Raw genomic sequence first — 60,948 nt, forward strand, 5'->3', positions numbered from 1 at the left:
CCCCTCAAAAAGTCTGACTGAAATTTGCACAGAAAAACGAATGTAGGGTTCCTGGTTCCTTCGAGCAAGGCTTTTGTGTTTTCTCTCACCGAATCGGTACAGAATAGGATTTTTGCTAATTTGAGGGAGAACGCTAGCAGTCAGTCTTCTAAGAAAGCTAGGAAAACATCTTGAAAAAGCTTTAAAACATGTTCTGAGATTCAGAAGAAAGAAAGTGGAGCATATCTGGATAGGAAGGCGGACAATTATGCTTCTTTTGCTCGTCCCAAGAGATGTTGGCGCATCGCTGCAATGGCCTTGATGTGAATAGGGAGGTTTGTTTCTGTTTAGTCACTTACCGTGACTTTCACACCTGAATTTGATCCTGGGAGTTGGGAAGAAGGAAGACTAAATGTGGAGAGTGTCTCCTACCAGAGACAGCCATGGGGGAGTGGGGGGGGGGCGGAATTAAGATGTGGTCTTATACTGTATAGATCGTTCTCGCCTTATGACCACAATTTGAGTCCAAGATTTCTGTTGTTAGGCGAGACATTTGTTAAATTAATTTGCCCCCATTTTACGGCTTTTCTTGCCACAGTTGTTAAATGAATCACTGCAGTTGTTAAGTTAGTACCATGGTTGTTAAGTGAATCTGGATACCTCCCTGACTTTGTTTGTCGGAAGGTTGCAAAAGGTGATCACATGACTCCGGGACATTGCAACCGTCATAAATATGAGTCAGTTACCAAACATCTGAATTCTGATCACATGACCATGAGGATATTGCAATGATGTGAAAACCAGTGATAAGTCACATTTTTCAGTGCCGTTGTAACTTTGAACAGTCACTAAACAAAACTCAAGGACTAGCAGTAATTGTTTTTTTTTAAAAATGTCATCATCTTGATATTTTTGCCTACCTCTGGATCCCTCTGTTTAGTATATAAAACACTATTATCTAGTTTGGTGATAGACGTGACTATTCAGATTTAAATTCAGTCTTTCAAGTTTATAATAAACGCTAAGTAGAAAAACCAAATGCTGATTAACCTGTAAATGTCGAACAGGTGAGGTTTTTTTCTCTCTCCTGTGGTAGGATCCAGGTAAGTTCAAATAATAGGAAATAAAGGTACTGTACTTTGTTTACTAAAGATACATTGATAGGGTGAACACAGGGATTTATGATGGAAAAGGAGGCAAAGGATAATCCTAATGCTGAAGGATAATCCTGAAGTATGGAGACAATCTTCCATTTTCCTTACAAGAGGGTTAAGGTTTTGCTGCTAGATGGAGCAGTGGTGATTGCTGCAGATGTCAGGAGCCCAATTTCTCACTGATATTCTGCTAAGGCTTGAGGAAGGCTTTTAACATTCCTTTGATAGGTTGCAGCCCCCTGAAAACCTGCCCCCTCCCACACATGGCTGTTATCATTTTCAGTTGCCCCCCCCCCCCCCCCGCTTCTTTGCCAGAAGAAAGAATCACCCTAACCTAACCACAATTTAGAGCCGTGTTTAGAGCCGTGTTTCTCAGGCACAGCAACTACTAAAACACATGGACTTCAACTCCCAGAATTCCCCAGCCAGCTAGCTGGCTGGAGAATTCTGGGAGTTGAAATCCATTCCTTTTAATTGTTGCTGAGATTGAGAAACGCTGCTCTAAGGGATCAGGGCAATTCAGTAAATATAGGTTTCGGTTTTCAAACAAAGCAAAAGGAAATATTCAATGACAGCATCTAAGGGAACAGTATCTCTGAGATCACATAAAAGGCTTTGTGTGACTCCTTTGTGTCACAACTCTTGTGTAGAACATTTCAAGTGATTTATTACCACATTTTTCAGGAATATTTATTTACTTATTTCCCCCTTATATTTTGTTGGTTTATATCCTGCCTTATTTATGTATTTATAGCCCCCACTGGCTAACCATTTATCCCTTTATATCATACCTAGTTTAACTTAATACTTGAAGTTTGATATTATAGTAAAAGTGAGTAGAGGTAATCCTTGATCATTTGCAATTGCTCAACCGGCATTTCTCCCCCCCCCAAGATTCACTACTTATGATCTGATTTCAAAGTTACGACAACCTCCCCCACACTCATATGATCACATATTGGTGCTTGGCAACCAGCTCACCTTTATGGTCATTAGCGGTGTCCCATTGCCACGTGACTGAAATTTCTGACATTTTTTGCTGGTTTCCAGCATTTAATTCCAGCATCCCGAAAATAACATCTACCTTGTTTCCTGGAAAATAAGACTGGATCTTATATTAATTTTTGCTACAAAATACACATCAGGGCTTATTTTCTGGTTGGGTCTTATTTTGGGGAAAATATGGTATAATGGTTTGCTTAACGACCATTGGAAAAAATGTCATAAAGTCGGGTCTGGTCATATAGTGATCCACTTAATAACTGCAATGACTTATGACCATAATTCCTTTGGCAATTATGATTGTGTGATAAAGGGTCTTGATATATGTACCTGGAAGATGCACATCAGCACAAGAGGTTGTGATACATGAAAAGAAATTCCCCATCCAGAATGGTCATTTTAAAGCATGTTGGGAATTGCAGTCTAAGGCAGTATTTCTCAACTTTGGCCACTTAAAAATGTGTGGACTTCAACTCCCAGAATTCCCTAGTCAACCATGCTTCAATTCCCAGAATTCTGCTGGCTGGAGAATTCTGGGAGTTGAAGTCCACACAACTTCAAGTTTGCTGAGATTGAGAAATATTGCTGTAAAGACTAAAATACGCTAACTTTCCTTTACTGCTGATAGATCCCAGGAAAGGCAGCAGGATTTTCTTTTGGGTAAATGTGCTCAGAATTACAGTTTGTGTTTGCCATTCTATTCACTTTATGGGATTATGCTGTAAGCTTTCAACTACGAATGCCTTTATTTGAAAGAAACCACAGTGAGATTTTTTTTAAATAAACGTGTAGAAGGTATTATACTGTGTGCCAGCATTTCTCAACCTTGACAACTTGAAGATGTGTGAACTTCCAATTCCCAGAATTCCCCAGCCAGCCATGCTGGCTGGGGAATTCTGAGAATCGCAGTCCACGCATCTTCAAGTTGTCAGGTTGGGAAACACTGAAATAGATTGACTCTGCCCATATATTGCTAAGCTGGTTAGCTATCCTGCGAGCTTCCTCCCTAGCTGGCCTAGTGTTACTACTTACCTAATCAAGTTGTTGTAACTCTTACGGGGATAATCTATTTGTAATATTTTGAGGATTGGGAAGAGCAGGATTTGAAACGTATTTCAATTTCTAGGTGCCATTAATTTTTTTATTGCCGTTAATGATGCCCCCAAATATCACCTGAGCATCCACCAGTCAGTCTAGGCCCGTGATGGCGAAACTAGGGCAAACATGCCACAAGTGGCACGTTGAGCTATATTTGCCGGCATGCGAGCTGTCGGCTCCAGCTGATTTTCAGCCTTCCGGAGGGCTGGGGGAGGCTGTTTTCATCCTCCCCAGGCTTCAGGAAAGCCTCCATAAAACGGGCCCAATGGGGGCCGGAGGTTTGGAACTTCCGATAAGCTCGCTGAGCCTATTTTTTGCCTTCCCCAGGGTCCAGAGGCTTTCTTAGAGCCTGGGGAGGGCGAAAACGGCCTCCCTGGCCCCCCAGAGGAAATAACCAAGCTCAGCTTGGAGGTGAGCAGTGCGGTGCACGTGGAGGGAGAGCATGGGGGACTTGTGCGCTCATACACATGTAGGCACACTTTGCATTATGGGTGCTGGCACCCCCGCATGCTATCGCACGCTCGCACTTGCATTTTTGGCACTTAACAACAAAAAGATTAGCCATCACGGGTCTAGGCTGTATCAGAACCTATTTTGCTCCAGAAAGAACAAAACCTATCCCTGCTTGACTATTGCCACTCTTGAGAAGCTCGTCTTGCTGCATTGAAGAATTACTAGCCAACTAAAATCACATTTAAGGAAAATGTCGAAAGTCACAAGAGCCAATGTGGGGCATTTCACATGCTGAACTTATGTTTTCTACTCTTATCTTTCCTAGAGGTTGGGAAACACAGCTTCTGCACATGTGGGGCATTCATAGAATTGTAAAGAGAAGGAACGGGATTCCTTTTACCCAAATTTTCAAAGGAGAGAAGGCAGAAGGTTTTGAGGGAGAGGTTTTGATCAAGGTAGTTGTCGCAATACAACATCAGTATTGACAAAGAGAACTGTTCCAAGGAATTTATATTTTTCATTGATTCTATATTCGATATTGATTCTATATTTTTCATTCCCTGGCACGTTCTTTTTCATTGTTCGGGAGTCTAGAAAAGCCGGGTCGCCTGTCAAATTTCCTTGCCTTTTACACAAACCCGGTACCATAGCTCTCCCATTTGCAGCCTGGCTGCAGCTTAAGCAAACAAGCTGGCTGAATAGGCAGCAGGAATCCAGCCTATTGAAAGGTGTACAGTATGGGCAGAAATTATTAAAAAACACAACGAAACCACAATGGGGTAGATTGGGCCTCTCTTTTCCCCTATCAGAATTCCTAGGAGTCCTGAGATGTTTCCGGTGTGTGTGTGGTGCGTGCAAACATGTGTACGTGTTAATTTGCTTGGTGTGTTCAGTCGGGGATCTCTTTATCCAGGGAACAAAGCGGATGGTCTCCCTTGTGGTTCGTAAGAGATTTACAACATGCTCAGGCAGATTTCAGATTATTTAAAGCCAGGCTGGCTGATTGGGATCTGTGAATAGGGGAGGGGAGGAGAGGATTGTAGCCAAATACAGATTTCAGCATCTCAGTTATGCCTTCCTATTAGCTGAACCATTCCAAAAATCAAAACAAATTCGTAAACTGAAGATGGGTGTCAAGGATTTGACCTTTTACCTGAAGTGTGTGTCTTTTGCAACTGTTCGGGCCATTGTACGATGGGGTTCTTTTAAAAATTCAGTAGGTGTCCAAGTTCTGCCCACTCATTTTTTTAAAAAAAAATTTGCAAGGGAGATGAGGGTTTCTGATTATTATTATTTTTTTGTCTGTAGGCAAAAGGTGACACAGAAGTGCGTCAGCAACAGGGCAAGGACACAATATTGTGGGCAAGTGATTTACGTGGAGAGACTTGGGAGGCTACTTTAAATTAATGTTGAGTTTTGTTTTGGGCTGCCTACGGAGATCCACATTCCCGTATTCCCGATGTTTTATTGCCGTTTGGATAGAACAGTGTTTCTCAAGTATTGCCACTTTAAGAAACATGGACTTTAAATCCCAGAATGCCTCAGCCTGGTGGGGGAATTCTGGGAGTTGAAGTCCGTGCATTTTAAAGTGTCTTAAGTTTGAGGAACATTGGAATAGAGAGTTTGTTTTTAAAACCGGATAGCCAACTTAGTGAAACTGGGGTGAAATAGTCCTGCTATAAATCCTTGAAATTCATCTTAAGGTCAGGTGACATGCTTAGCATCACGCTATACTGTATGTAGGTAATACCTCTGATCTATTTTACAGGGTTGTTAGACATAATTATTTCTATAATGAGGGTAGTACCTCAGAAAGGTAGGGCTAATAAGGTAACAATGAGTGGAATTAATACTATAATAACCCAGGTTCAAACCCCTACTCAAATATGGTGAAATCAATGGATTAGATTCTCTATTCTGTCCTACACTTTACGGCTGTTGAGTGGATAAGACTGGAAAACCACTTACACTTTCTTTAGTATTCCTTAGGTGTGATTAAAAACGTCATACATACTTCTATAAAGTTAAATAAGTCTAAAAAGAAAAGTCTTATATGTTTTAATATGATTTATTAAATTTTGAAAGTGTGAATAAAACATAAGCAAGGAAAAAAAATAGAGAAAAGAAAACCAGACAAAAAGCAAGAAAAAAGTGAGACAAAAAAGGGAAAAGTAAAAGAAAAAGAAGGATTTCTGATTTTTTTTGATACAATATAGATAAAAAATACATCTAATTCTTACTCTGAAATTAGCAATATTACTTCTATGATCCCCCATAATTCTAATGGTTGAATCCCCAAATCAGAGTTAAATTTCTCTTAGTTTCTCGCAAGAAGCCCACTTAACAATTCATCACTGTTTCTTACAATACAGCCAGATACCTCTTCATTCCATACCTTAGCTCATTTTCTATAAATTCATGTCTAAATCTTTAGCTCTCCTTATTAAATCAGCAAAGATGCTACTGGCAAAAATACATAACAACATAAACATAAAAACCCCTTTCCCATTTAGTCTATGTTCCCCTCGTTCCTCGATTCACAATTAAACATTACAAAAAAAAAAAAAAAAAGAAATGAAAAACTATTAACTACCAACTATTATCACTACTTATTTAGATATCCAATCCAGATAACCATTCACCAGAAATCAGAATTCATTATTTAACTAGATAAAACAATGAAAGAAAAGCCCCCTATCAACTAGACTGGCCCATCCAATACCTCCAATAAGCAGGCTAACTGAGGAGGACATTAAATAAATAATTTCTGTTCTGGAGCTGCTGGAGGAATCTAGCAATTCAGAAATATATGTAAATTGCTGGTACGAATATTTTCATAATGCGTAGAATCTATTCTTTACTACATTGTTAGTGGACAGCTGAAAATATATAAGAGCCTTTAGGATGTTCTGAATTTCAGTCTGCAATCAACAATATCTATTTTCCCCTTTAGAAATAAATGTAAAAAGCTTCGCTTTTCTAGCTGTTATTAAGAAACACAAACACATTAGAAAGTAATCCACAAAATGACCAAAGCTGGGATAGGGTGATAGTTTTTGCTTACAACATTACCGTGTTTCCCCAAAAGGAAGACAGGATCTTATTTTCTTTTGATCCTCAAAATAAGCGCTTGGCGTTATTTTTGGGGAGGTCTTATTCTTTTTGAGGTGCAGGAGGCGGTGAGCGTGGTCATCTCATGGCTGCTGCTGGGTTGGAATATTTTCGGGGAGGGTTTATTTTCAGGGGAGGGCTTATTTTAGTGCATGCGCTCAAAAGCCTGATTGAGCTTATTATCCGGGGAGGGCTTATTTTCGGGAAAACAGGATAGATTTGGTTAAATCACTGAAGAAAACTCATGATGTTCTTGCAGTGCTGAGGACTAGGAACCTGTTTTTTAATTTTATTTTATTGGTTCACTATATTTCCTAATTCCCAGTTGCCAACTATTGATTTTTCAGTCCTTTGTTTGATTTTCTCATTGTAGGAGGGGAACCATGTTAGCTTGCATGGAAGCTTATGCCTTTGCATAAAAGTTAGTTGTTGGGAAAAGGATGGTCTTCCCAGCATCTTACAAGAAGAGAAGAAAATGAGTGACAGCAGATTTGTAGAACCTCATATGGATGAGAGTTTTGATTTCTTATATGCTCTACAAAGTAGAGTATCTGAGTATAGGTTTGTTTATTTATGTGTGCAAGATGGCTTTTGTAGTATAGCTTTATACCTGTACTAGTTGGATACCCATGCTTCGCAACAAAACTATGTGATTGGGCTATGCAGAAGAAATATCAGTTCACAATCCATTGGCTCAGTGGTGTTTGGTAATTGAAACATATAAGGGAATATTGCTTCTGCTGTCTTGAGTCCGGAAGCAATTCCATAGGTGGAAGGCATAGACATTCTGGTGAGGTACCAACGTTTAGTACTGTAAGGAGCCCCAAACCACTCCTGAGTGAAAGAGTGGAACATCTGCCAGTTTGAACTGAGGTAACAGAATGTGAGGCAACTGGCAGTTGGAACAGAGTTCTTTTCAGGTGGGGAGGGGGAGTAGAATGTCTAACTCCTTAGCATCAGAGCGTGTTAATTACTGTATTAAAAATATTAATGATCTGATGGTCATTTTGCAAACTCCTTTCTTAGCAAGCACCTAGAAGCCAAGAGGAATATACGTGCCAAATTTCAAGTTTATAGGCTTTACGGTTCTGGAGATTTCATGTTGGTTGGAACTGCAGGGTTAGGATTTATTTTAAAGTCTTGCAATGACTGCAGTTTTCTTGGCAAAAAATTTCGGAAGCTGTTTACCTTTGCCTTCTTCCTAGGGATGAGAAAGGGAGAGATTGGCCCAAAGTCACCCAATTGGCATTTGTACCAAAGGCAGGACTAGAAATCATAGCCTCCCCATTTTTGGCCCGGTGTCTTTAACTACAGCATCAAACCTGCTCTCTCAAATTATGTACCTCTTCCTTTCTGATACTCCTTCTTATATAACAGACCTTATGCAACCCTACCTTTGTACAGTCATTCAGTTTTAATCTGATGTTACTTCTCTCTCCTTCACTGCTTCTTGCGATTTTTCTATTGTCTTTAATTTGTGTTCCACTGCAGTTCCCGTCTCATCCCTTTGCAATAAATCTAACCTAAATTGACTCTTTTGTTTTACCATTAAAGTTTGGGTCTTGGAACATATAGGTAGTCCTCCACTTATGGCCACAACTAAACCCTACATTTCTATTGCTAAGTCAGTTAAATTTGTTGTTAAGTGAATTTCGCCCCATTTTACAACCTTTCATGCAACAGTTGTTCAGTGAATCACTGCAGTTGCTAAATTAGTAATGTAGTCCTTAGATGAATCTGGCTTACCCATTGAGTTTGCTTGTCAAAAAGTTGCAAAAGGGGATCACATGATCCCGGGACACTGCAACTACCACTTTCATAAATATGAATTGCCAAGCGTCTGACTGTCAATCATGTGACCCTGAGGATGCTGCAATGGTCATAAATGTGAAAAACGGTCATAAGTCACTTTTTCCAGTGTCATTGTAACTCCGAATGGTCACTAAATGAACTGTTGTAAGTCGAGGATTGCCTGTATTTGTATTTCTACATCCCAGCCTTACTTGGTTCTTCTTACCCTTCTGTATCAGTGTTTCTTAACTTGGCAGCTTTAAGATATGTGGACTTCAACTCCCAGAATTCCCTGGCCACCTATTCCCTAGTCATGCTGGCTGGGGAATTATGGACATTGAAGTCCAGATATCTTAATCTTATCCTGTCTTTCTATCTTTCCACAGCAGCTTTGTCTCATCATTAAATTGATCCAAAAGAGCTTCATGGATGAGTGACGGTTCGAACGATAGTTTCCCCAGTTTGTTTACATTTCAGTTGCTTCATCCACGATTGCTTAAATATATTGGATGGAAATTGATATGATCTTTCCCACCCAAACTAATAAGCAAACTGGAAATAATTATCCTTTCGATTTGCACAGTCCTTTTAATATCTACAGTGGGCAGCGTATCTCACTGTAGCAAAATGTGTTTAAAAATCTACCTCTTTCATATTAAAAAAAAAAATTACATGCATATTAGATAAGGTATGCCAGTATAGATGCACTTTGGGGGAAAACCGATGTTTTAAAATGTGTTCCAATTCAACATTTTATGCAGATTTAATTTTCCTTCTTTCAAATTAATATGGGATTGGAACACAGGGGAAAAATATTTTGGCATCGCTCAAATATTTATTTTGGCACAGTACCTCCTATGCATTGCTATAATTTCCCAACTCGCCTGGTTTTAGGGTGCTTGTCCAGCTTTATAGGGTGTGATATTTTCTAGGTGGAGAATCTATAACTCACAAAGGAAATCAACATGATAACATGACTTTGGAAACTGCCAAAGGAACCCATGTTTTCCACCAAGCCCAGGGAGCATTCACTATTCACTGAAATTAAGAAGAAAAAAACATTAGTGGTTACACTGTAGTGCAGATATGAGAGATTTTTGTGGGTCCTTTGTGCTGTCTGAGCTTGGCGGATGTTTTGTTACCAAAGTAGGTAAGATCATCAGTGCTAAAAGGAACGGGGTTTGCTCTCTTTTTACATATGAGTACTAGCATGGCTGACTCAGGAATTCTGGGAGTTGAAGTCCACAGGTCGTAAAGATGCCAAAGTTGCCCACCACTGTCCTAGACTCACAGCTGTTGCTTGAAGAGTCGGTGGCTGCTGTGGCTAAAAAAGCAGACACTTGAACTTGATTATTTAAATCAGTGTTTCTCAACCTTAGTAACTTTACCTTCCCCATGCTGGCTGGGGAATTCTGGGAGTTGAAGTCCACCTTTCTTATAGCTGTCAAGTTTGAGAAACAATGATCCAAGTGGCTGCTTTTCAGTCCAAAGCTGTGCTCCCACAACATACTAATTCCTGCACTTGGGATAGCAAAACACAATTGCTGTACTTAAATAACAAGCTAGGCCAACAAAATAAACCCTATTACAGCTTATTATGTCGGCCTCATTCATGCAACGTGCTGAGATAATAGCTGGGTTTCTAGGCTGAAGCATGGAGCCCCCTGCTTCTTGGAATGTGTTGTGCAAGTGCATTTTTAACTTCTATGATTCCAGTATGATGTTAATCTCTGCCTGGTTGTCCATTCAAAAAAAGATGTTAACCTACTTGGATCTTTGAAGGCGATACAGCAAGGTTCTAATCTTGGTCATACATTGGCATAAAACCAGCATTTGGAGATTTGGCACAGTTATTTGAGATCTCATGTGAATTGCTTCATTTCCCAAGAATACGGTATCTTGTTTTAAGCTACTATGCACTTCATGCTAGCAACAGCTGCATGAATCTATTTATGTGATGCCTTCATTAGGGTTGCTCATGTTTTAAATTTACAGGCCTTCCTTTCTACTTTATTAGAACTGCTCCAAGTAGAAGCGAGAGCAAAATAATATAAGCTAATTACATTCACCGTAAGCCAGGGGTGTCAAATTCAAGGCCCAGGGGCCACATCGGGGCCGTGGGGTCCTTAGATCTGGCTCACAGAGCCACTCTAGAAACAGCGGACTGGCCCACAGGGCCTCTGCCAGCAAAAACGGAGCTCGGGGGGGTCATGTCCTGAGCTCCGTTTTCACTGGCAGAGGGTTGCAGGATGCCGTCGCAGCCAAAAACGAGCCTAGGAGCCCATTTTTGCTGGCAGAGCGTTCGGGTCACCACAGGCACTCCCGACATGAGTGAGGTCAAGCTGACCACACCTGCCCTGGCCACGCCCACTTCGGGCTCCCAAGGTCACACACAACCCTGATGCGGCCCTCAGTGAAATCGAGTTTGACACCCCTGCCGTAAGCCATAGTTCAGCTGTGATTAGTTGATGGCGGAGTTCACATATTACACTCAAGTGTGAGTCACCAAACCACTGTTGGCTGGATTCATACAGCATGGCAAACTTAATATTAAACAAATCACATCACGGTGTGTGAAGCCAGTCACAAGCTATACAACATAGCGTCTCTGATCAGTGGGCAAGGACAAGCATTCTGACATTTGCTCAGCTTTCTGTTCTCCTCCCACACAAGCAATCACTCCTGGTTGGTCCCATATTTTCATAATTTCAGTTACCTAATTTCAGAAAGGAGGTATCAGTTTATGTTGCTGATGTGACCCGTGATATAGACTTCTTAGACGTCATTCAACAATCATGTGGTTGGATTTTGATCTTGATGATCTAGAACTATCTCCTGCTTATCCTACCTTAGAACTCATTAATATGCATTGCTGTGTATCATCTAAGATACAGTTAAGCTGCCTCTGACTCAGATAGCTGAAACAGCAAAATAATAAAATAATAAAAATAAAAATCACACCTCTGGCATTTATCCATGCTCAGGAACCATTCTGAAGTTGTTTTCAAGGCATGCCAAATTTTACCCCATGTCACCTGCAATACAAACCAGGGTCAGGGTTTTCAGTGCATGCATCTATGGTTTCTTCAATACCTGAAAAAATGCCAGGTTCTAGAATACCAATCTAGAAATGTGCCAGGTTCTAGAATAATAATCTAGAAAAGTGCCTGGTTCCAGGACAGGGTGCTGATCGAAAGGACTACAACTTCTCCTTTGATTTTAGGGCAGTGGTTCCCAAACTTGGCAACTTTAAGACTTTTGGACTTCAACTCAGAGCTGGCTGGAGAATTCTGGGAGTTGAAGTCCACAAGTCTTAAAGTTGCCAAGTTTGGGAACCACTGTTTTAGGGCAATGTTTCCCAACCATGGCAAGTTTCAAATATGCGGTCTTCAACACCCAGAATTCTCAGCAACAGTCATGCTGGTTGGGGAATTCTGGGTACTGAAGTCTACACGTCAGGAAGATGCCAAGCGGTGGTTTTTTTGAGGAGTGGGGTTCAGAATGGGAAGCAATCGTGTATTTCCTGAGAGAAAAAGAGGCTGGAGCATGAGTGATAATGGGACCATATGAATTTGTGAGAATACGCTGCAGAGTCTCCAGTCCATAGAAAGAGGGAAGTTGAAATGTGGACAGTGCATTTTTAAAACTGTTTCTAAAATAAAATGTTTGAAATTGTTATATAGATTACTGTCTATAAACTATGGATGAAATGGGAGAGAGGATGGAGTTAATAAACAAAAAGAGTGATAAACAAAAAGGCCAAATGCACTAGTTACAACATAGTTGTTTCTCCACTTACCAACGTGTTACTCCACGAGTCTCGTCCTCTTGAATCCCTGATGATTCCCCCCAACTGTGAACAGGCAGGATTCTAAGTCTTAATTGAGACTTCCTTCCCCTCCTCTGCTCTACAGCATTGATCCACCACGCATTTCTGCAAAGTATTGTGGGCCAGAGACCTATTTTTCCCAGGATTCCTGCTGGCCAATTAAGCCTGGTGCCAGTGAAAATGCATCAGAGGGGTAGTTGATTGGAAAGGACAATGGTGTTTTGCCCCCCTTTGCTACTAACCACAGCAAGCTGAGTTTCTAGTCCTTTCGGGAATTAATGAAACCATGGTGAGGTCAGAGATTCTGTTCTGATGAGCTGAAGGTCTTTTGAAGTTCCTACAAATGTTGCCCTTCCTCTTCCAACTGAGAGCAGGTCATTTCTGCTGTGTGCCTGCTGGTTTTGGACACAATCCATGATTCAGGGGCTCCAGGGCAGAGATATTAAGCTCGACTGCACTCATAGAGGCATAATCTACTTCTACCACTATCTTGCACATATTTTTCTTCCCAGTGAAACCTTGGGATTTGCAGTTTTCTGGCCCAGCTATCTGCTTCCCACGGGAGAAGCTTTCAGTTAGTTGTCTTCTGGATGTTGAAGTTCACCTTTCATTCCTTTTTATACTAAAGATACAAATGTCTATTTTCATTCTGAAGCTGTTCCCAAAATAAATAGCTGTCAGGACTAAAAATGGAGGAAAACTACCAATTTCATTTTGACTTCTAACTCCCTCCATTGTTTTTATCTGTCCTCGGTCTAAGCCAGGGGTGGGGAACTATGATTCATTTATGACTTGGGGACTTCAACTCCTAGTATTCCTGAGCCAGCCTGGTTCAGGAATTCTGGGAGTTGAAGTTCCCAAGTTATAAAGGGGCCATTGTTCCCCACCCCATGATCTAAGCAGACAATTGCCATGTTGGACCTTCTGTGATCCAGCACACGTTGCCTTCCATCTTGGTCATGAGAGAAAATAAGCCACACAACAAGTCCCCTCTTCCACTGTGGAGGGGAGTTGTTCTCCTCACATTAGCAAAACGCCAGGGTGTGTCCAGATGACACTTCCCCAGGCGGGGCTGAAGGGTTAGTTTGTCATGGGGCCCCCCACCCTGTTTGTTTATAGGAATACCATTGGGTTGGCACAGGGGGATGGCGGGGAGGAGGCGAAGAAAGCTTGTGAGGGTGAGTTGGCAGGCACGCCCTTGGCTGCTTCGCCTAGCTTTGTAGGAATGTGGATCGGCTGCTACAGCTAGTGCCAAGACCTTACCTGGGTGAGGGCGTTGCCTACTCCCTCTAAACCTTTGGGTGTTGACACCCAGGAGCTTCAGCTCATCTCTTGGCCTTTGGGAAACTAAAACTTTCCAGCCTTGGCCTTTGTTGCTTAGCAAAAGGGGTAACGTCGGGGTCTTCCCATTCTGAGTTCATCCAGCATATTAGGCTAGATTTAATTCCAGTTGCCTCATTTGAGGTCTAGCATCCGGTGCAAGTCAACCAATATGAATCACAGATCCATTCACTTATAGAAGCCACCATGATGTATAGAGATGGTTAGCTTTGATTATTTGTTTAAGGAAGGGATTAGAGAGTGATGCTGAGGTGGAGAACACATCTCTGTGTTGACTACATGAAATCTTCTGGATGGATTTGCCCTACAGGCTACACCAAGCTAAAAATGGGATTGAGTACTTAGTATTTCAACATGCTGCGGGAATCCAGACATTACATTAAGATGTCTTGTGGTTATTTCTCTGGGGCTAGTATGATGCGGGATCAATCACTCTAGTTTGTGAATCTGGATTTGGGTTTAGTGTACTGTATGAATACACCCTATGTGTTGGACTTGGAAGGTGTGGGTCAGTCCTCCTATCTCGATAGTTACAAGGACATCCATGGGGAGAAATCAAGATGCTGATTTAAACTGTAAAATCAGCTTCACTTTTTCATGCATATGGCAGGACTTTAATTGCAAGCTGTAACTACCATCTTAACTTTTTTTGATCTCCCATCTTGAAGATACCCTCATACTTTACTGCAGAATAGCAGATGAGGCAAATATCTTTCTGTTTAAGCCTAGAAGAGCATCCTGCAATGCCAGGGCTAATAGTCCCTTTTCTTGCCAAGATCCCATTCTTAATCTGCAGCAGGATCCACTTTGATAACTTTGGCCATTTTCGCACGGGTGTCTTCAGAGTTAGCCATATATGTTAATGCAGAACCTATTCTCATTGCTGCTAGTTTGGCCCAATGATAGAGCCGAGGTGGTGCAGTGGTTAGGGTGCAGTACTGCAGGCCACTTCAGCTGACTTTTATCTGCAGTTCAGCGGTTCTAATCTCACCGGCTCAAGGTTGACTCAGCCTTCCATCCTTCCGAGGTGGGTAAAAATGAGGACCCAGACTGTGGGGGCGATATGCTGACTCTGTAAACCGCTTAGAGAGGGCTGAAAGCCCTATGAAGCGGTATATAAGTCTAACTGCTATTGCTATAGTTAGGTGACTTCAGGATGGTGACTTCAACTCGCAGAATTCCACAGCCAGCTTCTTCTATCTAGCATCTTACTATCAACACCGTGATGATAAGAACAATAGTGAATACAGACTTTTTATTACCCAAACAATGAGGAAGTCACACCAGTGAGGAAATTGCTATGCTTGGAGTCAGAAAAAGACTCTCTTCTTTTTCTCTCTTCTTCAGCTTTATCTCCTTCTCCGTCTCCTGCTGTCTGTCAAGAAGAGTGGGTCACTCTTGTTAGACCCCAACTTCCTTTGTAGGAGGCTAATATAATTAGACTCAAGGCTTATAGATGACTCATTCCTATCCTCTGCATTTTGGAGAGATCGTGTATTCTATTCCTTTTGGCAACACCCCCCCCTCCCATTCTGAGAACAGTTTATAAATTCATGATATTTCCATCCATGGCATCTTCTGCAGTATCTTCCATTAGGAGGATCATATGGCAGGGGATAGTTTGAATGACATTTCTCCAAAACGGCACCTTTCAGTAAAATTAGAGCCATCATTTTCATAACCCCTCAAACGAATAGGGGTTAGAAGTGTCCGGTTGGAGGTGTGAGATATTTCAGATATGAGCTGCTGAAGTTGGCGGCCTGTTTCTTATTGTGGGAAGTTGTATCTTCAAGTGGGCAGTGGGAATACGTCTTTGGTTTTGACAGTAAGATCCATCTAATGCCTTCAGGGACAATCCTTTATTAGCATGAGAAGAATCTGCTCAGTTAAATTGAGCACCATCCTTGCTTTTGATTATGTTTCCAAGAAAGCTTAACGAACTTGCAAGGATGACAACCCTCCCCTATTATTTGCCTTTATCCCATGATATGGAGGGATTCATAGTTTAGCTTCCTTTAAAAACACATAAAAACATTTGAAGCCTGCTTCATTCAGTGTGAAGCTACATATTATAACATGAAGGGAAGGGAAGGGAGTAGCCTGCTGTCTCCTGGCTGTATTCACACAGGGTAATAAAATGGGCATTTGGACAGGATAAACTTGGTTGGTGTAAACCACATTTTTTAGACTTGACAATCTTAAAATGTATGGACTTCAAGTCTTAGAATTCCCCAGCCACTTATGCTGGCTGGGCAGTTCTGGGAGTTGAAGTCCATACATCTTAAAATTGCCAAGTTTGAAAACATGGATGTAAATCTTGATTAGCTGTGGGGGACTTAGCATTTCATATGGATTAAGCATGTTTACTTAGCATGGGGATCATTTGATTTCCCAAGAGGGGCTCATAAACTTTGAAAGTATTTTTTTTCTGGATCGCTGACCTCTGTTGGACATACATTGGTCCAGAAAAATTTCATTTAGCCAGATTGTTAATTGGCATCTATTTCCCTTTCTTCCCATCTGTCTGTTTGGTTTTAGTGGTTTTTATGTACTTTATTATTGTATTCGGCTTTATTTGATTCCGTTTCTCTGAGCCAAAGCATTTTTTGAGCCTTCTCCAACAATAAAACAGAACTGCTCTCTGAGGACTTGGGCGTCGCAAGGGTTAAATTCAGCGAATGCTTTCGTTACACAAGCACCTTGTTAAATTCTATTAGAAGCAGAAAGTATGTCAGTAGGACCGCAATGACTTCAGCGCTCAAGCACAAGCTTGACAGACAGGCTCGACAGCCAATGGCACCCGCCTCCGAATCAATCAACAGACTCGGCAGTCCAATAAGCAAGCGCAACCCAGCCAGGCTCTCTTCCTCCAGAGCCAGCTTTGTACGTCACCAATGTTTAGCAGATGGTGGTTATATAACCCCATGTGGTTTCAGCCAGCAGCTGTGCCAACAACAACAACAACAACAACAACGACAACGATAACGATGAGGAGCTTTCCGGGAAGTTGGGCAACAGGCATTTCAAAGTGGGAGAAGCATCAAATGCCTTTATATTTAATTGCCCTGTTTCTTTTGTTTCTTCAGCGCTCTCTTCCTCTTCCTTTTCCTTCTCCTGATGGGAGGAGAGGGAGAGAAAGAAGGAAGGAAAGTTGGTTAAAGAAAAATTGCAAAGTGACCCAGAAAGGCATGATATTTGCAGATCTCTCACACAATCACATTTTTTTTTAAGGAAAAACTCTTTTTGCAAATCATCCCTGAGAAAACTGGTTGGTTTCCCCCAACTGACTGCAGGTAATTCTCAATTGAATGACCACTTGTTTTTAACAACTATTTGAAATTACAAATAGTGTGGAAAAAAAGTGACCTATTATCGGTCCTCACACTTATCACCATCACAACACCCCCATAATCAGATGATCAAAATTTGGGTGCCTGCCCATTGTATTTACAAGGGTTGTAGCATCCCAGGGGCGTATGATTGTCATTGGTGGCCTTCCCAACTAGCTTCTGGCAAGTGAGGTGGGGGGGGGGGAAGCTGCATTTGCTTAACAACTGGTGTGATTCATTTAATGACTAAGGTGATTTGCTTAATTGCAGCAAAAGTAATAAAACCCAGCAGAACTCATTTAACCACTGCCTTGCTTAGCAACAAAAAGTTTGGTTCCAATTATACTAGGTAACATGATTGGTTGTACTGATTGATGCTGTTACCTAGTTTGGTAATGAAATGTCTGCAAGAAAACAACCAAGCTGAAAGAGGACTAACATTCTCAAAAGTCTTTTCTAACGCCAAAGTTGAGAAACATCAACGCTCTTCTTATCCTGCTTCTTTAACGTCCAACTTTTGCTTCCATAGCATGTGGCACTAGCTCATACAGTTATGATCTTGGTAGGAAAAGAGACTCCCAGCATCTGAATATCTTTTCCAGGGCTCTACCAAGTGCTTATCTGAGGTGTATTTTTGACTGCTTGTTCCTTTACTGCCTTTATTTGATCCTAAAAGGCGGAAACTACCTACCACTGCCAGTTGTAGGACTTGTGGTTCTACCTATTGTCATTAGCTGGTTCTTCCTCCTATTTAATTTTTGTCACTTTTTTTCCTCACTCTGCTCCTTTACTTATATTGCCAGAAAGGATACTTGCAGATCCTTTTCATTTTTGACAGCAGAGATGCCATTTTTTCAGAAACATCATGTAACAGCTGTGTGGTATCATAGCTGTAGGCACATTGCGGTTCTTCATGCAGACTTATCACGCCAACGTGCTGTGAACACACTCTGATGCCTCTGATCTCTAAAGAAAGATAGAGATCACCTAGAGATAAATACCTAAAGTCCTTAGAGTTCAGGATTATTTGGAAGGAAAGTTAAATTGATAAAGACATACAGGTATCCTTGATTGCAATCACAGTTGGGACCGGAACTTCCGTTGCTAAACAGTGAGGTTGTTAAGTGAGTCATGTTATCGTGCCTGATTTTACAAGCTTTTTTTGCTACGGGCATTAAGGAAATGACTGTTTTAAGTGAATTCAGTTTTCCCCATTGATTTTCTGGTCAGAGACTGGCTGAAACAAGTCTAAATAGCAGTCACAAATGCAAGAATGCTGCAACCATCATAATGTGCAAAGATCAAGTTATAAGTTACTTTTTTTTAGTTTCATCGTAACTTTGAATGGTCCAGTAAAGAAATGGCTGTAAGATGAGAACTATCTGTTCGTGGCCATCCTGTACCAAGAGCTATTATATGCAGAGGTGTACTTGCCATACTAAAGTAATACTTCTTTCTCCATTTCCCCTCTTCTAGTGATGGTTTGCTCCATACCCAATTATTGCTGGGAGGTTAGCATAGTGCTAAGTGTAGTCATCTTGCAGAAAGTAAAATGAGAACATTCCATATTGGAGAATCTTCCCGTTTCCATCAATCCTAGGAAATAAAAACTGGGAAACTGGCATAATAGGAGATTTAGTAGCTTACAAGGTTGTAATTTTCTACCGAAGAGACGGTCAGAAGTCATACTTATAACTTTAGTTTCTTTATTTTTTCCTCTTCTTGCCTTTCTTGCCTTTCTTTCTTTTTTACAATTGTCTTTTACTTCATGTGAAAGTCTCAATAATTATAAATAACTATAAGAACCCACTCAAGCCTTGCACCTCCTTTATGAAATTAGAGGTTAGAATGATGAGAAGGCAGGTTATTTAGAAGGGCCCATGGCACAATCCCACTGACAGGCTAAAGACTGGCAGAATCAGGAGTGGGTACTCAATACTAATGCAATTTGGAGAGGTGATGGAATTTGCTTCTGGGATATTCTGCATTCAGAGTGGAATGGTGCAGCGGCCTAGAGAACGAGCTGTCACCTCACAATCAGGAGCCTGAGTTGGATCCTAGGTAGAGCTAGATATTTTTCTCTCTGGGCACAATGAGAATATATCTGCTGAACGAAGCTCCGCATTGGAGACAGGAAGGGCATCTGGCCAGTAAAGACTGAGCTCCATTCAGTTGCCCAGGCTCCACCTGGCAAGGGATTATGGGGTCATTAAAAGAAGATGATGATTTTCTGCATTCAGAGTATTTTTGCTGAGTTGTGGTCTTTCCCCCTCAAAGTAAAGTAGCATTCTGATCCTCATGGTTTTCAACAGAGAGTAGATTTAAGTAGCAACAGAAGACGCTGCTGTTGAAACTGAATCAGATCCTTGCCCTAACTTGCCTGTCTTATCTGTACTATCGCAAAGCATCTTCAGGCTATGGGCTTTCTAACATTATCTAAAGCGGCCAAATATTTTTTTTCCTATGCATGCAATGCTGTATGCTATTCCTGTATAGAATAATTACATATTATTCTATGGGGAATAACTGTGGTTCCACGATGGTTGTGAAACAATTTCATAAGAGCGTTGAGATACCAAGTGCAAAAGGAACTTTTCAGAAAGAGCCACTGAGAATGGGGCAAGGCTTTTTTTTTTCCTGGCTACTCATTTGGGTTCATTCAAATATTTAAGTAAATTAACAAGTAAACATAAAGGAGAGAATATGGAGCATCAGCATCACTATGCCAAGGTTGAGTGTATCATCAATAGAGAGGCAAGGGTGGTACAAAATATAAAAGGATGGTGTTTTTCGGAATGGTCTGAAGTTGCCTTATGGGGGTAGGGGGAATGAGTGTGCCAGAACTGGCAGAAATTTTCTCGTCAGATGTGGAGAACTACGAGGTGCTTATGGGGAACATTGGTTGCCTCATTTCTTATAGTGCCTGTTGTATTTCCCAATTCTCCCTCCAGCTTAAATCACAGACAGGAGACTTCAACAGTTCCTGTTTACACCCCGAGGAAGATTTAAAGGGCTGAAGGTAGTTGTGTTTGTTATCTTAATGGTGCCGCGGTAAAATGGGTACAGTATGTGTGTGTCCGTCCGTCTCCCCCCCCCCCCCCCACCGCTCCACAAAACCTAAAACCGATCAGCAGTGGAACAAAGAAAGCCATCAGGAAAATCCGGCTCCAAAAGTTTTTGTAATGGAGAAGCTTTTTTTTATGGGGGTGTGGGAGGAAAAGGAGGCAATTAAAAAAAAAAATCTTTCCACTTCCTTCTTGGAATGAATCAACCCTACTCAACAACAAGGCACGCCTGAGTAGAAAGTACTGTGTTCAAAGCAAGAGGTTGCAAACTCTTTTATTTGGGTTTTGCAAGTGATATCAGTGGTTGGATTAGAATCTTGTTCAGCCAATATAATATGCTGGTGTTTTTCAACCTCGGCAGCTTTAAGATGTATGGACCTCAGCTCCCAGAAACCCCCAGCCAACATGGCTGGCTAGGGAGAATTCTGGGAGTTGAAGTCCTTTCATCTTGAAGGTACAGTACTGAGGCATGGTTGAGACACAATGTGTGGCATGCTGTATGGGAAACAGGAAGGACTCTGAACGTGTTCATGGAAATAGGAATAAGATGGTGTCTCAGATGCAGAATCACCCAGAAACAGAATGTTACATAACCTCTTTTCCACACACACCACACACCCTGCCACACCATAATTTCCAACCCTCCAAGATATGGCTCCAAATCCAGTTCCAACCTTGTCATGAACATCAGTACGCCTTTGGTACCATGCCACCACACCCATTATTATCCATGGACCTCTTCACAAAATGTAAAAGGATTAGCCGAAAGGTGCTTTTTCAAAAGGCAAGCTGGACTTTCTTGTTTTTTTTTTCCCCTCGGAAGATGTTTCACCTCTCATTCAAGAAGCTTCTTCACTTCTGACTGAATGGTGGAGAAAGGTCTTCAGTTAGAACTGAAGAAGCTTCTTGGATGAGAAGGGAAGAATCTTCAAGGAAGAAACAAAGCCCTGTTGCCTTTTTTTTTTTTTTAAATGCACTTTTGGGGCAATCATGACCTGGATGACTGAGAATCTTTCTAAACAAGCAGCTTGTAAGAATCAAAGGAAAGGTGTATTTTCAAGATCTACAGAGATGTGCTTGAAGGCCACAGTGCCTTCCTCTTCTTTGTCCTGGGATCTCAAAGTACAGAGGGTTGATTTGTCTGGATAAAGCAGATTCCTGTTTTCAAGAAATCTAATACAATCAGTTCTCAACGCATGAGCACAATTGGGACTGGAACGTCCATTGCTAAGTGAGATAGTTGTTAAATGAGTCGTGCCCAATTTTACAACCTTTTTTTGCCAGGGTCATTAAGTGAATCACCACCATTTGCATGGTCATTAAGCAAATCTGGCTTGACCTTGTCAGAAGCCAGCTGGGAAGGTGACAGATAGTGATCAAATAACTCCAGGACACTGTAAATAAGTCATACATCCATGCCCATTGCCAAGGACCCACATTCTTATCATGTGATTTCAGAGTTGCTGTGATGGTTGTAAGTGTGAGGATTGGTTATAAGTCACTTTTTCAGCACCATTGTAACTTCTAATGGTCATAAGTGACGGATTACTTGTAGTTATTATTATTGATTTCACTGATTGAAAATGTTTTAAGTAAATCCAGAAGATCTGGATTGGAGGGTTACAATTCATAGCGGGCATTGCTGCCTCCTGTGGCAGAGAGTTCCAAAGGTTCACTGTGAATATCTGCAGTATGAGTAAGCAGGAGATGCTATGATCTTTTTTCTTTAAACCTCTTCCCCTGAATTACACTTATTTGTACCTTATTATTTGTACCTAATACTTATTGTACAGCTTACTTGTACCCTATGACTGCCATTAAGTGTTGTACCTTATGATTCATGAAGAATGTATCTTTCCTTTTATATAACTGAGAGCATATGCACCAAAGACAAATTCCTTGTGTGGCCAATCGTACTCAGCCAAGAAATTATTCTATTCTATTCTATTCTATTCTATTCTACACCAGGATATTCCATGTTGGCATTGGCAAAAACAAATTGGTAGGAAATTGCATGTTGAATAGCGTTGAAACGGAGGCAGCCTTGTGCAATTTTTGCTAGAGAATATATCCCGTGGAGCTCAACAAGGAGAGACCTCTGGGAAGATAAGGGTACTTATCCAAGAATTGCTAGCATTATAAATGCAACCTTCTAAACATCGGGACTAGCGTTACTTCTGATTGAATTCTGAACTCTGATGTGCTACCAAGTTGGCGTCAGTGCTTAGTGTTCCCATAAATCAATTTTCTGCAGGAGGATCCGTCCCTTAACCTGATCCTTCAAGTCTTCTAATGGGGCACCTGTTAGAAGACCATCCTGCTGGTTGTCCTCTTCTCCTTTTTCATCTTTTCCCTGCATCTTACGAATTGCATGAACATAATTCATAAGAAGGTTATTATTACTGAGCTGTGTCTCCAACTCCTCCTGGTATTAATTGCTGTGTTGACCTCTTGTTTCTTCCTTCCCCTTTCTTGCAACAGAAAATCCATTAATGGGTTAGGAATGCTTTCTAGTTGGTAGCATAAAGACCCTGTTATTTTATTAAACCAGTGTTTCTCAACGATGGCAACTTAAGATGGGTGGACTTCAACTCCCAGAATCCCCCAGCCCAAATTGCTGGCTAGGATATTCTGGGAGTTGAAGTCCACCCATCTTAAGTTGCCAAGGTTGAGAAATATTGGTCTAGAAGTACTCCAGCACTCATGCTGGAGACACGCACAGGCTGACACTGCCATTAAATAATTGCATTTGTGGCCTGAAGGTTAGTCGGCTTCTCACTTGTCAATAAGACAGAATGAAAAGAAAGAGTAAGGGGAAAAGATTCTCTGGAATTGTTAACTGGAATATAATGGGGACACCCCTTGAAGTTCCCTAGCAAATAATTCCGAACTGAAAAAAGGAACAGCTCATTCATCCTACATAAAATAGACAATAGAATATATCAATGGCCACCAGCTGGTAATATTCTAAAACAAACTTGGCAACTTTAAGACTTGTGGACTTTTATAACTTGCGTTTCTTCTCTGACTGCTGTCTATTCTGCAGCTCTTCCTTCTGTCTCTCAAGACCATTCTCACATACCATTACGGGTAGTCCTCAACTTTATGACCGCAATTGAGCCCAGAATTTATATTGATACACCAGAACAGTGTTTCTCAACCTTGGTCACTTGAAGATGTCCGGACTTCACCTCCCAGAATTCCCCAGCCAGCATGGCTGGCTGGGGAATTCTGGGAGGTAAAGTCCGGACATCTTCAAGTGGCCAAGATTGAGAAACACTGCACCAGACAATTTGTTTAAGTAAGTTTTGCCCTCTTTTACAATCTTTCTTGCCACCGTTGTTAAGTGGATCGCCGCAGTTGTTAAGGTTAGTCGCACGGTTGTTAAGGGAAGCTGGTTTCCTCATTGACGTTGCTTGTCAAAAAGCCGCAGAAGGTGATCACTGTAACCGTCATAAATATGAGTCAGTTGCCAAGCGTCTGAATTTTGATCGCGTAACCATGGGGATGCTGCAGTGGTCGCAAGTGTGAAAAACGGTGGTCACTTTTTTTCAGCACCGTTGTAACTTTGAACTAAATAAATTGTGGTAAATCGAGGACTACCTTGTAGGAATTTGATTTACAAACATAACGGAGCCTACTCCATTATGGTCCTGATGGCCATAAAGTAGGTCACCCACAAGACCAACCTATTCTGATAACGGTAATAAGTCAACTTTTTCAGGGCCGTTATAACCTTGAATGGTCACTAAACGAACCGTTGTAAGTTGAGGACTGCCTTTATAGGTTCGCTGCATAGAAGGCAGCCTCTCATGCTCTTCAGGGTTCATAGAGCAGCATGACAACAAGGCCGAGGTGATGCATTTGAGTATTCTCCTGTGGTAGGAAAGGCACTGGGGGATCATACATCAGTCCCCCGCAGGTGAGCAGCTGAAATTCCCTCCTTCTCCCCAGATAGCAATGGTAGCTCTGCCCACGGATTACACTACAAGAAATCCATGCCACTGTACAATTGTTTGCAATGAACTTAGTCACTCGGTGAAACAGTCATGCCCAGCAGAACGATGCCCCTTGTGCAAGGGTGGCCTTTTGCAATGCGTTGAGGAAAAAAAAGAAAGCACCGCTTCTATTTCTAAAGACCTTCCCTCACTTGGGCAAGTCTTTGTTGGCATCTGATGGCCTTGTGGGTGTTTAAAGGATGATTTGGTCCTGTCCCAGAAACTGTGTTTACACATAGATGAAACAGGCTCAGGAAAATAAGCAGGGATGCTTTTCTCAAATGTGTAAAACTTGGCTAGTGTTAAGCTTCAATATTATTATTATTATTATTATTATTATTATTATTATTATTATTGTTGTTGTTGTTGTACAATTGTATCACAGCGGCCAGTTGTTTCGCCGGATTTGGCATTGGTTACTAGTCGGGCCCCACCCAGGGGCCTAGGACGTCGTAACGTATTTTCGTAATATGCGTGCAGATCCAAGCAGTGCGGCTTTTTGCATTTGACTGATGGTGATTTTGTCAATTTTTAACTGTTTTAAATGTAATTCCAGTGCTTTTGGAATAGCACCCAGTGTGCCAATTACCACTGGAATTACCACTGCTGGTTTGTGCCATAGTCGTTGAATTTCGATTTTTAAGTCCTGGTATCTTGTGATTTTTTCATGTTCCTTCTCGGCGACCCTGCTATCACCTGGTATTGCGATGTCTATGATTGTGACCTTATTTTTCTCAACCAGTGTGATGTCTGGTGTATTATGCGCCAGTATTTTGTCGGTTTGTATACGGAAATCCCACAAGATCTTGACCATCTGATTTTCGGTGACTTTTTCAGGCTGATGTTCCCACCAGTTTGTTGCTGTTTTAATATTATAATTTTTGCACAAATTCCAATGGATCATTTGTGCTACTGAATTGTGCCGCAATTTATAATCAGTCTGCGCGATTTTTTTACAGCAGCTGAGTATGTGATCAATAGTTTCATCAGCTTCTTTACAAAGTCTGCATTTGGCATCATCAGAGGATTTTTCGATTTTGGCCTTAATGGCATTTGTGCGGATAGCTTGTTCTTGCGCAGCCAGGATTAGTGACTCTGTTTCTTTCTTTAATGTACCTGTTGTTAACCATAACCAAGTTTGTTCACTGTCCACTTTATCTTTTATTTTTTCCAGAAATTGGCCATGCAGTGCTTTGTTCTGCCAACTCTCCATTCTTGATTTTATCACATCTTTTCTGTATTCTTGTTTCGTCTGTTGGGCCTTCAGTAGATTTTTGTTCTTTACTTCGATTAATAGATGTTCTTGACTTTCTTTTAAATAATCAGCCAGTGCATGTTGTTGTTGTTGTTGTTGTTATTATTATTATTATTATTATTATATATTATATTATTTTGCAAGTAGATGTTTTGGTAAAATGCATCCTGTTTGATGAATTTATGCCATGTCAAGTGCATGCAAAGAATGGATTCAATTGGCCAAATTAAATGTGTAAACAAAGTCAGTGTGTGTCAGGGGTGGGTTTATACCGGTTCGGTTGGAACGGGGCCGGCGGCGTTCTCGTGCACGCGCAGTGCACGCATGCGTACTAGCGTCTGTGCGATGCTCCAGCTGCTCCTGGAGGATCGCGCAAGCGCTGTATGCGTCCTGCGCATGCGTGGAAGCGCAGTACTCGTCAAAACTTGTCAAAACTGGGTAAGGAGTGCAGGCGGGCGGGCGGGTGGGCCCTTCGCCGTTCCCAGAAGTTACTTACTTCCGGGTTTGCCGACCAACCGGTTCGCGGGGACCACCGCGAACCGATTGAAACCCACCCCTGGTGTGTGTGTGCATACACGCTATCTGGTTTTGGGTCCTAATTGATTTTGACTGATTTGTAGTGAGGATGCTAGTCCTCATTATATACAATATCACAGATATTCTGTAATTGCCATCAGTTTATACATTAATGGCTGTGTTTGCGTTATTTTGAGGGGACATTTACATTGTTATACAGGCTGTATACTCACTACTTTACATTGTAGCCGAGTGTCATTTCTTCAGTGTTGTCACATGAAAATATATACTTAAATATTTACAAAATGTGAGGGGGGGTGTGCTCATTTCTGTAATAGACTTTATCTTATACATTCACACATTCATTGGGCTTTAAAATCATCTTTATTCTGTGATCAGGTTTATGTTACTTTCGGTGGGTGAACTCTCTTTCTTTCCTGATCTTTTTGAGGGAAAAAAATGTCCATCACTTTTTTTCATTTTGAGCAAGGGAAAGAAAATGAAAAAAAAAAGATATAAAAACAACAACTTGAAATTGTGATTCCACGCATCCATGAACATTGTTTTTTATTTTTATTTTTAGAAGTGACTTGCACAAACACACACACACACAATCCTCCTCCTCTGAATATAACTATTAGCTACTACTGAGTGTTTTTCCTCACCTTTTTTAAGGAGCAACTTTGTTCTAGGTCCACCTGAATGGTAGTAATACTTCTGTTAGTTCTATACGCTCAAGATGTTTCCATCTTTCCCTCTTTTTCACTATGTGTTTAAAAAGATGAACATGTTGTTGCCTGGCAGGGTGATATACCTTCTGGAGTCTGATTATGGGTTTTGTTAAGTTATCCAAGTACTTTGGGAATAGTGATTCAACAAGGGATTTTTGTCTGATTCAAGTTGGATTCTGCTATGCTAATAATTGAAATCACCGGAGAATTTACAGGGAGGGAAAAACCCTCCAAATATTAACCTCGAGTAAAAAGGAACATTGAAATGACAGCAGAATAAAATTTGAAATGGGTTTGAGCAAGAAAACGGGGTGGATTGAAAAATGTATGAATGAATTATTAGAAAAAACCTAAGTACATAAGAAGGGCTTTTCTAGGCTTAAAAAAACTTTTAGTCTAGCGATCTGTTTCTAGCTGACAAATAGCCTTCCACTGTTGCATACTATTATTCAGAGGTAAAGTGCCTCTAACCATGGAAGTTCCATTGGGTTACATCTAAAAATAAAAGAAAGTATCAGCTGGATCTGAGTCAAGAACAGATTAAATGAAATCAGATTGGATTACTAATCTACTTAACAAAATAAATAAATAAACCAAATAAATTTAGTAGGAGGAAGCTGCACGCTGCGTAGTACAAGCAGGGGGAAAAATAACCCAGAGTTTTCCTTCGTAGCGAAAGGGATTATGAAATTGATAATAACACCGAGTTGTCAGATAAGATCTGGCTCTAACATTGATGATGGGCTGGGCCTCCTACAAACAGGCCCAAAACTTAATTTGTAAATATTTCTTCATAGACTCAGGTGTCCCTAGAAATTAAATGGACTTTAAAAACAGGGCAAGAATTTTAAATTCTCAGCTGCAGTTCTGTGAGGTGTAAAAACTAAATGAACCAACTTTCTCATCAGAAAAAGTCTCGTAGGACCTTGAATAAAATTTGTTTTAATAATTTCTAATTACATTGTTTAATAATTTGCTTGTTGGAGAAAGGACTGCCAGATTTGTGGTTTTTGGCTACCAAAAACTGACAAAATATTCTCCTGCAAACTTTTAAAAGCTCACGGTTTTCCCTTTTCCCACAGTGCTGTGACTCACATGGGCCTTGTATTCGGTCAATATTGCCCTATACAGGTTGTGAAGGAGCAGTTGTGTGTGCAGGAAACATAGAGTACTGCAATGTGCTCTACATGGGGCTGCCCTTGAAGAGTATTCGGCGACTTCAGCTAGTCCAGAATGCGGCCGCGCGAGCGATTGTGGGTGCACCTCGCTTCACCCACATAACACCTATCCTCTGCGAGCTGCACTGGCTACCTGTCGATCTCCGGGTACGCTTCAAGGTGCTACTTGTCACCCATAAAGCCCTACATGGTAGTGGATCTGGGTACTTGAGAGACCGCCTACTGCCAATTACCTCCACGCGACCTATTAGATCTCATCGATTAGGCCTCCTCCGAGTTCCATCGGCCGGTCAATGCCGACTGGCAACTACGCGGAGGAGAGCCTTCTCGGTGGTAGCTCCGACCCTATGGAACGATCTCCCCGTGGAGATTCGTACCCTCACCACCCTCCAGACCTTCTGCACAGCCCTCAGAATCTGGCTATCCCGTCAGGCCTGGGGCTAAGACTGTAACCCGCCCGAATGGTATGAATGTTGTGTTTTTAATTATGTATTGTCTTTATGTTAAAAGTTTGTCTCCCCCTCCCTTTTGGGTTGTGAGCCGCCCTGAGTCCCCCCAGGGAAAAGGGCGGCATACAAATAAACTTCTATACTCTATACTCTATTTCATTGCAGCATGAGGCTGCTTCTGACACCAGAAGAATCTCTCATTATTCCACTAATACTAACTAATAAAGTGGAATAGTGATCTCTTCTAGCTTGGAAAGCCATCTAAGTCACTATGCATCATTGAATCCTGTGGCAATGAGTTCCACAAATTGATGTGGAAACTCTCATCTCTCACCAAATTCAGTGGGGCTTATACTGATTAAACATTTATATGATTCTGATTATCCATCCGTCCATCCACCCCCAGCCAGCTAGCTAGCTTCATATATGTTTATGTGTATGAATACAAGCGTGTATGAAGTGTGCATGAGTATATATTTATATTCAGATGTGTATATGTATATGAATATAATGTTTATATCATCTGTGGGGGGTGAGTACATATCTGTGTGGGTGGGTGTGCATGCACACGTTTATTCTCCGGTTATTGGTGATTTAAAAGCAATAGGTAACTACAGGAAGATTTTAAAAAGAGAAAAACAAGCTATTTGTTCCTTTTTTTTCTTTTTCCTTTCCTTCCTTTTCCTTTTTTTATTTTTCTTTTTACACGATTACAATGAAATAGAATCTTGAAAAATGAAAAGCAGTGGTGATATCAATATTAATTCCAAGTTCAGAGATTTCCCATTATTTCTTAAGATGGCGTAATAAACGTAGTTCTTTACCTTTAATTAATTAACACATTTTTAAAAAAATGAAATTTAAATGTTAGGATAACTGTAAACTGCCTGTAACCGGCACCTTTTTAAATGTAGCTATTGCTGTTGCTCTGTCCAATGTTTTCATAAATAAATAAATAAATAAATAAATAAATAAATAAATAATTTATAGTAAGTAAATAAATAAATAAATAAATAAATAAATAAATAATTTATCATAAATAAATAAATTCTTAACTCCCCAAAAAATGATCAGGGAGATTAAAAAGCCAATGCTATGAAAGTTGTTTGCAACGTGTTCGAACCAGATTGAAATCATGAGGGCTTAACCTTGTCTTTTTAAAAATCTCATCATTTGGACCATCACGAGAACTTCTAGGGCCTAGGCGCCATTTTGGAAACTGGTACAAAAGTCCTACTTTTATGCTGCCCATATTGTACTCTTCTTTGGCCAGAAAAAAAGGCACTTAAGGCACAAGCCCCCTCCAACAGGGAACTCAGGTGGAAACTTGTGCTCTTAAGGGTTTGGGGAAGGATCTGCTGTTTATCTCCCATTGTGGCTGTTTTATTCTTCTATTTTGGTAGGCACAGACTCAGAGACAGAGATTAGGGCAAGGAGGGGGATCTCAGTGGCCAAGATTGTTTCCTTATAGGCCACCCTAACATACTTCGTTCAAAGTACCTGATTGCCCCCTCCTGGCCTTGGATGGAATTACATCCCCCTAAATTGGAAGTGGATTCTAATTAATACTAATTACTAATAGTATTAGTGTAAATTAGTTATTGTTTATTTATTGAAAGATTTATATTATTTAGTGTAAAAATACTAATTAAGATACAATGTAAATAAGAATAGTTTGCACATTTTTGAGCTTACTGTGAGCTAGACCATTATACCTTACAAGACCATGTCTTGGGCGGTATAACTAAATACACCTCCTTTAAAAAAATAATAATACTATAATTTCTACAAATTCAGCAGAGGCTAAATAAGTAAAAGTAAGCCAAAATGGTCAACCAGCAACCTCCTGTGGTTATTCCTTTGAGAGTCTCTTGTTATTTCTCTTTTTTTCCTCTGCTCTGGAGGGGGGGGGGGGCTTCTCTATTGCTGCCCCGGCCCTATGGAATGATCTCCCCGTAGAGGTCCGGACCCTCACTACTCTTCCGGCCTTCCATAAAGCCACTAAGACCTGGCTGTTTCGGCAGGCCTGGGGCTGTTGATCAGCATCCAGCCCCATTTTAAGTGTTTATATGTTGTGTATTTTTTAAATTATTATATTTCTATTTTTAATTTTTAATTCCCTTGTTTGTCTGTAAGCCACCCAGAGTCCCCTGGGAGTGGGCGCCATACAAATACCAATAAACTGGAAACTGGAAACTGCTTTCTTCCCTCTTTCTTCCTGTACACATGTACAGTACGAAATCATACCCAGTGATAAGTTGTCCCCCAAATCCTTTTCTTAAAATGTGTATATTTGAGGAACAGCCCACTCAACTGTGGTATATATGTGGCAACCCCATTATTTTTCCGCCTGAAACCATTCACACAATGTGCGATACCCAAATATCCATATAGTCCTTGCACTTAGGATCATAAGTTGGAACCAGAATTTTTTTATTGCTAAACAAGAAAGTTGTTAAATAAGTCATGCCTGATTTTTATAACCTTTTTTTAAAAAACATAGTTGTGAAGTGAGTAAGTCCAGTGCTGTTGCAACTTCAAGCAATTGCTTGCTAAACAAATAGTTGTAAATTGTTCTGTATGTTCAAGGCAGGTGCAGAAGGTTTTCTTTTGATTTTTTGAGTGTGTTTTAAATGTTAAACATTGATTAATACTGCCAACCAAATTCAGCTTTCCATTCTTCTCTTCCTCCCACAGCACAAATTGAAGTTATCCCTTGTAAGATATGTGGGGACAAATCTTCAGGGATTCACTATGGAGTCATCACCTGTGAAGGATGCAAAGTAAGTTGGAAGGCTGGGAGCACTTTGGGTGAAGGAGCAAACAGCTGATAAATTTGTCAATCTGCTCAGAACAGTACTGTGCTTGACCATTGAGAAATTAAACAGACTAACTTTTGTGAAACTTCCATATCAATATATAGCCCATAGTTAAGCGTCTGTTCTTAAGCACTCTTTAATGATCTCAGAAAGTTACACCGATTGGACCTGGTTACTATTTGAAAGGGAGACCAGCAGAAAATCTCAGGGTTATTGATAGAGAAATGTAAAAAATGCTAGACCACTAATGAATGACCTGTTGGTTTATCTTTTCAGAGATAGTTCATTACCAGATTTTCCAATGCATACAATAATGGCAGAGCTTTGTTCCATGACAACCAGAAGGACAGCATATCTTCCTTCCTTCCTTCCTTCCTTCCTTCCTTCCTTCCTTCCTTCCTTCCTTCCTACCTACCTACCTACCTACCTACCTACCTACCTACCTACCTACCTACATACATACATACATACATACATACCAGAGGTGGGTTTCACATTTTACCACCGGTTCGCTGCGCACTGAAAATGTGAGTGTATGTGCGCACTTGCTTTGCTCGTGCATGCGCCTTCCACACATGCACCCACCTTCCATGCATGCGCTTTGCTCTCATGCGCAGCTTGCATGCATGCACGCAGCTTAGAAAACTTGGCTAAATAGGATGGCATAGCGCCAGGGTGGATGGGCGGGATGGGCCCACTAGCAGGTTGCCATTACTGGTTCCCCCAAACTGGTCCGAACTGGCTGATACCACCACTCATACATACACACACCCAATGGTAGGATTCAAAAAATTTAACAACCGGTTCTCTGCCCTAATGATTCCTTGCAACAGACAATTCACCAAACTGCTTCACCAAGAGCCAAGGTGGGGCAGTGGTTAAATGCAGCACTGCAGGCTACTGCTAGATCAGCAGGTCAGCGGTTCAAATCTCACCGGCTCAGGGTTGACTCAGCCTTCCATCCTTCCGAGGTGGGTAAAATGAGGACCCAGATTGTTGGGGGCAATATGCTGACTCTCTGTAAACCGCTTAGAGAGGCCTGAAAGGCCTATGAAGCGGTATATAAGTCTACTGCTATTGCTATTGCTCCGAAAGTTAACAATTGGTTCTCCCGAAGTGGTGCGAACTGGCTGAATCCCACCACTGACACATACATACATACATACATACATACTTGAAAAGTTCTTAAAAATTCAGAGAGATATCTGTAGCCCATATTGAACTATATAGCACAGGAGTTGGTCACCGAAAATGTTTTACGACATTTTGTTTTATGTCGTGAAATGCTTTGTGATCATTTTTATGTCTCATAAAATGTTTTATGAAATTTTCAATTCCATAAGATTCAAGAGTCTTTGATTTTGGATGCATTCTGTAAATTAGTTCCTTTGAGGTACCTTTGTTGAAAAGGTTTTGCCCTATGACGCGCCATTTTGCCCAGTTAAAGGTTACAGAAATTAGAGTTTTCAGAAGAATGGAACAGAACAGAACAGAATAGCAGAGTTGGAAGGGACCTTGGAGATCTTCTAGTCTAACCCCCTGCTCAGGCAGGAAATCCTATACCATTTCAGACAAATGATTGTCCGATGTCTTCTTAAAAGCCTCCAATGTTGGAGCACTCACAACTTTTGGAGGCAAGAAGAAATGGCAAACTTCTTCCATATTAAAAAAAAATGCCAAGATTATGTCTATTTAGTTAGTTAGTTGAGTCAGTTTGACTCAAGGGAATCCTTACCCTTCCTTTAAACAAATCCAAGAACGTATCTTTGGTTGAAGTCCTAGAAACACTTTCTTTCTGCAAGTTCTGTGTTGAGCATCATTTGACCTGACTCTGCCGAACATGAACAAAATTATGTTGAAAATTCATATAGACGTATTTGGTTATAACTCCTGCCAGTTGGTTTTTGTAGTTAAGCTACCAAACTAGAAACCAGGAGATTGTGAATCCTAGTCCTGCTTTAGGCATGAAAGCCAGTTGAGTGACCTTGGATCAGTCACTCTCTCGTTTTCAGCCCAACCCACCTTGCAGGGCTGTTGTGGTAAGGAAAATAGGAAGAGGAAGGACTATTAGCTATGCTAATATTTATTTATAAATTAATAAAAGTGGGATAAAAATCTAATAAATAAATACTATCAATATGAGGATGATAGCAATTGAAACCTGTATACCTGGAACACCAGATTGGCAAAGGATGATATATTGCAAATATTATAATAGAAATAGATTTACCATTATCTAAAATCTTTTTAGGAGGACTTCATTAATAATTACAAAGCATTTAAAGGTCATTTAGTCTCCAAAATACCATATGCAACACAGTACCCATTTTTGTAACGCATCCCAGGCCCCAAATTGTCCAGATGTTTACATTTTGCTGACCTATTAAGAATAAAATGTCACCTTGAGATGTAACGATTCTGCATTCTAATTTAAATGGATCTGATTTGTTTCTGTTCATAAAAAATATGAACAAAATTGTTTCCTTGGCCAAACCTTTTTATAAAAAGAGAAGCTTTTCTAAAAACTATAACTATTAGAAATAGAAATCTTAACAATGAATGTAGTTGTGGCAAGAACATTGGAAAGATTAAATCTTGGAAAAATCCATAAATGTTTCTTTCTTTGAAGATTATTCAGAAACTTCAATTACATAAAACACTGCTCTTGGCTAGCTCTAGTTATAGGACCCAATGATCCTAGGTTAAAAAGCATAAACAGTTTTGAGTATTTAAGCCTTAAACCACTTAAGTCAGTGGTTAGCAACCCAGCAGACTTGAACGCTGGGCCCTATCCGGTGGTGGGTTTCAAATTTTTTTAGAACCTCTTCTGTAGGTGTGGCCTTGCCAGCCATGTGACTGGGTGGGTGTGGCCAACTTGTAAATGTGGTGAAACTCACTTAACAACACTCTTGCTTAGTAACCAAAATGTTGGCTCAGAAACTCTGGCATTTGAAGCACGCAAGTCTTAAAGCTGTCAAGTTACAAGACCCTAGCACCCCTAACCCTTTAGGGAAAAAAACTCCCAGGGGTGTTCAAACTTGACAGCTTTAAGACTTGTGGACTTCAACTCCGAGAATTCCTCCTCTCGCTCTTCATCTTGATGATGTGCGGACGGGCGAGGGGGAGGGAGCTGGAACTGGCTCTAAACGGCACGGTAGATTTGTGGAACCTCTTCTATAGAAGAGGTTAGAACTGGCAGGAACCCACCCCTGGCCCTATCTAACAAAATGAAATTCAATGTAGAGAAAAGTAAAGTCCTACACTAAGAAAAACCAAACGTACACATATAAACTGGGTGAAACCAGGCTTAATAGCAGTGACTGTGAGAGGGATCTTGGAGTCTTAGTGGACAACCAGCGAAATTTGAGCCAGCAGTTTGCAGCAGCAGCCAAAAAAGCTAATGCAATCCTAAATTGCAGTAAAAGAGGTATAAAATCAAGATCAAGGGAGGTACTAATGCCACTGTATAAAGCCCTAGTAAGACCACACCTGCATCCAGTAGTGCATCCAGTTTTGGTCCCCACACTATAAAAAGATGTTGAGTCTATAAAAGGTGCAGAGAAGAGCAACCAAGATGATTAGGGGACTGGAGGCTAAAACATACGATGAACTATTGCAGGAACTGGGCATGGCTAGTCTAGTGAAGAGAAGGACCAGGGGAGACATGATAGTAGTCTTCTAATATTTGAGAGGCTGCCACAGAGAGGAAGGGGGTCAAGCTATTTTCCAAAGCACCTGAAGGCCAGACAAGGAATAATGGATGGAAACTGATCAATGAGAGATTCAACCTAGAAAGGAGGAACTTTCTGACACTGAGAACAATCAACCAATTGCACAGAATTTGCTTTCAGAAGTTGTGGGAGCTTCATCACTGGAGACTTTCAAGAAGAGACTGGACTGCCATTTGTCAGAAATGGTGTAGGGTCTCCTGCTTGAGCGGGGTGGGGGGGGTTGGACTAAATGACCAATAATGTCATTTATATCTATAAGGTCATTAACTCTGTTAACGTGTTAACTCTGTTAAACCTATGGATAGGAAGAGTGCGGGACTTCAAAGTTATTATAATTTCTTTGAATGACCAACTCCTCACACGATTGGTAAATCATGATGGGTTTTATGCAAGAGTTTCGGAACTTTGGGGATCTTAGATTGAAAATTCACAAGTGATTTTAGGAGAGTTTGATTCCTCCCATGGCATCTTGGAAGAGTCTGGTGAGATTTAGAAATTGTGTAAGATTGGGGGCGGTTTGAGGCAGGGGGCACTCAGGGTCAGAAAGGCCACCACACCTGGTCCAAGGCCAATTTCTCTGCCCTGGTGTTAAGATTTTCTAGAAGAGGCTCTGAGTGCAATTAGCGTGCACTTCAGCTGTTCTAAAGATTTGGGAAACCCTTATTAAGAGAAGCTCATCTAAGCTCCTTTTAGAGATCTTCTACCAACAGAAGTAAAGTCTTTGTTTTTAAAATAGGAGTTTAGCCTCTACAGATGAGTTGTTGTTTTCTTCTGCTGCTCTGTGTGTGAATTAGCAGCAATATTCACATGCCTTTTAATTTTTTTTCCTTACGTTTCATTCTATTTTGCTTATTAATTCACTTATTTCATTTCATTTATTGGTTTCGTATGCCGCCCACTCCCGAAGGACTCCGGGCGGCTTACAATAAAACAGGGAAAGGGGATAAATAAGACAATACAAGACAATACAACAATTTAAAATACGACAACATTTACAGATGAAGTGGGGCTCGTGGCACGACAAAACCGCGGTCCACTAAAGCGCGCCCGATTAAAGCGCGTACCTGACGTCATCAGCAGCGCGACAAATACGACCGCGGAGAAAAAAGGGCGCTTTTAAAAAGCGCTTTTAAAGCAAGCCGATTCACGTTAAGGTAAGGGTTAGGGTTAGGGTTAGGTTAAGGGTTAGGGTTAGGTTTAGGTTTACGCGTTAATTTTAGCTTTACCGCTCACAGCGTGCTTTTTTCGTCGCGCTGTGATGACGTCAGGTACGCGGTTTCATCGAGCGCGCTTTAGTCGACCGCGGTTTTGTGGTGGAACCGTGGGGCTGGATACTTCAACAGCCCCCAGCCTGCCGGAACAGCCAGGACTTAGTAGCTTTACGGAAGGCCGGGAGGGTAGTATTATTCCATTTTTATGCCACCCATCTTCCCTCTAAAATGACTCACATGGTTTTAGGATAGTTGGCTAAGTTTACCCTAGACATATTTGACAGGAAAATAGAATATGGTATCCATCAAATAAATACATTCCCACACAAGGTTGGATAATATTGGTCTGTGCAGGAAAGAAGAAAAAAATCTTGAGGTCTGGGTAGCACTTTTACTGACTAAAAATGACCCTCTGCATACATAACCAAACTATGATGCTTTTATTTATTTATATATTTAGTTTGTCAAAGATGTACAAGATAACAGGCATATGTATAAACATGGACATGAACACAGGAAATGGGTACAAATAAATGGCGACAGTAGGACAGGAACAGCAGGTACGCTGGTGCGCTTACGCACGCCCCATTTACGGACCTCTTAGGACTGAGGTGAGGTCCACGCTAGACAGTTTAAGGTTAAAATTATGGGGGTTTGAGGATGTAACAAGGAAGCCAGGTAGAGCATTCCAGGTGTTGACCACTCTGTTGCTGAAGTCGTATTTTCTGCAATCGAGTTTGGAGCGGTTTACCTTGAGTTTGTATCGATTGTTTGCCCGCGTGTTATTATGGTTAAAGCTGAAGTAGTCATTGACAGGTAGGACGTTGTAGCAGACAATTTGTGTACTACGCTTAGGTAAGACCGTAGGCAGCGTAGTTCCAGGTTGTCTTAAGCCCAAAATTTCAAGCCTGGTAGCATAAGGGATTCTATTGTGAGAAGAGGAGTGAAGGACTCTTCTCATGAAATACCTCTGGACCCGCTCAACCGTATTAATGTCTGAAATACAGTGTGGATTCCAGACCCATGAGCTGTATTCGAGAATTGGTCTGGCAAAAGTTTTGTATGCTCTAGTTTGCAGTGCGATGTTACCGGAGAAGAAGCTTCGCAAGATTAGGTTAACAACTCTTAATGCTTTTTTGGGGGGGCAATGCTGTTACAGTGAGCTCTGGCACTTAGATCGTTTGAGATGAGTACTCCTAGGTCTTTGACTGTATGAATTTTCCTTTTCCTTCACTTCTTCTTTCCTTCTCCTTCACTCCCCAACCCTTTGTTTACCGAGAGCCGAGGTGGCGCAGTGGTTAGAGTGCAGCACTGCAGGCTACTTCAGCTGACTGCAGTTCTGCAGTTCGGCTGTTCAGATCTCACCGGCTCAAGGTTGACTCAGCCTTCCATCCTTCCGAGGTGGGTAAAATGAGGACCCGAATTGTTGTTGGGGGCAATAGGCTGACTCTATAAACCGCTTAGAGAGGGCTTTCAGCCCTATGAAGCGGTATATAAGTCTAACTGCTATTGCTATTGCTATTGTTTAAATCCTCCATCAGTCTAGTCATTCTGTGTATCTAATGAAACGAGCTTCAGCTCACAAAAGCTTATGCTTCTTAATAAAATGTGTTACAGTAGGATCATGGGGCGGGAAGGGACCTTGGAGGTCTTCTAGCCCACCCTTGAGGCAGGAGCCTTATACCATCCCAGTCAAATGGTTGCCTGGTCTATTTTTAAAAAACCTCCAAGGAACCCACAACTCTGAGAGGCAAGCCATTCCGTTGATTAACTGTTCTCACTGCCAGAGGGAAGTTGGAAAAGGTGCTATCAGACTCCTTCTAATCTCTTTTTTTAACTTTTTAATTTTTTTAATTCAAAAAGTTAAAATAAAAACTCCAAAAAAAAAAGATTTTTGTTTCTGACAAAACCAAAAGAAAAATCAACAAGACATTGAAAAATAGGTGTTAAGAAAAAGGACGCAAACCTATCCATATATTATCTCCCCTAGCTGAATACTGTATTCAGACTCCCTAATCTGCACAACGCTTACCTTGCAGAGTAGGAAAGGATGAGAAGATCTGGCTCGAGTTACCCATAGGCTCTGCCTCTGCATGGAAAACTTGATCCTGGATCCTCCCATTGACTGTCCAGCTCTGAGAAACAGATTAACAGAGTTGGAAGTGACTTTGGAGATCTAGTTCAACCCTCTGCTCAGGCAGGAAGCCCTATGCCAGTGATGGTTAACCTTTTCTGTACCGAGTGCCCAAAGCATGCGTGCGTGCCCCTGAACCCCCAAAATGCAATGCGTGCGTGGGCTCCGTGCATGTGTTCCATGCATGCATCTGTGTCACTCGCCTTTGCCCCCTGCACATGCACCCACAGCCCCCCACATGCCCCCCCCTGGGCATGCACATGCAGGCCCCCTTCACGTGCCCTGCCCCTCCACATGCAGAGACCCAGCAAGCAGCTGGCTGGCGGGAGGCACACACGCATGCACGGTGGAGCTGAATTAGGGCGACAGCTCGTGTGCCCACAGAGAAGGCGCTGCGTGCCACCTGGGGTAGGCGTGCCATAGGTTCGCCATCACGGCCCTACACCACTTCAGACAAATGGTTGTCCAATCTCTTCTTCAAAACTTCCAGTGTTGGAGCATCCACAACTTCTGGAGGCAAGCTGTTCCACTGATTAATTGTTTTGAATTGCTCAAGCTCTTGTTCCTCTTTTAATTCATGAGACAATGCCCAGTGAAGCGGTGCATTTGAAGCTCCTTTGGAATGGGTGGTTGTTGTGGCATAGCCATAGTTGCCACCCAGCCGTTTTCCGTAATATGCCACCCCCCAGGTTCTTGCAAATCTAAGCGTTGATTATTCCTCCTTTTTCTGCAGGGTTTTTTCCGCCGAAGCCAACAGAATAATGCCACTTACTCTTGCTCACGGCAGAGGAACTGCCTGATCGACAGGACCAACCGAAATCGGTGTCAGCACTGCCGACTGCAGAAGTGCCTGGCCCTGGGCATGTCCCGTGATGGTGAGTTCTGGATTTAGCCTGGAAGATGAAAACTGGTGAGCCAGTGGGGGAATGGCATCAGAATGGTTCAGGGCGGGAGTGAAATCCAGGAGGTTCTGACAGGTTCTGGAGAACCAGTAGTAGAAATTTTGAGTAGTTTGGATAACTGGCAAATGCCACCTCTGGCTGGCCCCAGAGTGGGGAGGGAATGGGGATTTTGCAGTATCCTTCCCCTGCCACACCCACCAAGCCACGCCCACCAAGCCACGCCCACCAAGCCACACCCACAGAACCATTAGTAAAAAAAATTGAATTTCACCACTAGTTCAGGGTTATAAAACAAGAGAATCCTGGAGGCAGGAAACAGGATCCCAAACATGGATGCAGGAAGCCACAAGTTCCCCCATAAAACGTGTCAGACATAAGCTAATCTAGGATTTCAAGTGGCCATTCTGGTCTGAAATGGCACAGGGTCACCTGCATGAACAGTGGGTTGGACTAGAAGACCTCCAAGGTCCCTCCCACCTCTGTTAATCAGAAAGAGATCCTGGAGAGTTTAGGCAGCAAAAGAAGGAAGTTCTAATTTTTCTGTACTGCAGTGCCACCCCTGGCCAAAAGGAAACATTGGAGTTGCACATTCATCATGTGCCAGTAGAGGTAGTTCTCAACGTATGACAGTTGAGCCCAAAATTTCTGTTGTTAAGTGAGATGGTTGTTGAATGAGTTTTGCCCCCGTTTTATAACCTAAAGTATTGCAGTTGTTAAGTTAGTAACATGGTTGTTAAGTGAATCTGGCTTCCTCATTGACCTGGCTTGTCAGAAGGTCGCAAAAGATATGACCCTGGGACACTGCAACCGTCATAAATATGAGCCAGTTGCCAAGGATCTGAATTTTGATCACGTGACCACAGGGATCCTGCAGCGATCGTAAGTGTGAAAAATGGTCGTCACTTTTTTCAGTACTGCTGTAACTTTGAACGGTCACTAAATAAATTGTTGTAAATCGAGGACTACCAGTAGGCCTTGATTTACGAACATAATGGAGCCTACTCATTATGGTCTTAAGTTGTGATGGTCATAAAAAAGGTCTCCCACAGGACCAACCTATTTTTATGACCTCTTTTGCGGTTGTCATTAAACAAGTGCTAAGACGTCACCCAAACCATTGTGGTGCGTCACCTTTGAGGTTTGCCATCACTATTCTAGCTCTTTAGGAGAGCTCAACAGTCTTCATCCGTGGTGGCACAGTGATTAGATTGCTGTATTGCAGCTAATTTTGCCTACTGCCAGCAGTTCGATTCTCACCAGCTCAAGATTGACTCAGCCTTCCATCCTTCCAAGGTCGATAAAATGCAGACCCAGAATGTTGGGGATAATATGCTGACTCTGTAAACCGCTTAGAGCAGTGATTCTCAACCTTGGCGACTTTAAGTCCTGTGAACTTCAACTCCCAGAATCCCCCAGCCAGCTGGGGAATAGTAATTAGACTTATATACCGCTTCACAGTGCTTTACAGCCCTCTAAGCGGTTTATAGAGTCGGCCTCTTGCCCCCAACAACCTGTGTCCTCATTTTGGAAAGATGGAAGACTGAGTCAACCTTGACGCTGGTAAGATTCGAATGGCCAAATTGCAGGCAGCCGGCAGTTAGCAGAAATAGCCTGCAGTACTGCATTCTAGCCACTGCGCCACTGTGGCTCCCTAAAACGGTATATAAGTCTTAAGCGCTACTGCTATCCTCACGCTTTGGTTTTGCTTTCTTGCTTTGCCCTAATCGGCTTGCAGCAGTAAAGTTTGGCCGCATGTCGAAGAAGCAGCGGGACAGCCTCTATGCCGAGGTCCAGAAGCACCAACAAAGCCAAGAACAAAGCGCGGGGACCAAGGAGGACCCAGAGACCTTGTCGAGGGTCTACACCACCAGCGTGAGCAGCGGACTCTCTGACCTGGATGACATCTCCATGTTGTCGGACAGCTTCCTCTTTGATTTTCCCCTGAGCCCCGACGGGAACAGCAGCTACTACAACCTGGATCTCCTGACCTCAGCCCAGCCGTCGCCCGACCCAGCATTGACATCAGTGACACCAAATTCATTAAACAGGAGTCCATCTACGAGCTCATGTTGGAACCTAGTCTCTTTCCTCATGGCCCTCTTGAAAGCAGCGCGTTGACTTCGGACATTTCAGTGATGGAAATGGGTTAGTATAATACTTTCTCTGCTTGCGGCAGCCAAATCTCTTCCAGCACGTAGGGGGAGAGACAAAGGCCACTGCTAGCCATTATAAAGGCTGCCAGCGTTATCCATGCTGTATCAGCACCTGTTGCCTTCTCTCTCTCTCTCTCCCTCTCTCTCTCTCTCTCTCCCTCTCTCTCTCTCTCTCTCTCTCTCCGTTCATTCATGCTTCTAGTCCTGATTGTTTCTTTGACCCTTTAACAATTTTAAAAGAGTTAAGCTATCTGCAGCACAAGTACTGGAAATAATCCAAAACCCACGGATTAATTGTTCTAACTGTCAGGAAAAGACTCCAGAGCTATCTCTGACTATAGCAATAACAATAGGACTTAGACTTATATACCACTTCACTGTGCTTTTACAGCCCTCTCTAAGCAGTTTATAGAGTCAGCCTATTTGCCCCCAACAATCTGGGTCATCATTTTACCCACCACGGAAGGATGGAAGGCTGAGTCAACCTTGAGCTGGTGAGATTTGAACTGCTGAACTGCAGCTAGCAGTCAGCTGAAGTAGCCTGCAGTACTGCACTCTAACCACTGCGCCACCTTGGCTCATATTTGCTAGAAGTCAGTAGTCCAAATTCCTTGCACTTTGAGGTGGGAAATATCTAAAAGCCATTGTCTATGCTATCAAATGGAGCAAACATTTAAAAAAAAAACCCACAGTGTCAGGCCTGCCTCCATTCAAAACCCCAAAAAAGGAAAACCCTCAACTCCATTGAGATAGAAAAAGAGGTACTTTTACTGAATTTGAAATGACGGCAGCGGAAGCAAGGCAAGATCTGATACAACAGGTGCGAAAGTTACAGATTGAAAGTTTCCCCAAGTCCCTCCACCCAGGGCCCAGTGCTGAAGGTCCAACCAACGTCCAGTATAATGTTGTGTGAAGCTCATCTTCAGGTATATCACCCATCTGGAGTCCTAGGATGGTTGGCCTTGACAGGGTGTAAACAACTCCATTCAGCAGCGCAATAGTTCTTGAGAACAAACCTCCCTTTCGATTCACATGGGACTTTGCCACACCAGCTCACTTCCCCAACCAAAATGCCATGCCCCCCCCTCTACATTACTATGGCAGCCGAGAGCAAGCTTGCTGCAGAGTAAAACCCCATGCTGGAGATCCGGCTGACACACAGAATACACTATATTGCCAGAAGTATTCGCTCACCCATCCAAATAATCAGAATCAGGTGTTCCAATCACTTCCATGGCCACAGGTGTATAAAATCAAGTACCTAGGCATGCAGACTGTTTGTACAAACATTGGTGAAAGAATGGGTCGCTCTCAGGAGCTCAGTGAATTCCAGCGTGGAACTGTGGTAGGATGCCACCTGTGCAACAAATCCAGTCGTGAAATTTCCTCGCTCCTAAATATTCCAGTCAACTGTCAGCTGTATTATAAGAACGTGGAAGTGTTTGGGAACGACAGCAATTCATCCACGAAGTGGTAGGCCTCGTAAACGCGTCCAACATCAGTGTGTGACCTCATAAATGCGCTTCTGGGAGAATGGTCAAAAATTCCCATAAATAAACTCCTGAACCTTGTGGACAGCCTTCCCAGAAGAGTTGAAGCTGTTATAGCTGCAAAGGGTGGACCGATGTCATATTGAACCCTACGGATTAGGAATGGGATGTCACTTAAGTAAGTTCATAAGCGAGTAAAGGCAGGTGAGCGAATACCTTTGGCAATATAGTGTATTTCCTAAGCCCATGATGGCTTGCATGGCCAGAGGTGGCACATAGAGCCCTCTCTGTGGGTATGTGCACCATCACCCCAGCAGCCAGCTGGTTGTCAGTTTCTCTGCCACTCTGTGCCCAAAAGGTTTGCCATCACATGCCCTAAGCTAACGACGTTGCATCATTAACCTGCTCACTAAGGCCAGATCACCAAAGAATTAAATATAATCTCTGAACTGTCCCTTTCAGACTGATTGCGTATGCATTGAACTGGTTGCAAGTAGTTTACTCGAGTGTAACAAGCAATTACAGGAAGCCCCCAATGTGTCTGACCATAATTAGCCATAAGTGAACCTGGAATTGCAGTCAAAATCATGGCAATTGTTAAGCAGGTCACCACGTGACCACGCTCCGATTTTATGACTCTTGTGGCAGTTGCAAAGCAAGACACTCTCATAAGCAACAAATGTGGTGGTTTCTTAAGAGAACATTGTGCTCACTAAACAAACCCATTGTACTCAGTGGGTGTTTTTTTGCCAGAAAGTAGAAGTAAATACTGGAAATCAGCAAAGCCTGCCAAAAAATCGCAGTCAAATGACTGCAACACTGCAACTGACCATACAGAAGAGCTAGTTGCCAAGCACCTGAAATGCAATCGTATGACCATTGGGGAGAAGAGGGGGCTGTTGGAACTCGGGAAGCAAGTCATAGGTAGCTCTGGTGAAGTCCGTTGTAACTTCAAATAGTCTCTAAGCAGCCGGTCGTTAAGCAAGGAGTACCAATACACACAACAGGGACAGAGTTGGTGAGTGCAACTGCATGCATGTTCCTGCAGCATTTACAAGGAGATGTGGTCTGGCCTGAGAGAGTGATTATCAAAACCCCAAAATAGAGCATGGTAATTATAGTTCCCCAATAGTTCAAAAGTCCAGTTGTCCAGAAGATTGATCAGCTGGTCCAGGGTGAAATTGTTGAGGATGCAAAAGGAATAACAAATGCAGGAACAACAGAGTCGAGGTTGGTGCAGTGAAGGTTCTTACAGTGAAGATGCCAACTGCCAGTGGGTGTTGTAATATCTAACACCTAGATGAGATGGGCAGCATACAAGTCCAAAAGGAAGGAAGGAAGGAGGGAAGGAAGGGAGGGAGGGAGGGAAGGGAAGGGAATATATGATAGAATAGGAATTGAATTGAATTGAATTGAATGCTTTATTGGCCAAGTGTGATTGGCCACACAAGGAATTTGTCTTTGGTGCAGATGTTCTCAGTGTACATAAAATAAAAGATTCATCATGAATCATAAGATACAACACTTAAATGATAGTCATAGGGTAAAAATAAGCAATTAAATTATCCTAGGAAACAATCAATATAAATTGTAAAGATACAAGCAACAAAGTTACAGTCATACAGTCATAAGTGGGAAGAAATGGGTGATAGGAAGGATGAGAAGATTAATAGTAATAGTAATGCAGACTTGGTGAATAGTTTGATAATGTTGAGGGAATTATTTGTTTAGCAGAGTGATGGCATTCGGGAAAAAAACTGTCCTTGTGTCTAGTTGGTCTGGCGTTCAGTGCTCTGGAGGAGAGAGAGAAAGAAAGAAAGAGAAAGAAAAAAGGAAGGAAGGAAGGAAGGTGGCATGTATATCAGCCTTGGAGATAGGCAAAGTGAAGAAACAGATAAGGTGGGGTTCCAGAATGTGACTTCATTGTTGTATCTTAAGTTGCTCTCTTTCCCATCTTATACCGAACAGCAATCAAGTAGAGTTATTTTTAACTTTCTCTCTCGCACTCCATTCTGTCTCTGGACTGGGTGATCTCTTCTGCAAATCCCTCCTTAATGGCTTTCCTTAAAGTCAGCTCTAAATCCTTTAAAGTTGGTCTTTTGGCTAAGCTCTTCAGAGTTTCCAATGTGCCCTCCAGCTGGGTGATCTTTCAGAACAGAGTTTGAAAAACCTTGGCAGTTTGAAGATGTGTGGACTGGCTGGGAAATTCAGGGAGTTGAAGTCCACACATCGTCAAGTTGCCAAGGTTGAGAAACCTCTTTCTCCTACCTACTGCAATTGATCTCCTACCAGATCTTCTGGATCAAGCCTCACTACCTCTGAACCAGAGGAGGCCGATGCAGCATCCCCAAAAGATGGCCAATGCCTGATTTGGAAGAAATGCCTTCGGAGCAGAGATCTTGAATTTAATTCCTGAGATCTTCCACCAGTTATACCTGATGGGAAAGACACTTGCGAAACATCCTGAAGATGCAGTTAATCAGAATAGATAATGCTAAATAACTGACATGATGTTCTCCTTGACTTCTGCTTAAATCCATTTATCTTTGGTGTTTAACATCAGCTCATCTTTTTATTGCAGTATCTGATTGCAGTAAGGTTCAATATTTAGGCAAGAAAGACGAAATGCACAGGTACAGTATAGGTGGTACCTTGCTCAATAGTAGTAACTGTGAGAGGGATCTTGGAATCCTAGTGGACAACCATTTAAATATAAGCCAGCCATGTGCAGCAGCTGCCAAAAAAGCCAACACATTTCTAGGCTACATAAAACAGAGGGGATAGAATCAAGATCACGTGAAGTGTTAATACCATTTTATAACGCCTTGGTAAGGCCACACTTGGAATACTGCATTCAGTTCTGGTCGCCACGATGTAGAAAAGATGTGGAGACTCTAGAAAGAGTGCAGAGAAGAGCAACCAAAATGATTAGGGAACTGGAGGCTAAAACATATGAGAACGGTTGCAGGAACTGGGTATGTCTAGTTTAATGAAAAGAAGGACTAGGGAAGACATGATAGCAGTATTCCAATATCTCAGGGGTTGCCACAAAGAAGAGGGAGACAAGCTATTCTCCAAAGCATCTGAGGGTAGGACAAGAAGCAATGGGTGGAAACTAATCAAGGAGAGAAGCAACTTAGTAATAAGGAGAAATTTCCTGACAGTTAGAACAATTAGTCAATGGAACAACTTGCCTCCAGAAGTTGTGAATGTTCCAACACTGGAAGTCTTTAAGAAGATGTTGGATAGCCATTTGTCTGAAGTAGTGTAGAGTTACCTGCCTAAGCAGGAGGTTGGACTAGAAGACCTCCAAGGTGCCTTCCAACTCTATTATTCTACATTATTCTACAGTATCTAAGCATACTCAGTTACTCAGTCATGTAACTGTAAGCAATTATCATGCAGTAATTAGTGGGATCATTCCTGCTTCCATCCCCTACCCCTTCCTTCTCTGTCTTCCCCACATTCGATACTTGGCATGTAGAGGTGCCAGATATTTTGTGCTTCTGAGTTTATGACATGACATAATCGGGATGGGTTATGCTGGATAGATGTTGGAGTTTAAACCTAGTAAAATGTTGCTTTCTGACTCATAATGGTTAGATACTGTAATCAAAAGATGAGCTCAAAATGGCAAACATATCCAACACATCTTCCTATTTCCCCACAACAACAACCCTGTGAGATGGGTTGGGCTGAGAGAGATTGACTGGCCCAAAGACACCCAGCTGGCTTTCATAGGTAAGGCGAGTCTTGATTTCATGGTCTTTCGGCTTTCTAGCCTGGTGCCTTAACCACTAGACCAAACTGGCTTTATATTCATATTTTTTAATTTATGTTCAGTTCCAGGATATTTCTTTTGGATTGGTTGAGATACTCATCTAAATCTATTCATAAAAGAATCCCAAAACAATGAATGAGTCAATAGGAATCAGTGAATCAATCAATGCAAAGAATCAATTAATGGAGATTGCAGATTAACAGAGTTGGAAGGGACCTTGTAGGTCATCTAGTCCAACCCTCCGCCCAAACAGAGACCCTATACCATATCTGAGAAATGCACTCCAATCTCTTCTTGAAAGTCTCAAGTTATCACATGACCTCGGGACACTGCAAAACAAGGAGGTTGATTTTTCTCAAACAACAGTCTTAACAGTATGGTGCTTTACGTATGATCCTTGTGAGACAGTCAGCTGCCAAATAATTTTCTAATTTGGCAACAAAGCACAATGCTTAAAAGTCTTTGCATGTTGTATTGCCAGAGCGCCTAGCCCAGAATGTGGTGAAGTCGCACCTTGAGACATTGCAGTACACCAGTGAGGAGCTGCAGCGGTTTGCCTGGGCGCTCTACTCTCAGGAGGAGATAAGGACCATGCAGAACACAGTAAGTATCTCCTGCAAGATTAGGTTAAGGATCCCTTTGTGGAATTCACAAAGAATTAATCAGAGCTACTAGTGCAGGGGTGGGAAACTATATGGTTGGAGAAGAAGATACGACAACATCTTGATTTGAAACCCGAAATATTTTTGCTGAGGTTTTTACCAGAAACTTATAGTAAAGAAAATGGATATTTGATTATCCCTGTAATAACAGCAGCTAGGATTGTATTTGCACAACACTGGAAAAGTGAAGCGATTCCTATGGATTAGGAAAATATTAGAATGTGCAGAAATGAATAGGTTAACACTTGCAATTAAAGAGAAGGAACAAACGGAATATTATATCATATGGGAACTATTCTACCGATGGTTAGAGAACAAATATGAAAGTTAGAAATGAAAGTAGATTAGTGAAATATAGCAAATATATTAATAGAGTTAAATAAGTCAAGAAGAAGATTGTTATAGTATCAGATATGTTATGTATATCGGTATAAGTCATGAGCAGAAAATATGACTATGATTGTAAATTCTAAGTGTTATTGCACAAAATATTTGTATCCAGACAACACACTGGTTTAATGGGAGATGGATTGTTTGTATTAAATTATATATATTATAAAATTATATTGTGTATCATCAAGCATTCAACATTGTTCATGTTAATGGACATTTCTCCCATCTGTGGCTCTGCAGAACTGTGAGGTGATGTGGCAAGAATGTGCCGTCCAGATCTCCAATGCTATCCAGTACATTGTGGAGTTGCCAAGCGCATTGATGGCTTCATGGAGCTGTGCCAGAATGACCAAATCATTCTTCTCAAAGCAGGTAAGGGTATCGGGGTATGTTTGTTTAGATCACGGTTTCCCAACCTTGGCAACTTTTAAGATGCATGGACTTCCAGCTCCCAGAATGGCCAAGATTGGAAACCCTGGTTGGATTTTGGGGTTAGGGATTGTTTAGATCAGGCTTTCCCAACCTTAAGATGCCTGGACTTCCTAACCCTGGCAATGTTGGCTGGATTCTAGGAGTTGGAAGACGACATGTCTTAAAGTTGCCAAAGTTGGAAACCCTGATTTGGATGTTCTTCAAGAAATGAAAGAAACGGGGGATAGAGTGTCAACGGGCATTTTGTGGGGCATATAAGAAAAAAAAAAAGGCAAGATGGGATTATGCTCATATGAGTGAAATCCTAATCTTTGTGGAGGAGGGAAAACACTTGTAGAAGGAAGCTTCCGTTCTGTTTCTTCTCCAAGGACACATATGAGTGGACAAGTCAATGCAACCTTGATAGACAGTTTTGATAAAACCTCGGGAGCATCTCATTACTGGGTAGGCAGTGGGGGGATTCAAATTGTCAAGGAAAGGGAGCAGAAATGGGAGTTGGAGACACCTTTGCCCCATGCTACTTACTGCTGAAATTTACTACTTCATCACTTGAAGTAGCTAATAGTCTAAGATACCGCTAACCTCCTCCTTCTCCTTTTCCTCCCCCCCCCCCCCCCTCTTTTTTTGGCTTTATCTTCTGCTCCATCCACTCCTTTCCTCTGGCTTCAATTTTTCACCATTTCACATTTTTAATTACATGTACCATTATTATAATTATAACACGGAATTGTACATGTGGACTTCTTTTTCTCTACTTCCCCCACCCTTCCTTTTTCCTTATTGTTCTTCTTGCTATTTTGGAAATATCCATCCTTCCGCCCTCCCTCTCCCCCTCCCTCCCTTCCTCAGGTTGTCTAGAGATCTCCTCATCCGAATGACACGGGCCTTCAACCCATTGAATACCACCGTACTTTTTGCAGGAAAATATGGCGGGATGCCGATGTTTAAGTCACTCGGTAAGAGAGCCGGGGGGGGGGGGGTTTGGTTCTGAAGATGCAAATGAGACATTCTGATTTGATTGGTGGCCATCTTTGTACAGTCATGTATTGCGATCCTAACCTCTTTCTGGCTAAAATGAGAGGAATTAGATTTACCATCAGAAGGGTGGAAATTTGAGGGAGGGAAAGAGAAATTCATGAAACAGCTGATATATTCATCATGTTTATACTAATCTGCTGGGTAATTACAGTATATATAATGTATTGGCTGTGCTCACACACCACAGGATGTCCGCAGGAGGCGGAAAACAGCCAAAATGGGCAGCTGTGCAATTGAAACCCATCTGTGTTATGTGTTTTGTGTGATGCACAAATAGCCTTGATTGTACAGTTGTGGCTACCATATTGATCAGTGGTGAAAATTCAATTTTTTTTACTACCAGTTCCGTGGGCATGGCTTGGTGGGGAGTGGCAGGGGGAAGCATACTGCAAAATCTCCATTCCTCCCCACTCCAGGGGAAGGATACTGCAAAATACCCATTACCACCCTACTCTGGGGCCAGCCAGAGGTGGTATTTGCTGATTCTCCAAACTACTCAAAATTTCCGCTACCAGTTCTCCAGAACCTGTCAGGACCTGCTGAATTTCACCCCTGATATTGATGTTTTTGACTCCCTCTCCCTGCAGACACCCAAATGAAAGACCCAGCCATTGGATTAGCAGAACAGGTTAATCTTGGCTAGGTTAACCTTTTAGTTTTTGCATGGTTTAGCACTTTGTGCAAACCTTAACTTGTTAACCTTTATGGTTTTATTCAGTAATCAGGATATAGTAAGTATTCTATGAATGAGCACCTTTCCTAACTTTCTGATTGCTTCTATGTGTGCTCTTTCTCACTGTATGTGTGTGCGTGCATGTTTGAGTACATACAATAATGTATTCATAGAATTGGAATAATAGCATTGGAAAGCAACTGGAATAGAAGCAACTATTTCTTTCAAGCATTGGAAGAAATGTTGCAACATTTGGGTTTTTTTTTTTTAATTAAAAGAACAGGTGGATAAATTAGACCACCAGAAAATTATGCATGGAGGCAAGTGCAGAGGGAAATAAAATTATGGATTGAGAAAATAAATGGGAAAGGTTTTCCTCCCCTTCTCAAGACAATAAAACCCACTGGACTCGGTTCCACCACAAAACCACGAAGCCCTTATCCGCGCCGACCTAAGTGCGGAGGCAAATCTGTGCCGTCCGAAGCGCTAAGAAAAAACACGACCCTACTGCGATGACAAAACCGCGGAGGGCAAATCCGCGCCTTCCGAAGCCTAACCCTAACCTAACCCTAAACCTAACCCTAAAGCAAACCCCTAAGCCTAATCCTAACCCTTACCTTAATTTAAATCGGCCGCGCTGTTTTTAAAGCGCCCTTCTGTCGCCGCGCTATTGTCATGGTGGTGATGACACGCGGTAATAACGTCGCGGCTTTAGCGACGCGGTTTTATCACGCTATTTTGACGAGCGCGGTTATGTCGTGCCACGCTGGACTCATTTAATGAAGGTGAAATATTGGGAGATCCAGGATAAGAAAAGACCTCCCCCTTTTGCAATTGTGTAGACAGAACAGAACAGAACAGAATAGAATAACAGAGTTGCAAGGCACCTTGGAGGTCTTCTAGTCCCACTCCCTGCTCATATACTATTCAGAGAAATGAGTGTCCAATCTTTTCCTAAAAACTTCCCATATTGGAGTACCCACAACGTCTGGAGGCAAGTCGCTCCACTGATTACCAGTGATTGTTTAACCCTCAGGAAATTTCTCCTTAGTTCTAGGTTGCTTCTTTCCTTGATTAGTTTCCACCCATTGCTTCTTGTCCCACCCTCAGGTGCTTAGCGGAATAGCTTGACTCCCTTTTCTTTGTGGCAGCCCCTGAGATATTGGAACACAATGCCTTTAGAAGTTTTGGAATTTTCTAACTAAAGCTATATTGATAGTCCCTCATTAGTTTTGAAACAGGCATTGGCTACCTGCATGGAGAATCAGTCTGTCAGTTGGTTATAACTATAGCTCCATTGTGAGAAAAACCAGTGATTAAAATAAATAAACCTGAAAAAAGTTAACTATATACTAGCGCAGTCTTTTAACATACCGTATATACTCAAGTATAGGCCGACCCGAATATAAGCCGAGGCACCTAATTTTACCACAAAAAACTGGAAAAGTTATTGACTCGAGTATAAGCCTAGGGTGGAAATGCAGCAGCTACCGGTAAATTTCAAAAATAAAATAGATACCAATAATGTTTTTGAATATTTATTTCAAAGAAGAAACAGTAAACTAGCGGTGTATTCAATGAAATACTTCACTCACCTCATGATGCTGATGTCCGCTGTGATGATGATGTCCCGGGCAGCCGCGGGAGCGATGTCCCGCCTCCTATGACACACGGCACAGTGATTCCTATCATTGGATCACTGTACCAGAGGAGGGTGGGACATCGCTATGTGGCTGCTTGCCATAACAAGGAGGAGGTGGGACATCGTTGCAGAGCGGCAGGAGGGGGAGGAAGGGGAATCGTAAGACAGCCCTGCATTACATTAGAACGTGAGGAGGGGGGATGGTGCGGTGCGCGCTGCGCGGCAAACTGACACAGAGGGAGGGGAACTCACAGGGGCACTGGGCCATTCACGAGTGTCACCCAGCGGCATGGCCCCGCCCTTTTTCTCCTCCATTTCGGGCAAATTTTTCACTGACTCGAGTATAAGCCGAGGCGGCTTTTTTCAGCCCAAAAAGTGGGCTGAAAAACTAGGCTTATACTCGAGTATATACAGTAATATTAAAGTGCTATATGGAAAGATACTTCTCTAGGCTTTAAAACAATTGCAGTGCTGCAGAACTATTAGGTGTTAGCGCATGCATTGATTTGAAAATATGAAATTATCCGACGTCATGTTCAAATCCCAGCTAACTGGCGCCTTGTTCTCTTAGGCTGTGATGACTTGATCAGCTCCATCTTTGAGCTGGGGAAGAATCTTTGCCGACTGCAGCTGTCCGATGAAGAAGTAGCACTCTTCACTGCTGTTGTCCTGTTCACACCAGGTATGTGATCAAAAGGGGAAGGGGGAGAAACACTGGATTAACACTTGTCATTATCCAAAATGAATCGATAGCTGGTTATCCAGCGGCATCGACATTTTATTCCTCTTAGCCAGTGATGACAGCTGTTTCCCACTGCAGAGTTTACAGAGTTAACACCTGGCTGAGTCAGGATTGTCTGTTCTCCAGGTACGTAGCTTGGACTTTACATGTTTGGAACTAATTCTCATTAGTTCCCATCCTTTGGCCAGTAGACAAACAACATTAGAAAACCAGTTATCGGCCATTCCTTGTGTAGAATTATAGTTGCAAACATAGAAAATTGCCTTCTGAATCCATGTTGAATAAAGTTGCTTCCCTTGACTAGAAGTGACTCTTGAGGATCTCAGGCACTGAGGATGCGCTACCATAAATCCTTTGCACATGGATATTGTCAAGCATTGCTCCAAGGAATAGTTGTTCTTGGTACCAGTGGTGGAGTTTGCAGCAAAGAAAGATTTGTATCTTTCAAAATTTATTATTTTTCTCTCCCACACCCCTCACTTTTGGTCTGGAGTTTCTCAGAATGCTTGGACTCTGCTTTTACAGATAGTTCTGAGCAAATAGTTCTAAATTGCTCCTTGGGGATAAATTTAAAGAACATCCTCTCCCCCCAGATCCAGCCACTGTTCACCTGCTTCGCTCCAGCACCAGTCTTAGATGGTCATTGGTTGTCACAGTTTTGTGGCAGCCATCTTTGGCTGCCTCTTCTTCTTGCCGTGGCTGAGAGGGAAAGTGAACCCCGGGGTTCCAGGAGAGCTGAGACTCTCCTCGACCTCACAGGGTGCCCCTCTTTGCTTCACCACCCCTCCAGAGTGGCTTTGGTCCCTCACGGAGCCCACAAACGGGAAGGATTCAGCACGGGATGGAGCTCTGTCCTCCTGCATCTGAAAAAGTCTGTGACGTCAACCAAAGGTCCCAGCAAACAAAGATTTAATTAGGATGAAATACAACACAGAGTTTATTGGACTTGTCTGGTAGACCATTTCCACCAGATCCTTCAAGATTTCTTGGAATCAACCATTGTAATTCTAGTTCAAGTGAAGGGCATCAGGTTGGGTAACATTTCTTGGGGGACGGTTAATATGTGCTCTGTCTTATTAACGTCCTGTGCAACATGTGCTCACATGTGTACACTTATTCTCTCTCACAAACATATTCACAGTCTGGGCTTAAACGTTAAATGTTGGTTTTAATTACGTTTTCTTTTTCTGAACAAGCCACAATAGTTGGGTTTCCACGTCGCCACAAGCCATAAATCAGTTTTACCAGTTAAACTGGATTACAGCTAGGTCTAAAATAAACAAATAATATTATGCCTTAATGCCATTTGTGCACCTTGTGAACCTCATCTCATACACATCCATGCTTTCTACAGAATATTTGTTACAATCGAAAATAACAGAAAGCAGTTTTTTTCCCCCCTGCAATTTTGCAATTCTAAAAAAAACACCAACATGTGCTGTCCTTTTTCAGATCGGCCTTGGCTCTCTGAGTCCAAAAAGGTACAAAAACTCCAGGATAAATTCTACATGGCTCTCCAGCACGAGATTCAAAAGAAAAATGCCAATGAAGATAGGCTTTCCAAGGTAAATACAACATTCCAAAGAATTAAATGGGAAGGAAGCAGACCAGGAGTGGGCTTCAAAAATTTTAGCAAGGGGTTCTCTGCCCGGTTGCTGGGTGGGCGAGGTGGGCGTGGCCTAGTTGGCCTCCTGCACCATGGCGGGGGAGGGCGTTTTTGACCTCCCCAGGCTCCAGAGGCTTTCTTTGAGCCTCCGGGAGGGCGAAAATGGCCTCCCCAAGCTCCGGAGGCCCTCTGGAGGCCAGAAATGGGCCTGTTTCCGGCCTTCCCAAACTTCCGCTACACCCATTTTTCACCCTCCCTGAGCCTCTATGAGCACTTATGTGCATCCAAAGCGGGCCGCGTGGGGACTCCTGGGAGGGGCTGGGTGGGATTTGGGGGTTTTCCAACCCACGCAGAATCTTAGCTAGAGGTTCTCCCGAATCCTTGCAACCCCCCCAGCAGCCCACCCCCTGAGGCAGACTAATACACAAGAGAAACTTATTGATACACACTAGGGCTAATTCCAAGATTTCCAAACACTCAATAGCTATTGATAAGAAAGTTAATTAAACGTAGGGAGCTCAAAACAATCCTGTTGGGTTTGAATAGGCCAAATGTTGGCCTAGTTTTGAGCCCAGGGAAACGAGGGATAGATGGAATGGATGGGGTATCCTTGGAGGGAGACAGGGGTGTCAAAAAAGTCAAGATGGTGGCCACAACCATCAGAATCAGAACCTTGTCTCTTTTTACGTGAGGTGATATTACATGGCTTGATTGCATGGTTTTCCTCCCTCAGCTCGGCTTTTTCACCTCCCTTGAGGGGATGATATTGTGAACTGGCATAAAAAGAGAATGCCATCTCTTTAATTAACCCATTAAAGGCTGGGGTGTTTCCTTAGTCCTTTTTTAGCATGCAAATAGAAAGGGCTTACTGCTAATCCGTGAGATGGCCCTCAAAAGACAAATTTAATAGAGCCTGCCCATTATGATCACAAGTGGTGATGCCATTACGCGATAAGGCCTCAATTAATAACCTCCACCCCCTCCTCTCCCTAATGTGGCTGTTAAATAAATATGTGGAGGTTTAAGCAGAGCGCAGAGTGAGGGAGGCCCTTGGAGACTGCGTTAAGGCAACAAAATGGAGCAATTCATCCTTTGGTTATGCAACGGCCTCATGGAAGCGACGCCATTTTGGCCCACCCACAAGAAATTGCGGGTGCACTGAAAATGATGGTCACTTCCAGGAGGCAGCCACATATCCTAGGGCAGTGGTTCCCAAACTTGGCAACTTTAAGACTTGTGGACTTCAACTCCCAGATTCTCCAGCCAGCAGAGCTTAAAGTTGCCAAGTTGGGAACCACTGTCCTAGGGAGACATGGCCTGACCTCCTTCCCCAACATGAGGTCTTGGAATTCTTCAAAAGATAAGCATACAATGGCTGACAGGGGAGTAGGCCCAAGGCCTGTGCAGTCCTGAGACGCAGATGGGGTGAAGAGAGCATTGCAACATCTCTGCATTCGGTCATAAGGGAGAATGCCTGGAGAGCGCTGCAGGGACATAACTTTGAAACGGGGTTGTAAATAGCTTGGAGGAAGAGTTCATTATAATAGTTGTGACTCGTGACCCATCGTATCTCAGGGATTACTGCACAAATAGTCCTCGATTTACGGAACAATCACAGCTGGGATCAGAATTTCTTTTTAAAAAAAAAATCTTTATTGGTTATACATTTTTTAAATAAGACATACAAATACAGCTTTAAACATACAAACCCTCCCCCACCCTCCCGGTTACAGTCATTCACAGCCCAACATTTTTTTCCTTCCTCATTGTTTAGTCTCTAACCAGCATCTTCTCGTTACAAAATTCAGGGATCTATTACAATACCCACGTTCACTTTTAGTTCCCATTGTTAACAACTGCTATTTAACTTTCCCAGTTTTAAGTCCCTGCTGTTCTCTTTGTCGCCCACATATCCCATAGGTTCCAGCTAAGATAATGTTCCGTTTCTCCTTTGTCCCTCAGCCAACCCGTCATTCTGTCCATTTCTGCACACTCATAAATCTTTTTAATTATGGCATCTTCCGATGGTATAGTAGTAGATTTCCAAAATTGAGCATAGGTTATTCTTGCGGCCACAATTATATGTAGGCTCAAATGCCATATAGATTTACTCATGTTTTCTGGTTTTATGCTTAGTAAAAAAAGTCTCGGGTTTCCATTCCATACTTGCCCCGGTAACCTTTTTTAGCCAGTTTTGTGGGATCAGAATTTCTATTGCTAAATAAAGTGGTTGATAAGTAAATCGTGCCCGATTTACAATCTTCTTTGCCACAGTTGTTAAGCGAATCCCTGCATTTGTTAAGTAAATCACATGGTTGTTAAGGAAATCCAACATCCTCTACTGACTATTTGTCAGAACCTGATGCGGAGGTTACAGATGGCCCAATTTGGCACAGTAATTGTCCTAAATCCATGCTGGTTGCCCAGTGCCCAAATTTTTGACCATGTGATCGTGGGGATGATACAATGGTTTTAACTGCAAGGACTGGTTGTTAGTCACTTTTGCAGTGTCATTGTAACTTACTTCAGTCATTACAAATACAATACAATGCAATACAATAGCAGAGTTGGAAGGGACCTTAGAAGTCTTCTAGTCCAACCCCCTGCCTAGGTAAGAAACCCTATACCGTTTCAGACAGATGGCTATCCAATATCTTCTTAAAGACTTGCAATGTTGGGGCATTCACAACTTCTGGAGACAAGCTGTTCCACTGATAAATTGTTCTAACTGTCAGGAAATTTCTCCTCAGTTCTAAATTGCTTCTTTCCTTGATTAATTTCCACCCATTGCTTCTTATTCTACCCTCAGGCGCCCTGGAGAATAGTTTGACTCCCTCTTCTTTGTGGCAACCCCTGAGATATTGGAACACAGCTATCATGTCTCCCCTAGTCCTTCTTTTCATTAAACTAGACATACCCAGTTCCTGCAACCGTTCTTCATATGTTTTAGCCTCCAGTCCCCTAATCATCTTTGTTGCTCTTCTCTGCACTCTTTCCAGAATCTCCACATCTTTTCTACATTGTGGCGACCAGAACTGAATGCAGTATTCTAAGTGTGGCCTTACCAAGGCATTATAAAGTGGTATTAACATTCATGTGATCTTGATTCTATCCCTCTATTTATGCAGCCTAGAACTGTGTTGGCTTTTTTGGCAGCTACTGCACACTGCTGGCTCATAGTTAAACGGTTGTCCACTAGGACTCCAAGATTCCTTTCACAGTTACTACTACTGAGCAAGGTCCCACCTATACTGTACCTGTGCATTTTGTTTTTCTTGCCTAAATGTAGAACCTTACTCTTTTCACCATTGAATTTCATTTTATTAGATAGTGCCCAATGTTCAAGTTTGTCAAGATCCTTCTGTATCTTGAGTCTATCTTCTGAAGTGTTGGCTATTCCTGCCAACTTGGTGTCATCTGCAAATTTGATGAGTTCTCCATTTATTCCCTCATCCAAATCATTGATGAAATGTTGAAGAGTACTGGGCCTAAAACAGAGCCTTGGGGTCCTCCACTGCATACTTCCTTCCATGTAGATGCAGTTCCATTGAGGACTACACGTTGAATGCAGTTGGTCAGCCAGTTACGAATGGTTGTAAGTTGAGGACTACCTGTATTTTTTCTTTCTTTCTTTTCTTCTTCTTCTTCTTCTTTCTTTTCTTTATATGCAGCCATATACATTCAGTCTCCTCCCCCCTCTATTTCTTCATAATTGGTAGATCTCACTTTGAGCCCTGCTATTTAACCCCAAGTTTTTCCCAACGGTATTCTGAATTTCAGCGAGAACTTGATGGAGTTTCATGAGATTAAGGGAGGGAAAACATTCAAAAACAGCCACATTTCTATCGCGTAGCTTTGCTTCTCAATCAGGAGTTCCAGATTGTGTTCTTCTTCAATTAACAGTCTCCAAGGTCCCTGCTGTAACCCTCTCCTTTTCCATCCCACAGATGGTTGCCAAGCTCCCCTTGATGAAGACAATCTGCAGCCTTCACTTAGATAAGCTGGAGCTGTTCCGCCTTGTCCATCCAGAGACGGCCAAAAATTTCCCTCCTCTCTACAAAGAAGTCTTCAATTCGGAGCTCCATTACAGCAACCCTCAGGAGAACTAAAGCAGAATTTGCAGAGCAAAACTTTTGTGGCTTCTGGAATGGGAAAAGCAGAATTGACCCTGTGGGGGACCCTTATTTTAAATCAAGGATCAACCACAAGATCGTGTGGCCCTGGCTTTCTTCCTCCTTCTCCTCCTCCTCCTCCTCCTCAACCTCTTGCAGTTGATCTGCGGTGATCTGCAGTCACTGTTGAATGTAATTGCACCTTTTTAAGGATCCAGCGGACTTTGGGCATACTGGTGAAATGAATGTGAAATGCTATTTGGTAGAGAAGATCCTGCATTAAGTAGTGTTAAGTATTCCTATCCTTTCCTCAAAAGCATGTTTCAGCAGAACACCTTTCTCTGCCCCGGCATGTGAATACATCCACCCAAACTCACGAGACTTAAAGCCAGCCGATGCCCAACCCAGAAGACGCCTCTTTAGGCCCATGGTGTGGATAAATATGTATATTTTTGCTGGTTACTGCTTTTCCCTGGCATGGTTCGAATGATAAGGACGCTGGACATACAGAAGGAAAACCAGATCTTGTGGAACTTGTTCAATGTGAAAATGGAAATCTGTGGGAAGAAAGAGAGGGAGAGACGCTAACACATACATACACAGGGATTACAATCCTGCTAGATTATGGGACAGAAGTGGTGGTGGGGAGAAGAATATGTGGGGGAGGAGAACTTTTAATTTAATTGTGTTTCCGATTCTCGGGGGGGGCAGCTGGAGGGCTGGACCCTCTAAGAGAGAGAGAGAGAGAGAAAAGGAAGCGTAAAGTTCGATTGCAAACCAAGATGTATTTTTCATCAACAAACTACTGCTGCTATCAAAGTAACTGGAAAAGCATCCATTGAAAGAAAAACACAGATGGCCCTGGGAGGACATTGGACTTTGGCACCCATTATCCTCAGTGATTGGCCCAGCTGTGGAGGATGGATGTTGGAGCTAAGCTATACCTGGCTGGCAAGCTAGATGACAAATGATCCAATTGCTTCTAAAGCAAGTTTTCTAAAAACAGACAAGTTTTAAGATGGCCAGACTTCAACTCCCAGAATTCCCCAGCCAGCATGCTTCTGGAAGTTGAAGTCCGCATATCTTAAATTTCCCAAATTTGAAAAATGCGGTTCTACAGCACCAGCTCTCTATCTGCCAAGGCTACTGATATATTATGTTTGTTTTTCTCCATGTTTATAACCCTTTTGGGAGCCCAAGAAAGCTTCATTCAATCTTTCATTCAAGTGCAGAAAAGCCAATTAGAAGAAGACCTTGCTTGGTATTGATTCACCACATGGATGAGGAACAGATCTGCAGCTAAATGTAAAGGCCCTTCCTTTGGGCCTGCCCAATACTTTAGGATCAACCAGACGACAAAAAGACCCATGCAAAAGAGCTCACATTTGCAAGGTGGTTTATTTTTCTCCTGTTCACACTCAACGGCACTTCCAACACCAGCTTAAATGGCATGGTTCCTTTCTTCAGACCAATAGCAAACCACTCAGATGCTGCTGGAAGCCAAAACAAATAATCCTAGACATGCGACCACAATTGGGACCAGGATTTTGGTTGCTTAAGCAAGGTGGCTGTTAACCCAATTTTATAACCATTTTTTTTGTCATGGTGGTTAAATGTCTCACTGCAGTTGTTACACGAATCCAGCTTTGTCGATTGACTTCTGCTGGAAGCCAACTGGGAAGGTTGCAAATGGCGATCATGTGACTCTGGGCCAATGCAACCGTCATAAATATATGCTGGTTGTCAAGGAAGGGCCCAAATCTTGATCACAGGACCATGGGGACACTGTGATGGTCGTTAAGTGTGAGGACTGGTTATAAGTCTCTTTTTCAGTGTTGTAACATCAAATGATCACTAAACAAATGGTTGTAAACCAAGGACTCCCCGTACACTGTTGATCCTGTTCGGGGTTCTTTCTTGCACTGGTAACATTACAGTTTATGGAGGGCCATCAATTCTTAACTGTTTAAAGTAAGCAATACCTTCCACCGTGGGATCAAGGAGAGAACGGTATAGCAATAGCACTTAGACTTATATACCGCTTCGTAGTGCTTTGCAGCCCTCTCTAAGTGGTTTACAGAGTCAGCCTATTGCCCTTAATAATCTGGGTCCTCATTTTACTGACCTTGGAAGGATAGAAGTCTGAGTCAACCTTGAGCCTGGTGAGATTTGAACTGCCAAATTGCAGGCAGTCAGCAGAAGTAGCCTGCAGTACTGCACTCTGACCACTGTGCCACCTTGGCTCGGTATATATAGTATCTTTCCCTCAGCTCTCTGAATGGGCCTGTGGGATGGGCCCTCAGGTACCTTCAGCAAGGCAAGTCATACAGATAGTCCATGACTTACAACCACAAGGGAGCCCAAACATTTCCGTTGCTAAGCAGGACAGTTGTTAAGTGAGCTTTGCCCCATTTTGCAACCTTTATTGTTACAGTTATTAAGTGAACCACTGCAGTTGTTAAGTTAGTAATACTAACTTAAGTTAGTTGTTTGGTGAATCTGGCTTCCCCTTTGACTGACTTTGCTTGTCAGAAGGTCACACAAGTTTATCACCCCGGGGACACTGCAACCATCAAAACTATGAATTACTTGCCAAGCATCTGAATTTTAATCACGGGATTATGGGGATGCTCTAGCAGTGATAAATGTGATAAATGATCATAAATCACTTTTTAAGTGCCATTGTAATTTTGAATAGCCACTAAATGAATGATAGTAAATTGAGGATCATCTATAAGAGCTGCATTGCTCAGATGCTGTCAAATGGGAAATCTAGATGTTCAGAATTCCAGAAAATACTCCCATTTTCCCCGAGCCCTGTGAATTATTCATCCGATTCAAGAGCTTGCTTTTTGCTTCTCTAGTTTTTACCCAAGGCTGAAAAAAATCAATTCTACATTCCCTTGATTCTAAATTCATTTTTCCTTTTAACTTCTCCATTTGCTGCACAACGATTTCTCGGGAATTCAGTATTGCCCTCTGCAACAATTTGATTCGTTCTTCTTTTTAGCCGGTGAGCTAAAGGCTGGGAATCTTGGAAACGCAGGATATGAATCACGATTTCTCTTTCTGTGGGTTGAGACAATGGGGTTAATGGGGGCTCTGCAGCATACTGCTGGTGGGTTAGGAGAAGAAATTTAACACTGAC

The 60,948-nt window shown here is 42.2% G+C and overlaps 1 protein-coding gene across 1 annotated transcript; it reads left to right on the forward strand.

The window, feature by feature from the left end:
- The first annotated feature begins 30,505 nt into the window (after window positions 1-30,505).
- On the forward strand, window positions 30,506-57,897 carry LOC116506455 (nuclear receptor ROR-beta-like). The gene is given in 13 exon segments (XM_032214223.1): window positions 30,506-30,512; window positions 30,977-31,062; window positions 38,908-39,049; window positions 40,812-41,084; window positions 41,087-41,221; window positions 46,982-47,103; window positions 47,796-47,859; window positions 47,862-47,927; window positions 48,837-48,848; window positions 48,851-48,943; window positions 51,912-52,022; window positions 53,535-53,647; window positions 57,636-57,897. Coding segments are annotated over 13 exon segments (1,386 nt in total). The 3' UTR covers window positions 57,798-57,897.
- Window positions 57,898-60,948: the final 3,051 nt, after the last annotated feature.

This window comes from Thamnophis elegans, chromosome 1, assembly GCF_009769535.1.
Source record: "Thamnophis elegans isolate rThaEle1 chromosome 1, rThaEle1.pri, whole genome shotgun sequence".
Lineage (NCBI taxonomy): Eukaryota > Metazoa > Chordata > Lepidosauria > Squamata > Colubridae > Thamnophis > Thamnophis elegans.